The sequence below is a fragment of the Cynocephalus volans genome, chromosome 1 (assembly GCF_027409185.1).
Source record: "Cynocephalus volans isolate mCynVol1 chromosome 1, mCynVol1.pri, whole genome shotgun sequence".
Classification (NCBI taxonomy): domain Eukaryota; kingdom Metazoa; phylum Chordata; class Mammalia; order Dermoptera; family Cynocephalidae; genus Cynocephalus; species Cynocephalus volans.
The window spans coordinates 21,974,048-22,036,007 of NC_084460.1; the positions used below are offsets into that span (position 1 = coordinate 21,974,048).

A 61,960-nucleotide genomic window follows, 5' to 3' on the forward strand; every position below is an offset into this window, starting at 1 on the left:
ATTCAACTAAATTTTATGAAATTTTTTATTAAAATTTAAGTTAATGCAAGATTTGTGTGCTTGATAAAAATCGCTAAAACCTGTATTATATTGCATGACATTCCACCATGGGATGACTGGCATTCTATCCCTCTACCCATTTTACAGATGAGGCAACTATCATCTCCATGTCTGTTTTATTAACCATTGTATTCTCAGAGCCCAGCCCCATGCCTGGTGAGGAGTAAGCACCCAAGAAATGTGTGTTATATGAACGAAGGACGATTGGAGAGGTAAATTGCCCAAGGTCACTTGCCCTTCCTGGGTGGCCCAGCTCTCCTTGGAAGTAAATCCGACAGGAAGGTGACCCGGCGACTGCGTGGTGATCCCGTGGTGAGCCACCCCAGGGGAGGCCCAGACTTCGGCCTGGGGCCTGAACTTGGGTCGCCCCGGGGGCTCCCATTCTTGGGCGCCTCACCCTTCTCGGGGACTTACATCACCCTCTTACTCAGATATGAGTCGCTTTTGCTTCTTCCAGCTCGCCGATCACAGGTGCTCCGGGGCTCTTTGCAAGGGAGGCACTAGGGCTAGCCAGGAGGCGGGAGTGTCCGGGACCAGACGCGCCCGGGGGTGTGAGTGACGGTGCACCTGCAGGGCACGGGAAGTGGCAGGGCGTTAATCATCGGGCCGGCCCCGGGCGGGCCTCGGGATAAGAGGTGGCAAGAGGGGCCGCAGGGGGTGAGCGTCGGCCCCGGGTTCTTCCGGCCCTCCAGCCGCACAGCAGCCCTGCGGCCACTCTCGGCCCTTCAGCAACTCGAGGAACTGCGCCTCCTCTCCGCGGAGGCGAGAGCGAGCAGGCCCGGGCTGGGCGTGCCCTCGCCTGCCCCGCTGCGCGCTGGCCTCGGCCGGGCCGCTGGGGGCCGCGCGGGGCGGAGACGGTGCACACGGCTGGGGGCGGGCGCCGGCCTCCGCGGGAGGTCCCGGGACAGCTCGGCCCAGCCCTCGCCTGCCGCAGCCTAGCGGAGCAGCCGCCGCGACCGGGCGCCCCCCGCGCCCCACTCGGCCTGGGGTGGTCTCCAGGGGTGCAGCGCTCCACGCGCCCGTCCGCGGAGCTGGACGCACCAGGCTCCAGGAGAGGAGGTGGGTGCTCAGGGGTTAGGGCTGGGGGGCCGGGGCTCGGGAGGCTGTGATGGGCGCCGCTGACTCCTGACCCCCCGCCCCCTTTCCTTTCTGCAGCCCTTTGCACTTAAATGTTGAATTGAAAATAACTTCGTCGAGGTGTGACCACCTTCTCCAGCCCTGCGTGCCACCTTTAAAGGGTTAGGTACGGGGCGGGTTTGTGCCATCCGCTCCAGGACTCTGCAGAGCTGGCAAAAGGCCGAGTGGCCTTCGGACACCGAGCACCCTCTGATTCCAGGGGAAGCGTCGGGGACTACTTCCCCCACCTGTTTTTCTTTCTCCTTTTCTGGTGTGTTCTGTGAAGGGCGGCTGAGCTTCTCCCAGGTGCGCCTTGCTTCGTGTTTGGGTCTCCTTAGGTGCGTCTTGCGGCTGAAGGTTGCTGCTTTCTGTAACATGTAACAGCTTGCTACAGATGAGTTCACTCAAAAATGAAAGCGCAGAAAGATAGGAAAGGAATGTGGGGAAACCAGCTTGTCTCATTTCGTCGTGAATTTCGTTGTAAGGGAATCGCCATCTATTGCCTAAATGAGAAGAAGGGTTTTGATCGCCCAGGTTAGGAAAGGAAAGAAAAAACCTTATGTCTGATTGCCTGTGAAACAAGCAGGAAGGAGCCACCTTAAAAGAAAGGTTATTTTATGGGCAAAACATTTCAAATAACTAAACCTCAAATCGTAGAAAGTGTAAGAATCTTAAAGTCAGATAGTTCAGTGCCAAGTTATGAGTTTGACAATGAAGGGGTATCTTTACTGGCTGGGAAAGATTCGTGTTATTAGAAACGCTTTGTAAAGGCTACTGAGAGGTGTAGCTTATGTGGTTTTAAGAGTTTTCTTTCATATTGCCGTTGCAACATTATCAAGGACGTTTCCCAGCGTAGTGGATGAGTTTGAAGTTAGAAAGACCTGGTAGCGCTTCACCGTCTAACTTGTGTGACTTAGACAAGTAGCCTGATATCTCTTGAGCCTGAGTTTCTTCATTTCTAAAAGGGGTTGCTGAGAGGATGAAGGAGATTGCCTAAGGACAGTAGTTATCACAGGGTATATCACCCAGTAAATGATACCTGAGGCTGATGACAGATGAGCAGATAGGGCCAAAATAATCATCACATGGCCCTGCCCATGCAAGGGGTCTCCACGCAGGCCTCTGCACTGAGAGGTATATACAGTGCATCACTGGGATCCTTCCAGTTGTAAAAACATAAGGAGCTTCTGAACTGCTGAATTTGATTCCAGCATTTAAATCTGAAGAGGTTTAGCACAGATTTTGCTGTATTCAATTTATGTTGTGTATTTTGAGATTCCCTTATGCTTATAAACGTGCATTTTCAAATGAAAACAAAACTGATATGACACTGCTTCTTTAATTATTGTTTATTCTTAAAATTAATTTTCCTAAGATGTCACCATAGTCCCTGGTTTAACATTGATTGGGTAGGGTGACAGGAAGAATTGAATCCTGGTGCTAATTTTTCATGCAAGTGCAAGGGTAGACCAGCATCACCTGGAACTTGTTAGAAATGCAGGGTCTCCAGCCCACCTGCTGAATAGAATCTGCATCTTAAGATCCACAGGGGATTTCTATGAGCCCTCAGTTAGAGAAACCCTTTCTTAAGAATTTGAGTGTGTTGATGTTTCTCAAAAACAGGCCTTCGGAAAACATGGATTTCACATAAGCTGTCTTTACACCGTAAAGTGAAAAGGATTCATTATAATCATTTAAATAATTTTTAATAAAACAGCACGAGTGGAAGTATCATTTCTTTCTGTTTAAAAGTAAGAGAGCCAACATGTCAAATTCTAAGTTCTGCCAATTTTGGATTCTTGTGTTCCTATTACTCCCTGAAACATTTCAGTTTTGATACTGCTTAGCTTCTTTCTCTCTGGCTCCTCCAAGGAGGGGGAGACTATGAGTTTGAAGTCCCTATCCCCATCTGTACTTTGAAGAGTGAGCTTTTTATTTATGTCTGCCATTGATGTTTTGCAATCTTTTGCCGAAGGTGTACCTAAAAACTTAATTGATATTTATTAAAAACATTTATATATCAATTTTTATACATATCAATTTTTATACATATCAATATTTGTGGGAGGAAAGTAATACCTATGTATTAGAGATATTAGAGGTAGAGAAAGGGTATAATGAATTCATTCTTAGAATCAACTTCATTGAGATATAACTTGCATACAACAAAATGCTTTGAACTTTACCTTTAAAATCTGTGCATTTTATTGTATGCAAATTATACCTCAATAAAAGGATATCATGGAGGATCACCATGGTTTGTTGCCTATTGCTAGAACAGTTCAGAAAAGGTCAAGAAAAGTCAATAGAGAGGGAAAATGAAAATGGATGCATTGGGCAGACAAAGAAAATAAATAGGCAAGTAGTCCTGGGGGAGTGGGTGAATGGAAAGACAGAGTATGTAAGTTTAGGTGGTTTGAGACCATTTTTACCATACCTATTGTCTTTAAAGTCAAGATGCTGAATTTAGTATCTAGGGCACTGGGAACCCTGCAGAGTCTTTTAAGAGGAGGCTAAAATGAAAGATAAAAACAAGTTTTGCTCTACAAGGGCTATAGGCATGTTCCTGGCTCCATCTCTCAATCTGATCTGTCTGCCTTTTATTCAGCAGACTTCTGCGTTTGCCACAATGCTGGCATCTAGTGACTTTGCATCTGCTTCCTGGGAGCTCGTGGTTCGCGTTGACCATCCAAATGACGATGAGCAGAAAGATGTCACACTGAGAGTGTCCGGAGACCTTCATGTTGGGGGAGTGATGCTCAAGTTAGTAGAACAGATCAGTAAGTTTCTCTTTCCTTGTGCTTCCTCTGTATTTGAAACTGTCTCTATTGTATCACCACTAAAAGGCTAAAGTTGTCAAAATCTAAGTTGTCTGATCATCCAGGTTTTTCTGATTATACAGGTTTTTCTGTAATGGCCAAGGGAGCAAGTCCCCTCCCCCTCTCACCTTTCCCACAAAGAAAAGGAGAAATACAAGGGTACTTCACAAAAGTTCATAGAAAGATTCATATTATCTTTTAATTCTATTTTTCCACAAACTTTTTGATGTACCCTTGTAGGGGGCTCTGCAAGAGCCTCAAAGTGAACTCAACCACCCTTGTAAAAACTTAGGTCTTTGATGGCAAACTAAAGTCCCCTAGTAGATATAATGCTATACTACCACAAGGGTAGGCCCCGTGTCACTGGTGACATCTAAAGTGACTTTAGGTAGCATGGCTTTAGACTACTGTGTCAATTCTTTGTTAATACTTTATTGCTCGGTGATAAAGTCAGCTTGGTGCTAACGTGAATTTTAACCCTTATCAAAGTACATACAGAAAAGTGCACTTATCCTAAGGGTATAATTCAATAAATTTTCTCAAAGCCATGTAACCACCATCCAGATCAAGAAATAGAACACTACCTATGCCCCCACCCAAGCTCCATACCTGACCCCTCCCAGTCACCACTCCACCGAGGGAATCCTAACACCACAAAAATAAGTCTGCTTTGCTTTTGAACTTTATATAAATGGAATTATATGGGATACACTCTTGTACATCTGCTTTTTTTCACTCAACATTATGTCTATGAGATTCATCCACATTGTTGCATATAGTTCTGGTTTCTTTATTTTTGTTGCTGTATAATATTGTATGAATATGCCACAATTTATTTGTCCATTTACCTCTTGATGCACATTTGGGTTGTTTCCATTTTCAGGTTCTTACAGATAGGGCTGCTGTAATACATGTCTTTTGGTGAGCATTTCTACTGGTTATATAGCTCAGAAAGGAAATGCTGAATCATAGGATTTTCCAAAATAGTGATACCAATTTATACTTCTACCAACAGCATTGAGAAAAAGGTTTTTTTAATTTAGAAAGAGAAAGAAACCATTTAAAGACAAGTAAGTAAATAAAAATACTGGTGGCTCTTAATTTAGGAAAATAAAATATTGAATATTATCTCCAACTTTGACAAAGGGAAAAGATTAAACTTTAATGCCAACATTGAAGGAAAGAGTTTAAGTTGATGCTAACATTGAGAGGGAGAAAATATTCAACTCTGATTTCAATGTAGAAACTTTGGAAACTGGGAATACAGTGATATTGACAAGAGCTGCGCATTACTGAAAAGAGTGAAACGTCACTTTTACAGTACTTCTGTGTGGGCTTTCATTGGGGGCTGTTGATACTCCTTTGTGATCCGGTGGTATAAGGACACATTTCTGTAAGAGAAATAATCTTGACTGAACAGTCAAATGCTTTTCACCTTCCCAGAAAGGACAGTGGCACAGAGAGATTTTAGGGAGGAGAATTTTAGCATTCATCATGAACAAAAATTTTATGTTTCTGTTCTTTCCATAGTATTTAAATGTAAATGATTGTAAAGTTCAGGCAGTGTTTTCTCCCTGACCTGCCTTGTAGACTTTGGAGAGAAGCCAAGGATTGGTGAGACTTCGATTGTAAAAGGAGAAGGGAAGAGGAAGATCAGTTGTTTGTTTCAGTTTTTGCACATAATGAAATGGACTCGAGTGCCTGGTCTCTCTCCATGCTCTGCTGTCTCTCATTTTATTTAATTGTGTTTTCCATTTTTGCAGACATAGCCCAAGACTGGTCAGACTTTGCTCTTTGGTGGGAACAGAAGCATTGCTGGCTTCTGAAAACCCACTGGACCCTGGACAAATGTGGAGTCCAGGCAGATGCAAAGCTGCTCTTCACCCCGCAGCATAAAATGCTTCGCCTTCGCCTGCCGAATGCGAAGACAGTGAGATTGCGAGTGAGCTTCTCAGCTGTGGTTTTTAAAGCTGTCAGTGATATCTGCAAAACCCTGAGTGAGTACCCTGGAGGGGCGCCTGTGCCCTTTAGACTCTTAGCAAAGGAAGACAAGAAAATCGTGCCTGCTTCTGCCTATCGCAAATGGTTGGCTAGAGAACACTCTCTTACTAGGAAGCATGCTTTCCAGCCCAGTTCTGCAGTATTTAAGCAGAGTTAAACCAAATAAGATACTATTGGTGTAAATCAAATTCATTTCCACAAAAGAGATTTGTAAACAGAAGAGACAAACCATTAAGATTACCCCCCAAATTCATTTCTCCAAGCTATACTCACATCTTATTATATTTAAGACAAACATAAAAGAGTTCCATTCAATCTTTCATCACTTGTAGAGCTGATGCATCCTACTGTTTTAGAGATAATAGTGTCGCAGGGTCTTAATTGCTTCATTAACACCTAGCTCCAGTGCATAGCTCTGTCCACAGAAATCACTTGCGGAGGTTTTTTTTAAGCAAAAAGGTATACTTACTTATGAATTGAATCCTAATTCTTTATCAGATGGTCTCTCCTAAGTTTAACAATCCTAGGGACAACACCACGCAAACTATTTCTTCTTTATAGGACTCCATAAAGGGAGGGAAACTTGCACCACGCAGGTGTTCTTATTTTATGTTTTTTGAAGATGTATAGGTATGTTCTTTGGTTCCAAGGCCAAAAGTCAGCATTTGAGCACAGAATAGATAATACATCAGTGAGTAATCTGTCTTCCCCATTGAACTATATACTGCTTCATTCATTCATTCAATAAATATGAGCACCTACTATGTGCCAGGCATCGTAGGGAGTGCTAGGAATACATTAGCGATAAAGATAGATAAAATCCCTGCCCTCCTGGAATTTACATTCTACCAGGCAGAGACAAATAATAACCAATAAATGTAATAAATAAGAAAAGAATATAGGGTGTTAAAAGGGGATAGGTTTTAGGGAAAAAGTGCCAACAGGATTGGGAATGCCAGTGCTGGGCAGGGGAGGCCGGTGTGGTGTGAAATAGGGTGAATCCGGAAACCACTTCCTGAGTATCTCTGTGCTCCTACCTCCCAGCGCGATGCCTGACTCACAGCTGCTCAGTAACTGTTTGTTGAGTGAACAAATGAAAGGAACCTTCCATTACAGAACATGAGTCCCCATAGTGTCCCTGGTGCATGGTTGGCAAATGGCCAACAGGAGGACACCTTGATTTCAGTAATATTCTAATGAGGATTTGAAAACAAAGCAAATGGTTAAATAAAATAGTCTATTCCACACACCACATATCATAGCTAAGGCCAAAAACTTGAGGTTTCAAAATAAACAGAAGCAGTCAGATGTTCTCTTTTCCTGATTATATTTGTGGTAGTATTTAGGGCTCAACTTGGCATTTCTAATCATTGTTGTTTGTGTCTGATCCGTTGAAGCTAAATCAAATTGAGCAGTATAATAGTTTTTCCCTCGAAGAACAGAAAAGACACAAATTTGGGGCTGGTGATACAGGTTCTGTTGTTTTGTTTTTAATGCTTTCACTGAAATTTTTGGTTCATCACCAGGCTTGTGTATAAATTATGCATTTGGAATGGTCACAGGTGTGTGTTGCAACCTGACAATCAAACGTCCTCTGCTGACTGGGGAGTCGAGCTCATTGGCTGGCCCCAGTCTGGGCACTAAGCAGTGTGTGAACTGAGGAGATCAGAGGACCTGATGGGATCAGTGCATTCACCTCCATTAAAGCTGCCAGAGACTCAAAACACCCATATTCCTGGGCCTTTACCTGGGATTATAGTCATTCAGTGTGGTTAATGGTTATCAGCAGTTCAGATCAGGAATTATAAATATTCAAGTACAAATGGGAGGTAATGCCAGAAAACACTGGGTCATGGTAGAGAAGTGAGACTGGGAAGAGAAGGCCACCAATAAGAGTGTGTCACCAGCCAAGTCACGCTTCAGCAACTGGGGAATTCTGGCAGACAGTGTAGATGCTCCTCAGGGCTGTTCCATCCAAGGAGCGAGGGTGTTTCATCGCTGCACCTGTCAGTCACCAGTGCTACTCTCGGGGAGCATTAATTCCCTGAACCTGTGGGCTGTTGTGTGTGTGGCCAGTGCAGACCCTGGCCAGCCTCCAGAGCAAGCCCTCCAGCAGAGACGCATGTTCTAGATGCATCTAGATTAGAAGACAAGTCAGTGAGCACTGAAATGGTGAGAGCCACAGAGGGATGGGCAGGGCATCCGCTGCCGGATGAAATGGGCTGCTGGGCAGAGTGTCCTGGAAAGGCTTTCAGGGTCTGTGGTCCAGAAAGAAAAAAGAGGCGGGGCCCTTGATTGTTTCAAAAAACAAAAAAAGGAAAAAGGAAGGGTGGGAAGAAAGAGGGAAGGAAGGAAAGGTTGGTGGTAAATAGATACAGGAAGAGCAACATGCTAGCAGTTGTTGAACCTGGGTGGTGAGCACACGAATGGGGCACTGTACCGTCCCCTTTGCTTTGCATATGTTTGAAATATCTTCATAATAAGTGTTTTTAAAAACTAGATATTTTACTAGACTGAATCTCCCTCCACTATTTCCCCCCCACTCACTTTGGGGTCTCTGTTTCCTTTCTATTTCTTCTGTGCACAAAAGAATGCTGAGTCTTAGGAGGAATTTTCTTATTACTTTTCTTTTTCAATTTTTTGTGTTACTTTTAATTTTATTTTTAGATATTAGAAGATCAGAAGAGCTTTCCTTGTTAAAGCCTTCTGGTGATTATTTTAAGAAGAAGAAGAAAAAAGACAAAAATAATAAGGAGCCCATAATTGAAGATATTCTAAACCTGGAAAGTTCTCCAACGATTTCAGGTTCACCAGGTAAGATTTGGGACAGGCATTTTGTTGTTTTAATCTGTGACTGTAGAGTAAAACCCAAGAGGAAAATATACCTCCCTCTCTCCACTCTTCAAACAAAGGAGGAATAAAGTTGCAGGATTGATACGCAAAGGATATCCTGTTAAGTTTAGAACTACCAGAAATTTATTTCAGACCTTTATTCCAACAGATATGCCTAATTACTTATTTTAATTGTATATCGTATGTTGCTGATGAATGAATATCTTAGTGCAGCTGGCCATGAATTTGGGATACAAGAGTAATATTTGGAATGGAGTTAAGTTGAATCATTCAAATTTACTTCTCTTTTCCTGATTCTATCTTTGATTCTTTCCTGAATTCAATTTTTCATTCAGGGCGTGTAAGGGGAGGAAAGATAAAAATTCTGGAGAGGAATCATCCCTTTCTTTTGATACCAAAATAATCAAATCTCTAGCTTGCTTGTAGCATCGAGGGCTTTCTTGCATAGTACGTTCCAGTGCAAAGAACAAAAGGGGTATTTTACTTTATGCAAATTAGAGCTAGATTATCAATCTGTTGGATTCTTAAAATCGGCAAGTGCTGCTTTTTGTTTAAGGGACTGTCTGAACATACTATGTATGTGCGTTCTGTGAGGTCTCCAGTTGTCTAATAGTGCCAAGACTCCTGCTCAAATGGGAGAACTATGAATCATTAGAAAAGAAGTGGTCCCCAAAATTTGTCTGTGTCAGTTTTTGGAAGCTTTTTTACATCTTTGAGTTCCCAGGCTTTCTAGGAATATATGGACAACTGTTTGAATGAATACACAGGAAAATGTTTGTCTGTGTATAACTAATCTCCCTATCAGTTATGACTCATGATTATTTTTAAGGGTACAAACATTTAAAAAATAAAAATCCATTTCAGTATATGCAATGTTAGCACTTGTTTTTCTAAAGAGTCCTACCCCTGAATCTCATACCACAGTGTGTACTCCCTTGCCTTGCAGTAAGTCCTGGCTTATACAGTAAAACCATGACTCCTACCTATGACCCCATCAACGGAACACCAGCGTCATCCACCATGACTTGGTTCACTGACAGCCCTTTGACCGAACAGAACTGCAGCATCCTCGCCTTCAGCCAACCCTGCCAGTCACCAGAGGCACTTGCTGAGATGTTCCAGCCTCGTTCTCTGGTTGACAAAGCCAAGCTTAATGCAGGGTAAGCACAGGGCTGCATTTTGCCTCTTTCTGAGATGGTATTGACATAGTAAGAGAGATGTCACAGAGATGGGGTGAAATGTTTAATTTTTAAGTTAGTAGACCTGGGATTGTATTTTATTTGCAAAAGTCAGGGCTGATTTTAGCAACAAAAGGGGAAAATGCAGCCTTTGGTGATTTCAGTACATTTAAAGTGTGACAAAATTTATGTGTTTGGGTAACTCAGTGGATTACCATATGTGAATACTAATCCTTTGCTGTTAGAGGTGTGCAAAGTATGTTTTATGGAATGTAGAGCAGTTTATGAGTGTGTTGGTTCCCTTGGTCAGAAGGGGAGATCCCTACCTTTAAGGGCCAACCACATGCTGTCCCCTTCTCAAGTATCACCGTCCAAGATCGGTCACTTGCCTGTGGTTCCGGTCTAACACTTTGTTTGCTCAAGGCACATCCGTTTCTTTATTTTGAGGCTTGGTCTCCCCCACTGGACTGTCAACTCCTTTAGGTTATCCTTGTTCCCCTACAGGGTCTAATAATAATGGAAGTTCGTTTTGTTATTAACTTTTAATCTCCACCCCTTGCCATTACCCAGCTTTTGTTTTTCAACTCTAGGACTGTACTATCCAGTTCAGGAACTGCAAGCCACATGCGGATATTTAAATTTGAATTTGAATTAATTAAAATGTGGCACTAATGACATTTAAATATTCAACAGCCATATGTGGCTAGATGCTAACATACTGGACAACACAGATGAATATTTCCTTCATTGCAGAAAGTTCTAGACAGTAAGGTAGAGCTGGGTTGGGACGAGCCACCTGGTGCGGTGGAGAGGCCGTGTGGACAGTCAGAACTACAGATTCTCATGCCAGCTCCACCTTGAAAGGATCATCTAGTGTTGCTGAGACTCCGCTTTCTCATTCATATGACTGAGATAATAAGAACTGCCCTGGCTCTTTCACTGGGTTACTTTAAATTGTCAATGAGAAAAAAAGGTGTGTGTATATATATATATATATATATATATATGCATATATAAAGCACTTTGAAAACTATGAGATAGAATGCAAATATGAACTATCATAATATGCTTAGTGGTTTTTTGTTATATTACTTACTCTGACTTTGTTCAAGAATATATGTATATGTAATATATAACATAATAATATAATGGGTATCTATGGAAAATCGATTGACTTAAAATTCATCCTATTGTTGTCTAGTTGGCTGGACTCCTCACGCTCCCTTATGGAACAAGGCATCCAAGAGGATGAGCAGCTGCTGTTACGATTTAAATACTACACTTTCTTTGACTTGAATCCTAAAGTAAGAACTTTTTTCTCTTCTCTCTCTCATTTTCTGTCTAGTAATGTGAATGCATGGAAGTCTCAGATTGAGCCATTTGGTTATCAAAATCGGGATTAATTGCTTAGTGATCTCTTTCACTCTGCAGGGTTAGACTGACACACGCACACTGGTCTCTGAATTTTCACTGTTTGGTTTCTAGTGAGCATGGCAGGTTGTCCCTGAGTTAACAGGAGTCACTAGCAGTCTTTGTGCCCAGCACACTGTACACTGCCCCTCTCCATTTGCAGGAATGAACAAGAGAGCATGGTGCACAGGACTGGAGTCCTTGATGCTTGGGAAGGAAAGGATCTGTTGGGGGCCAGGGTTAAGGGCAGGTTACCATGAACAAGCCAGGACCATACAATGGTGCACACACACTCTCCCCTGCAGTGCTTAAGAAGTCTTTGGTAATTAGAAAAAGGGATCATCTGTATAAGTAAAGACCGCAGCCGGTCACCAGCTCCATTTTCAGTGCACATCTTCCACTTGAAGTTTATTCAGACAACTAATGAGGGATGGGATAAGTCCCTTGAACTTCTGCCCTCTCCTTGCTCCTGGCTGGCTCATTTGTGGAGCTGTGAATCAGCAGGTAAATGGCCCAGAGTAGAAAATGTAAACTGGATGACCTCACTGCATTGTTCCCCTTCCAGTTTCATGCTTGTCGCTTTTTTCCGTTTACTGCTGGGCTCGTGTTCAAGGCACTTGCCTGGTCAGCCTTTCTGAACAGCCCTTTTTTTTTTTTTTTTTTTGTCTTTTTCGGGACTGGTAAGGGGATCGCAACCCTTGGCTTGGTGTCATCTGCACCGCGCTCAGCCAGTGAGCTCACCGGCCATTCCTATATAGGATCCGACTTCGCTTCGCTCCCAGTGCTGCACTCTCCTGAGTGCGCCACAGGGTCGGCCCCCGCCCTTTTCTCATCTGCAGCAGTATTTCTGCCTCTCCTGGCGCTCTCTTCTCCATGGTCCTGATTTTAAGTCTGGTCTTCACAGGCCCATCTGGGCTCCTGCTTCCCTCGCTGGTGTCTCCTTCAGCATAAAGCTTATTCCTCGTCGTTTCTGTGGGGAAGTTCCTGCTCAGTCCTTTGTTTAGACCCAAGTTGAAGCTCACAGGCTTTGCTTGTGCCTGGATTGTGTTAACTCCCAGGGAATCATGGCAGAAAGACAAATTTCAGCTCTTCTTTGATAAAACCTTCAAAAGAAATTACTGCCTCTCCTAAACAATTGGTTTGATTTTTTTTTTTTTAATGGCACTGTGAATTATGCAACTGTCCAGGTTTTCTTTTTTGCATTGTCTGCTGGTTTCATTTTCTGTGGTTTCACTTTTAAGTCTCATTCCTGATTCAACTTCAGTCTTTCCTTGCTAAATTCTCAGTTAATTTAAGCTATCATATATGCTGTCTATTCTAATAAGATACCTAAAAATTTTTTTCTTACATTAGATAATACATAATAAAATAAAGTATACCCACACTTTTTCTAATTGCTAACTCAGTAATGTAGCCCCATCTTATCTATTTAATCTCATGCCCTGTCTATTATTTACTGAGCAAGTACTATATGCCAAGAACTAAGCCAGATACTGAGAACCCAAAATTGTCAACGATTAGAATAAGGTTCTCAAATTAATAAAATAAAATATATAGGATTACAAAATGAAAGTTATATTGAACTATAGTAACCAAAATCTTTTTCAAAATGGATATAGTGATACATGTGTTTCTTAATGAATAGGATAAATAATATCTAGTGGCAGGTCTCAGAACTACCATAATTTCAAAGTACTGATACATGTGAGCACTATTTGAAGACAGAAGCAACAACTGTGAAACGGTAGGGAAAACTCTGTGATTCTGGTGGTCACAAAGTCACAAATACTCAGTAATACATGGTTTATTGTCTATGTTCATGATGGAAAGAAATGTTCAATTTCCATTAGAAGTTTGTTTAAATGAGGATGTAGTTTCTTCTCATCCAAGCTGACGGACCACCTGAATTCAGACTTCCAAGTCCAAGAACCCCAGATTCAGAACCCCTGTACTGAAACCAACTTCAAATATTATTTTCCTTCCAGAAAGGAGCTTTTCTATACTCTCGGTCACATTGGCCTTTCCCTTCTCTGACCCACACTGAGTACTGTACAATCTCAGGCCTCCCAGCTCTGATCATACCACATTCATGGATTATTTTCTACAAAGAGACTGCAACATCAGAGACAGGGACCACATCTGACACTTCCTTTGCCCTTCACCCCCATGTGCTGCAAGGATGCTGAGAGTCACTCTTTCCCAGTTATCACCTGATCAGTGACAGGATCACTTGGCCCTTGGGGACCCTCTCAGCAATATCCTTGCCAAGCATTCCCCATTAAATCCCCTGCTTGTAGGTTAAAGTACAAATTAATCTAGGCTCTATGGAAGGTAATTTGGCAATACCTATCAGAATTACAATTCTATAGAGCTTTGACCTGCTGAATCTACTCCTAGGTATTTATACTACAGTTATACTCACACGTGTGAATTGACGTGTATGTTCACAAGGACGGTTATTAATACATTATCTGTTTTAGGAGAAGATTGGAAATCACCTAAATGTCTATAGGGAACTGGTTAAATACATTGCGATACATATATACCACGTTGTTGTTAAAAAGAATGAATCAGTTCTCTTTTGATACGGAACATACTCAAGGTATATTATTGAATGAAAAGAGCAGGATGCACAGTCCATAGAGAACCTGCCATGGGTGAGGAACAAGGAAGTGAGGGAGGCTGACTTTTTATTGTGTACCCTTTGGTCTCTTGAATTCATTCAGAATGAATCCATTCATTGTATATTCTTTTGCCTTTTTTAAATATGTTCAAATGTGTGAATTAAAAAAAAAAAAAAATCGAGGGTCTGGCCAGTTAGCTCAGTTAGTGAGAGCGTGGTGCTGATAACACCAAGGTCCAGGGTTTGATCATTGTACCGGCCAGTGGCCAAAAATAAATAAGTAAATTTTAAAAATAAATAAAATTTTTAAAAAAAAACTTTTTATAACTCTGACAGTTCATGGTATTTTAATGTTCAGATAAAAAAGCATATCAGTTTTAATAAGAGGCCTGAAGGATACCAAATGCTGCTACCCAGCTAATAGGGAGTCCTAAGTGATTGGATCTAAATAGTAACCCGTTCTGGAGAGCATGGAAAATATGATGAGTAGGTTTTATTAGTTGTTTGTATTACTGGTAGAGGGAAGAGTGTTTACTGAACTAACTCGACAGGAAGAAACAGGGATTTGAGGAGTGAAAGTGGCAGAATCCATGTGCTTCTGGCTTGGGGTTTCTATTTTCAGTTAACCAGGAGACAAAGGAAATCTAGGACTAAGGAGAGGGCATGAGTAGCCAGTGCCCAGCAAGGGTAAAGTGTGTTCCTCAGTCGCTGGAGAACCCACTAGAAGAGTCCTCAGAGAGAAGGCAACCTGTAGGATGCCTGTTAATGACCTTCAAAAGAGCCAGCCCCCTCATGGCACTCCAGCCCCGTGGTGGGAATGTGAGCCTCCCCAGAGGAGACTCTAAAGCTTTGCTGGACACAGGAGAGAAATCCTGTGTGACTCGGTGAAGGAAAGGGCTCATCCTGCATCGAGTTATGACATCTTATTCTAGATCCTGTTTTTCTCTTCATGTTAATTTGTAAATGTGGATAACTTTTATTTAAATAATAGTCTTTCAAAGAGTTGTTTTGTTTAGCTGGCAGAGTGGAGGGTGTGTAAGGATGTTCAAGTGTGGAAGCTTTTATTACATTTTTTTTAAATTTATTAACTGCATTGGAGAGAAGTGTTATTGAGGGACTCAATTTATTCCCACTGGAACTACTACAGCATGAGGATTGTAAACACTGGGACAGTGGCTGACGGAAAGACAGACAGATATTACAGTTTGTTAATCCAATTCAAATTTCAGTGGCTGCACATACTACTTAGATTTTGTCTGTAAACTGTGAATTAAAGCAGGCGTCTTTTGGAGGGGTTGGCTGCATGGGTTTTTTGGTGTGCATAGTGTGTGGGTTTTTTAGTTGTCACGTCTTGATTGCACTTATAATTTATATACCATATGTAAGTGTACGATACAGTGATTTTTAATGAAGTTATACAGGCATGCAGCCATCACCACAATCCAGTTTTAAAACACTTCCATAGTCCAAAAAGTTTCCTCAAACCCATTTTTGCCCCAAGCCCCAGCCCTAGACAGCCACTGATCTGCTTTCTGCCTGAGTTTTGCCTTTTCTCGAGATTTCATGTAGGTGGACTCATACAGTATATATTCTTTTGTGTGTGGATTCTTTCATCAGGCAAAGTGTTTGAGGTGTATGTGGTGTTGCCTGGATTAGCAGTTCATTCCTTTTTATTGCCGAGTGGTGCCCCATCGTGTGGCTGTACCACATTTGGTTCCATTCACCAGCTGAGGGACATTGGATTGTTTTCAGTTTGGGGCTATTATGAATAATGCTGCTGTAAATATTCTCCTGTGTGTTTTGTTTTCATTTGCTTCTGGAAGATTCTGAGCCAGTTCCTGAGGTGTTCTGTGACACCTGGCAAAGTTCATAAAACAAAGTTAATAAAACAAAGACAGGATTCTTATTCTTCCAGTCTCCTGAACACTGCACACCTGTCCCTATGTTTGTCTGCCTTTCCCAGCAACTTTAGAAAGGTCAAGAAGGAGCTGCCTGTGTAGCCGGCCACATTTCCCATTTACCTGAGAGCAACGCTGTTGGTTTTGGCTTACTTCAAGTTTTTACATTCCCTATCACCTATTTTCTAAGTATGCATAGGTTAATGCAAGAGGAAAAATAAACTAATGTTAATCAACTCATGATAAATCTGCTTAAGTACTATGAGCATTTTTCTATTCTTCCTCCATGTTTTCTTCAACATTATTATTTTTTGCAAAGGATATAGTAAAATGTATACTCAAAGTAAAAAAAAAATCTAACAGGAGTACAGAGTTCTGCAAGATGAAAAGGGCACTGGATGATGGTTGCACAACAATGTGACAGTACTTAATGCCACTGAGCTTTGCACTTAAAAATAGTTAAAATGGTAAATTTTACATGATATGTATTTTACCGCAATTAAAATTAATTTTTTAAAAATCAAACATAATAAAAGAATTACTTAGAGTAAAATGAAAACTAGTCCTTTACCATGGCCTTTCTCCTAAGAGGCAGACACAGTGAACTGCTGCACGACCAATCATTTCTGTAGTCTTTTCACGTGTATTTATAAATGCATTCATAAACAGATTTTCAGAATCTCATATTCCCTATATAGACAGGATCATTTATTTGCTCCGTAACTTCCCTCTTTTTACTTAATAATATAACATGGCCATCTTTTCATGTCAGTATATGGAAGTCTGACACTTTTTTTTAACTATTGCAAAATAAACTAGGGTTTAGCCTTTCCTTTAATTACAAGGACTCAAATGTGGTGAACATTCTTATAAAAATGTCTGTGATGAGTGCTTGCCCTAGATGTGATCATTACAGGACAATAGGATCCTGAAAGATACCGCCCAGTTGCCCTCCTACAAACTGTGTCTGTGAAAGTGCAAATTTCCCCATGTTTTAACCAACACCAGACGTTATCAGTACTCATAAATTGGGCAAATCCGATAGGAGAAATAGAAATTATGTCATCTTATTTTAATTTGAATTCTCTAATTATTAGTGAGGTTGAACATCTTTTTCAATGTTTGTATGGCCATTCTGGTTTCTTCTGTGAATTGCCTGTTTATGTTTGCCCCAAAATCCTATTGAATTATTTGTTTTTTTCATATTGACTTATAGAAACACTTTGTAAATGATGGACATTATCTTTTCACTGCAAATAATTTCTTGCAAACTGTACCTTATCTTATAAATTTATAATATTTAGGGTGTTTTTCACCGTAAAGGTTTAGGTTGTCAAGTCAGTCATAGGCATTATATCTTTTACGCTTCCTGTCTTGCTTACAAAGTCCTTCCCCCTTTAAAGATTGCAGAAAGTAAGCTGGCCAGTTAGCTCAGTTGGTTAGAGCATTGTGCTGATAATACCAAGGTCCAGGATTTGATCCTGGTACTGGCCAGCAAAAAAAAAAAAAAAAAAAAAGATTACAGAAAGTAGTTTTTCTCATGTTTCTTTCTGATAAGAGTTTTGGTTTTTATTGTCTCGATTTTTTATAACAGCTTTTTGAGATATAACTCACATACCATACATTTCATCCATTTAAATTTAATATGTACAATTCAGTGGTTTCAGTATATTCACAGAGTTGTGCAACCATCACTACTATCTAATTTCAGAACATTTTCATTACCCCAATAAGAAACCATAAACATTTCCCTTCAACTCCCCCAGCCCTAGGCAACCATCAGTCTGCTTTCTATGTATTTCCCTATTCCGGACATTTCCTATGAATGGAATTATATAACATATGGTACTTTATGACTACTTTGTTTCACTTAGCGTAATATTTCCAAAGTTCATACTGTAGCATGTGTCAGTATTTCATTTCTTTTTATTGCTAAATAATATTCCATTATATATATGTAAATATATAAATATAGATTATATATACTATATTCATTTGTCAGTCAGTGGGCATTTGGATTGTTTCCACTTTTTGGCTATTATTGATAATGCTGCTGTGAACATTCATGTACAAATTTGGAGGGGTTGATTTTTTATTGTGCCGTTTTAACCATTTTTTAGGTATACAATTCAGTGCCATTAAATACATGCACAATGTTGTACAACTCTTACCGCTATCCATTTTCAGAACTTGTTCATCATCCCAAAGAGAAATTCTGTATCCATTAAACAGTAATTCTCCATCCCCTCATAATCTCTGTTCTACTTTCTGTCTCTATGAATTTGCCTATTCTAGGTGGCTCATGTAAGTGAAATCAGACAATATTTGTCCTTTTGTGTCTGGCTTATTTCACTTAGTGTAATGTGTTCAAGATTCATCCATGTTGCATCATGTATCAGAATTTCATTCCTTTTTAAGGCTGAGTAGTATTCCATTGTATGTATATACTACATTTTGTTTGTTCATTCATCTGATGGACATTGGGGTTGTTTCTACCTTTTGGGCATCATGAATATGCTGCTATGAACATTGGTTTATGAGTGTCTGAGTCCCTGCTGTCCATTTGTTTGGATCTATACTAGGAGTGGAATTGCTGGATCACATGCTATGTTTGAATCTCACTGCCAGACCATATCCTACAGAGACTGTACCATTTTATATCCAGCAGTGCACAAATGTTCGAATTTCTCCACTTCCTAGCCATGCTGGTTATCTGTCTTTTAGATTAGAGCCATCCTTGTAGGTGTGAAGTAGTATCTCATGTAGTTTTGTACATTTAAATTCTTTAATTCATTTATAGTTAATATTTTTGGATGGTGTCATCGTTTTTGTTTGGGGTTCTTGTTCCTCAAATGGCTAGGCATTTTCAACACTGTTTATGGTATTTATATTCTCTTCCCCTACTAATATAAAATGCCATTTTTATTTTATAATAAACTTATATACATACATAGGTCTGATTCTAGATATTGCTTTATTGACACTTTGTTGATCACTATACCAATACTACACCATTTTAATTACTGCAGCTTTATGATATGTTTTAAAGTATGAGAGGACAAGTGACTCCCCCAACATGGTTCTTTTTTCCTCAAAATTTCCTTTGTCATAATTGAACATTGTGCCTTCCAGACTAATTTAAGAATTGGCTTGTATAAATTTCTATTAAAAAATACTTGTCAGATTCTGCTTGGGAGTACACTGAGTTTGCAGATTGGTTTGGGGATCCCTTCTCCTTTACACTGTTTATCATATAAACCATTTTCGCTGTGTGTTTTTACTACCAGTAAAAGTGTGATTAAAAAAAAAAAAAGAGGGAAAATAATGGAGTCTAAGATGGGTTCATTTACCCCCTGGAAGAAGCTCTAGAGGGCTGGCTAGTTAGCCCAGTTGATTAGAGCATATGGTGTTTGTTGTAAATACAGGCCAGTTGCAAAAAAAAAAAAAAAAAAGGTCTAGAAAATATTGGGGGAAAGAAAGTCCTGAATTCTGTAGTAAAATGAGCCGTGGGAAGGGAAAGGTGTCCTTTTCAGTTACCTGAGCTAAAGTGTATCACACCTGATCAACAGGGGAATGGCCTCAATTATTCCAGAATTTTTGTATTGTGGAATATAAATATAACCCCCTACACACACACATCTGTTTCTTTCTCTAGTACGATGCTGTTCGAATAAACCAACTCTATGAACAAGCCAGGTGGGCCATTCTTTTAGAAGAAATTGATTGCACAGAGGAGGAAATGTTGATCTTTGCAGCGCTACAGGTATGAGAACTCCAGTACCTTTTTTCCAGAAGGAGACAAACCAAGTCTATTCTGCTTAAAGGTTCATATTCTTTATACTGTCTTTTGTCTTTGAAGAAAGAGCTGAAAATTAAGGGAGTAAACTTAAATTTAAAATGCTCCTCCTAGTGCACACATGTGCACGTCCTATGAAAGGCATTCGTCCTGCCATTCTTAGCTCTTCTCTGCTACCAACAAGGTCAGCGATGGGCAAGAACCAAGTCTGAACATGACTAACCATAAATCTCAGAATGATTCAGATTAAAGGGTCATTTTCTCTGCGTAGCAAAGTGATCTCCTTTCAGGAGATGTTCAATATTCCAAGGGAATCATCCTCAAAGAAGAAATGGCTAATGGGCACATTTGTGTGTGATATTTCTAAAACCTCTGTTTTCCTTTTAGTATCACATTAGCAAACTGTCATCGTCCGCTGAGATACATGATTTTACAAATGAGTCTGAGGTTGATGAAGTAGAAGCAGCACTTTCTAATTTGGAAGTGACACTAGAAGGTGGAAAAGCAGACGACATTTTGGTATGAACTTTTCTGGGAACTCGGAATTGTGGCTTTGTTGTAACTGATTGACAAATTCAGATGAACTTTTTTTTAGTAGAAATGAAAGGATATTTTATCTGATTTAAAATATATATATATATGTGTGTGTACATATATGTATGTATATGTATGCTCTTCACCCGACAAGCTTCAACTTAGCAAGAACTGACTAGCTTTTCTCAGGTTAGCTTTATAAAGGACTATCATATTTCTTCTGTATCGTATTTCTTCCTAGGGATAAGTTGGCATGGGGTGAGGGAAAAACTGCCAAGGGTTCGACTTCACTAGCAAGGAACATGGAATTGGTCCCTTAACTTAAGTCTAGAAAGAACTGCCCTGACTGTTACATGGGGCAGCTATGAGAACAAAGAAAACACTTTACCCATATAAAGTCTTATTATCTATTTACTTTCTCATACATTGCAACTGGGCAATGTATGGATAGAAGTAAGGGCTTTTTTCTGAATCATTGTAAAACATTCCCGAACCCTTTGCACTTTAGGAAATAAACAAAAATTTTTCAGTGAAACATAAAGCAATAAAACTGTTTTATCATCTCTTCCTCCTTTTCCATGAAATGTGGCTGGATGCCAGCTTTATAGTTGGAATGCCCATCCTGTCTGATTCATTCATTGGGTGCCACCCTTTTGTTTAACTTCTTTAATCATGGGAGTAATTATTAGTTTAATCACATTGAATCAGACAGGTGGGTCTGTCGTAAATGGACCTAAGTGGTAATGGATAACAGTGAGTCACTGTATTCTTATACATTCAAAGTGTGTTCTCTTATCATTAAATGTCTTAAAATAGGAAATTGGTATCACGTAAGAGCAAATACTTAATACAAACTAACTGTCAAGATTCTGTAGAGACACTGAGCTCTGTCTCGTGTTTATTAGAGACACGGGCCCCCTGAAATTGGAGCTCTGTCTTGTATACTTCCTGCACTGGATAAATACAACAGGAAAGTGATCCTTCTTAGAGCAAATGAAAAATTTCTTCTGCCCTCCCTCAATATTTTTATGTGGCACTGAACAATAGGCTTTTCAGTATGAAAACAAGTACCAACCTACATTGCAGAATGAACTTTGAACCAGGTTCCTTTGGAGAGTTTAATCAGTGACCTAGACAGAACTAGTTACCCACTCTAACGTAAAAATTGTAAAATATTTCGTTTGCACATAAACGTAGTCATTTCTAAGTCAAATTTTTAACTTGAATGGTTGGTAAAGGAAATGCTTGGTCAATTTTTTTCATCTGTGTTTTATATTTGTGATCTATAAGATGTAGAAAAGTGGAAAACATAAATGTACAGCTTAACAAATTAGTATTAAATTATCAGTCAAGTCACCACCCAAGTCAAGAAATAGCATTTTGCAGCCACTGAAGAGCCCCTTCGTGTTCTGCATCCCACTCCCAAATCTCCCTACCCCTACCCTAACGTAAGTACTGGAAATGTGGCTAGTGTGACTAAGAAACTAAGTTTTTCATTTTATTTAGTTTGAATTAATTCCAATGTAAATAGATACATGTGGCAAGTGGCTATGTATTGGCACGGTGCAGATATAGAGTATCAGCACCACATGTGAAATTCCTTTTTTGAAATGTTGTCTGTTTTTCCTTAGGAGGACATTACGGATATCCCTAAACTTGCTGATAATCTCAAATTATTTAGGTAAGTAACCTTTTTGGGGAAAAGGAGTCACTCCAAGAAAACCTTCTAGGTAAAGAGTTCAGGAGTTTAAATTGCACATCCATGGGGAAGGTGCATGGTTCAAAGGTAAGAGTGTGGGCTTTGGCATCAGATACACAATGGATCGAATCCTAGCTGCACCACACACACTAGATGGGTGACTTTGGGCAATCTTTTCTGTCTCTGAACCTCAGTTTCGTGATTTATAAAATGATAATATTTCTCCTCTAGGGTTTGTTGGGAGGATTAGATAAAATAATGCATGTGAAGCATTTAGCATGGTGCCTGGCTCATAGTATGTGCTTCATAAATGGTGGTGTAAACATGGCTGGTGCCAGCAGTAATGAACATATGAGGGGTCTTCTAAAAGTTCATGGAAAGATTCATATTATCCTTTAATTCAATTTTTCCACAAACTTTTCGAAGTACCCTCGTATGTACCAGACTGGAGCTTCTATTAGGGTCCATCTGGCAGATTCAGGACTCTGACACCATTTGAAGACCCGTTTGGAGTGTAAAAATTATTTTTCTCTAGAACTGTTATTTGTCTCTAGAACTTATAGAGAGTAGTCACCTTAGTTTATCTACTTTCCACTGTTTTAAGTGTTTCTGATAAATTCCCCCAATCACCTCAGGTCGATCTAAACCTGCTAAAATGGAAGAGAAGGGTTTTCTTTTGTTTTTTGTTTTTTGGTTTTTTTCATGGAAAGAAAGGACTGCTACCTTTAGGATGGTGCCAAGGTGTGTTAGAATGAAAGAAATAACTCCCTTTGAAGTTCTATCAGTTCCTTATGCCACTTTATAGCTTGTTGACTTTTCTTAACGAACTGACATTTCACTGGGGCAGTTGGCTTTAGAAGATCCAAGTTGCTTTTGATAACTCATGATGCAAAGAAAGACTTGGAAAGAATGAACAATGCATCAGGTATAAATGAGAAACAAGCATCCAAAGGAAACAATGTTTGTTACTGGATTTCTACAGGTTTTTCTGTTTTCAGTGTGAACGTAGGACATGGTCTCAAATAACAGGGTCATTAATTTAACTTCTATTGTATAAATAGTTGTAACTACCATTTACTCACATTGTTATAGTCAGAGCTATAGGAAAAAAGTAACAATTTGAATGCACAAATACATCTCTATAAAGTACTCATAATTGTTCTACAAAGAAATCGGGCTGCCATATTCTGTGTAGAACAAATGCAGTTCTTCACAAACCAAATGATGCCAGTACACTCCCTGCAGGTGTTTTCGACGAAGGAGATGGTACTCAAGTTAAGTCCTGTATTCACGTCACTTGTGTCACCCTTACAGGCTTTTGGTGTGACGGTTACACTAAACTCACAAAATCGTCTTTGTATTTAGCCAATAGAACTTTATCTACCAAAGGTCTTAAGATGTTGAATTTAATATATGCTTTAGCTCATGGAAGGAAGACGTGAAAAAAGCAAGCAGACAGAGAGAGTGATGGAGAGAAAGAGGAAGGAAGGAAGGAGTGGAGAGGGGAGCTTTATTTCTTGTGGGAGTATGATCTCTACCAGGCCCTTAACTTCCCTGGGCCTCCTTTCATCATCAGTATGAGTACTGGACAGGTCCTTTGGTTTTCAATTTTTTTTTTTCTTTTACGGTGAGGCTCCTTATTTTTTCTAGATAAAATCTATTAAACCCGCTACGTAAGTAGAGGACTTCAGTCTCTAGCAACGTGGCATCAAATGTAACACAAACCCACATCTTGCTGTAATAAATACGTATGAATGCTGGATAAAAGAAAAAGAACTGTAAATACAAAATTGATTATGAACTGAAACTGAGAAACCCCAACTTCCAGGAAACAGAGAGGGAACCCAGTTTAGTTCATGAAGCCTCACCCATGCAGGGATGTAGGGCATGGACATAGGTTCTCATGGCTTGGGGCTGAGATTTTAATTCCTGTATAGAGATTGGAGGTTTATGGCCTATATAAAGCAGTAAGCTATGACTGAAGCACCTGTCTAAAGGTAGAAACTTGCAAGGACTGTCTTCTCTATTTAATAGGGAATAGAAAAACAACCCCCAAAGACAGCAGTGAGGAAGTTCATTCTTGAGTGGGATTCTATGGGGAAATGAAAAAGTCTCTCTTGAGAAATTAGAGCCAAGGCTTGTGCCACATGCAGATATAGATATAAATTTAAATGTCTTATGTGATAAGGGAATCCTGAAAAAAACGAAATAGAAACTGGTTCAGGATGACAAAACCTGTGAAGCCCTAGCGAATATAGTTGCAAAAATATTTAGAGGGAAATATCTGCTACCAAGCATGCATAGACCTTCTCTAGAACCATAATCCCCTTTTTAAAAATGAGCTTCCAGTAAAAATTAACAATCATGTGCGTTAATGAATTACCGTAAAGGGTGCATACCCAACATGCAAGAGGATCAGCAGTTTCAATAGTTTTAGGTAATAGAATAATCTGAAGAACCATAAAATTAGATGTTTAGAATCGTTAAGTAAATTAAAAAGTAAAAATTATAGTAAAAATGTATAGGCAGTATTGAAAGGGAACTAAAAAAGAAATTCTAGAAATAAAAATATGGTTATCGAAATTTAGAATTAATTAGATGCATTAAACATCAAGTTAAGAAACACAGTTGAAGAGAGAACTCAGGAAGGTAAAAATGGAAATTATGATGTAGCTCGAATGAGAAGGTACAATATACACTTACTAGGAGTTCCAGAAGAAAGAGTGGGGAAGAAGAAAGCATCCAAAGAGGATGCTTGAGATCTTCCATAATTGTTGAAAGCTAAAATCCTTAAATTCAAGAATCACAATCCCAAGCAAAATAAATCAGTATAAATGCACATCTTGATAAGGCCAACCATTGATAAGAGAAGTCTTTAAAGTCATAGAAAAAAGACAGATTTCCTACAGAGGAGCAGCAATTAGGTGGGGAGCAGAATTCTTGCTGGCAACATATACAGGCTGGAAGAGATCTTGAACATACTAACAGAAGAACTTTCTAGTTTAATCTAGAACATTATGCCTAACCACTCTTTCAAGATTCTAATTTTTGCAAATTTCTAAATATAAGCCGGACAAGAAACTGTCCTACTAATAAATGACATACTTAACAAAAACAATGATTTATGCCAAAACTATAAGGTGTAATCATTGGTGGAGATACTACTTTGGAATAATAAAATGACTCCACAATAGGATTATAGAGAGAGGCCACACATAAATTCATTTATTGAGTCACTTGTAGTCAAGTTACCATAGGAAAGACGTTCCATTCAGACTTACATAATATGCTACAGGAGTTATAAGTGTGATTCATTTTATGAAAACAAGACTCATAAAATATAGTAAAGAATCTTTACAGTATTTTGTAAAGAGACAGCAAGTGATCATGAAAATCTTTGGTCCCGTGGTCTCACTAGTTTTTACATGGAAAAGTACCCATAAGTGGGGTTACGCGTTTTTGTTTTTTCAAAAAATAAGTGTTGCAAATTTATGACCTTTCTGAAGGTGATGACAAGTGATTATCAGTACTGAGCCCCCAGATGTTTTCAAAATAATAAGCACACTTAATCTCTCCTTTAAGGAAAAGGTGGTTGTAATAGGTGACAACATAACTGGCTTTTGAAAGATATTAATGCTGTGAAAACAGTTATTTGGAAATGTTTCCACTGTCACGTTTTTGCCAATAATGATACTTTCTATTGAAAATAATATTCAAAAAGACAAATACTGTATGATCTCACATTGCCTAAAACAGTCAAACTCATAGAAGTGGAGAGTAGAATGGTGGTTTCCAGAGGCTGGGGGAAGGGGGCGGTGGGGAGGTGATGGTTAAAGGGTACAAAGTTTCAGATTCTTTAGATCAGTAAGTTCTGGAGGGACTGTCCCGTTCCGTGCATCGTTCCCCACCCAGCCACCTCCCCCACGTCCCCTTCCCTTACCCTGTCCCACCCCAGCCTCTGGAGCATAGAATTGGAGGAATAATTCTTCCTCCTTTGGTAATGTGCTGGAAGCTTGGAAGGTGAACCAAACTGGAAGGAAATGGTAGAAGGAATTTGAGATCTTGATACTCTTAAAGTCCAGTTAAAATGGAGAAGGCAGATTTCATTCTTGATTCTGAAGAGAAATATTTAGACACGTAGGACTAAACCAAGACCTTGCTATCCACATCTTTTGGTTATAGGCTGTGTCTTTAGAGTTTATTTTGAAAATACTATTAATTCTGGGAAATCTGAGTATTAGACAAATAATCTTTTAAATATGTTCCTTAGAATTGTATTAACTACAGCTCTCAACATGATAAATACTATTTTAATGCAGTGACTTTCCTTAATCTTGGAAACGTTAACTCCATATAATGTTCTTCAATCTTATTTTATAATTTTTATGAAATATTCCTCTGTAATTCACTGGGGTTTTTTTAATGAGCACTTTCTCCTTTATCTTTGTGTTAAGGATAACACATTTTTAGCTAAGGAAAGACTAGTACTAACATGTTAAAAGACTTGCACATGATTATATATGAGTGGTGTTAACACCAAGTTTTCTCTCTTTTTTTTTTTTTTTTTTTTTTTTTGGTCAGCTGGCTGGTATAGGGATCAAACCCTGGACCTTGGTGTTAGTTATCAGCACCATGTCTCCCATTCTTGAATGCAGAAGTCCACTTCTCTGGCCTAAGATATCCTGATCCACCCCAAGGCCAGGATTGTTCCACTGAACCACTTATAACTCCTATTTTCTTTTCTCTGCGTATCTGTACCCTCCTCCTTTCCCTCTAGCTCATCTTCACATTTCCTGTTTTGAATGACCCTACCTTTAGGCCTGCCATTGGCACCACTGACCTTGTCCACCAGTGTACAAGGTTTTCTGGCCCCAACAGATACCATTTTTGGATATCTCCCCCCAAAATATTTTTTAATAACAGTAGAGTCTGTATTGATTAGCTGTAGATATCAGTGATTTCCATGGCTTGCTGGGAATTCTCTGGTGTTTTTTCTTAAAGGTCAAGAAGGAACTACAGAAGAGGCTGCTCACTTTTACATCTGATTTTTACATCCAATAACTTGAAGCTCGTGCTGTTCATACTGACAGCTTTTTCAGATCCAAGAAGAATGCTGAGATTTCAAATGTCGTCAGATTCACATAGTTTTCTCACATACATCATCATAATTTATTGAGCGCTTCAGTCGTGCCAGGAACTATGATAAGCACTTCACACAGATGACCTCATTTTGTCCTTACAAAATTCCTGGGATTCACGGTGGCAGGCACTGTCTCCATCACACAGAGGCAGGACACGCGGCCCCGGCAGGTGGATGTCTTTCCCAGAGGCAGGCAATTAGGCAATAGCAAAGCCAGAGTGTGGACCCAGGTGGTCTAACTCCTGAGCCTGGATGTTAAATTCTCCATCTCATATCAATGCTTCATTTCTAGTTTTTAGAAATGAGTTTGTCTTTTGAAAATTATTTTATTTTATTTTATTTTTTTCTTAATTTTATTTTGTCGATATACAATGTGGTTGATTATTGTGGCCCATCACCGAAACCTCCCTCCCCTTCCCTCTCCCCACTCCCTTCCAACAATGTCCTTTCTGTTTGCTTGTCGTATCAACTCCAAGTAATTGTAGTTGTTATATCTTCTTCCCCCCATCCCCCCGGTTTTTGTGTGTGTGTGTGTGTGTGTGTGTGTGTTTGTGTGTGTGTGTGTGAATTTATATATTAATTTTTAGCTCCCACCAATAAGTGAGAACATGTGGTATTTCTCTTTCTGTGCCTGACTCGTTTCACTTAATATAATTCTCTCAAGGTCCATCCATGTTGTTGCAAATGGCAGTATTTCATTCATTTTTATAGCTGAGTAGTATTCCATTGTTGTGGCGGTTCCACCGTGTAATGGTTAGCACTCTGGACTCTGAAAATTATTTTAAAAAACAAAGAGTAGATGGTTTGACAGGGTCTCTAGCGCATCTTGTTCTGCTTGAAATTTGCAGTGTGTTCTACATTTCTGGATGGTGTTTTAAACCTGTGCTGTACTTTAATTTGCAGGCCCAAGAAGTTAATATTAAAAGCTTTCAAACAATATTGGTTTGTCTTTAAAGATACGTCTATAGCCTACTTTAAAAATAAGGAACTTGAACACGGAGAACCAATAGAAAAACTAAATCTTAGAGGTAAGAGTGTCCTACACCTTGCTGTGGTTCATATGACTCAGCAAGCAGGTTAAAGGCAAGATTCCTGCAAAATGGAGCAAGGTTTCCTTCTAGAGGAGACTCTCTGGGTCACCGTTTTCCAGATGGCAGACGGCGTGCAGCTCCTCTTCCTCATGGAGCACGAGCCTTGCATGAGGTCTAGTAAATGTGGTTATTTGCATTATGCTGTTTGTTCTTTCCCAGTGTGTCCAGAGTCTATGAGGTGGTGGGAATTTGTGTTGATAGTAGAGCACATGAGGCATCGTAGGATCCTGGAAAGCCGTCTAAATTCAGTAACAGTTACGTTTAATTCAGTGTTATTTTAGTGACAATTCTAATTTCTGAAAGTGACTGGGACTTATTGAATCCAAGTGGTGGGCATATGGTTATTAATTGTGCCATGTAGTCTTGCTCAAACTTTCATACGTTTAAAAATTTTTATAATAAAAAAATTTTTTAAGTAAAATAAATAATAATAAATAAAGTGACTGCGCATGTACCAGTAATTCTCTATTAATTGAAATATTTAATTAACCAATGCACTCAGCTCTCTCATCATTGTGGCAATCAGAGAATTCTCTCTGCTTTGATTTAAAGTTCATATTCATAATTGTTCCTATGAGTTAGAGTAGCCAATATCAACCTGAAAAATGAATTCAAGTGATTTTGATGATTTAAGAAAATTCTAAAGGGGCTGGCCGGTTAGCTCACTTGGATAGTATGGTGTTAGTAACACCAAGGTCAAGAGTTTGGATCCCATACCGGCCAGCTGCTCCCCCCACCCCCCAAAAAAAGAGAATTATAAAAGAAAATATGTTTTCATTATCCATGTTAATTGTTCATAAGTCTTATTTAGTTATCCTTTAATTAATGTTATCAGCTCGCTCCTCTATTTTTCAGAAGAGAACCAAATCTGAGGGGCTTATGTTCAAAGTCTATATTTTAGATGCACACCTGATACTTATATAACAGATGCCTCAGAACTCAGTTTTGTCCCTGCCTTTTGTCATTCAGGCTGTGAAGTTGTGCCAGATGTAAACGTAGCAGGGAGAAAATACGGAATCAAGTTACTGATCCCTGTTGCTGATGGTATGAATGAAGTGTATTTGAGATGTGAGCATGTAAGTAAAACCACAGAAATGTTATTCCCTTTACCTTTATTAAGCCTGAGAACAAAACAATAAGGTGTCTTCTCAGATTTCTCAGTCAGCTAGTGCTTCGTAACAATCACAGTGTAACACAGTCACAGTGACACTCAATAGTAAACATTTGTCTCTGAAAGATCTGTGGGTAGGCTGGGGGTCAGGTGACCCAGGCTGCTGTGAGCTGGTCAGATGTGCTTTGAGCCGCAGGTCTGGCTAGACCTTGCTGCAGGTTGCGCTTATTTTTATCTATTCTGGGTCCCGGGCTGCCTGCAGGAAGTTCTTCTCATAGTGACAGCAGAAGTGCCAGAGGGCAGCTGGCAATACATGAGGCCTCCTAAAGCTTAGGCTTGAAATTGGCATACCGTCACTTCCACCCACAGTCCATGGGCCAAAGGAAATCACATGACTGGGCCAGAAGTCAGGACGGGAATTACTGGGTTTCTGTTGGAAGGGACTGCAAAGTTTCATGGCAAAGGGTGTGGACACTGGGAGGGTGAAGACTGAGGTTGGTAATTCAGTGTACCACACCTGCTGTTGCTCTGAAGGCTTCCCCTCTTCAACTGCATCCCCTCAGCTTCTGCGGGCCACTCCTGTTCACTCTCTGAGGTCAAAAATAAGCACAGACATTGAAGACCAGTAGACGCCACCACTAACTCACTAACTGGTTCAGATCCCATCAAGGGTGTTAAATGTTTACTAAGGATAGACCAGGGTACAAACAATACAGTACATCAGTTAATGACTTTTTCATCATTTTCTTTTGTCGTTGAGATCGTACATGATATGTAAATGGAAATACGTATCAAGGCAGGCTCTCTGGCAATTTTGGGTTTCACCTGTCTGTGCTGCATGGCAGTACCTTGTGTCCTGGGATCATTTTTAAATGCAGAGGTCCTTGCATGGAATTTATCAAAGTCAGCATTCTTATCCTCTAGCCCCTTAGCATCTAGAAACTCAACACAGCACTCAAAAGCTATTGTTGAGTGTTATGTTAGGTGGTTAACAGCCACTCGGAATGTGTGCCACTTCACATCTTTCCTTGCTGGGAAGGGGATGGTTTTGTAACGGAGAAGAAAGCCTAAGTCCTGCTCTGTTCCCAGTGGGGCAGCTTTGCGCCTGAACGTGCTTCTCAGCCCTCTGATGTTTGCTGCAGGAGAATCAATATGCCCGATGGATGGCTGCCTGCATCTTGGCATCGAAGGGCAAAACCATGGCAGACAGCTCCTACCAGCCAGAAGTCCTCAACATCCTTTCTTTCCTGAGGATGAAAAACCGGAACTCGGGATCTCAGGTGGCTTCCAGTCTCGAAAGCATGGACATGAACCCAGAATGTTTTGTGTCACCTCGATGTGCAAAGAAACACAAGTCTAAACAGGTACTGTTGATCTTGTTGGGGCAGTTGTTTGCAGTGCATTCTTTATGTTCTGAAATAAAAGAAGAAATTCCATCTGATTGAGGCCATCGTCAGGAAAAATTGGTTGCTGAGGAAATGTGACTGTGTATTGAGGGTTAGATGATAGTATGAAATTATTGATAATTTTATTAGGGGTCACTGTACTGATGGCTAAACATGGTATTCCCAGCTTGAACTTATTTAAAAATATTTAGTCCCCACAGGTTAAAATTTAGAATTATTCTTCCATAAGAGTGAGTTAAAAGTTGCACTGATGAACTGATTCAAGTAGAACCATTGTCTTTGGATAGTCCACAGACCCCAGAAAGTGGGACCCCCAAACTCTTTGTCTGCATGAACTGTCAAAGCTTGTGTGCTGGTTGATCTTGTTCCTACTTCTCCCCGGCAATCGTCATGTCTTGTAGAAAAAGAGAATGAATTAACGAGCATGAATTGCCTTTGTAGAGGTGCAGTTGGGCCTTGGGTTTATTGTTCTCAGTGGGGATCTGCAGCTAACAGGATGATGACAGAGCAGTCAGTGCATGCTAAGGAGAGTTTAATGTCTCCTGTTTCTGCTCAGCTGGCAGCCCGGATCCTGGAAGCCCACCAGAACGTGGCACAGATGCCCCTGGTTGAAGCCAAGCTGCGGTTCATCCAGGCCTGGCAGTCCCTACCTGAATTCGGCCTCACCTACTACCTCGTCAGGTGATTACTCACTCATCCCTCTAACTTTCCCTTCAATCATAAGTGGCTTCTGGGAGCCCAGTTTATTCTCACTTAGTCTAGAATATAGAAAGAATTCTTTTTATTTCAGGATGCTGCCCTTTCACAAATACCCCAAACGCTTTTGGCTGCTCATAAAAGTCTTCTGTACCATCTGTTCAAAGCCCCATCACCCCTGAAATCCAGCTAAAGGTGGGAAAGGAGAGTTTAATATTTTAAAAGGAGATTTTGTTCTTTTAGGATAGCCACATTTGCAAAACCAGAGAGAGAATGTCACCTATTATTTTATGAAACCTGTGATGTCCCTTCATGTCAGTATCCTCCCTGTTGTGCATTTCACACTGTGTCTCAGGGTGTGGCTTGGCAGAATTTTTAGGTTTCTAGACAGATAGCTCCCAACAAACCCTGTGTCATCACCCAGGCTTATCAGGTAGCAACCCTGTTCCCATGGGTCTCTGAAGATTTCTAGGTCTAAAGGACCCAGAGGTAGCCCATCTATCACCCCTTTCTGCTTTACAGATGAGAACTTTGACATACAGAAAAATAGCTGAAGTGACTTGTCCAAGTTCACCTCCTAGTCAGGGGTGTGCCTTGACATACAGCCCAGTGTCCTCCTTCATAATCCCCACCAAGCATGATGGCTCCCCCCCAACTGTATAAAAGACTGGTTTCCCAGGCATGCTTGTAAATCAAACTACATTTTTAGTTCAGTAAGGAAGACTAATGTCTAAGCAAAATCTACACTTAATCCTGCAGTACAGCAAATACTCTGTCACTTTTTCATTTTATAATTTGGGGACTGGAAGATTGGTTTGTTTTTTAAAGTGTTGACTTATAGGAAAGTCTAGTTTTTATTTGTTTGCTTGCTCTTTCCAAAGACCCAGTTTCTCCTGCCCTTTTGTAACAGGGTAGTCAGCTGCTTCTCTTAATTAATTTTTTTTTTCCAGATTTAAAGGAAGCAAGAAAGATGACATTCTGGGAGTTTCCTATAACAGACTGATTAGAATCGATGCAGCCACCGGGATCCCGATTACAACGTGGAGATTCACAAATATGAAACAGTGGAATGTAAATTGGGAAATCCGGCAGGTAACATGAAAGTTTTTGGTATTCAATGTTGAGCCTATAAATGTGTGTGCCCTCAGAATTGCAGATTATTCTGATTTTAAAAAGGTGTTCTTATGTTTATAACTGAGAAACCACAGGCATGTGGTAATTGTCTGCTAAAATAATCACATGCAATTCTGGGCACTTTCCAAGTACAGGGCAAGTGTTCTTGAATTAACATGCAAGTCAGCTTAGTCTCCATGCAAACTTTCCGTACAGACAGGCTCTAAAACTGCTGAACAGTCTGATTCGTTTTCATCGACTCAGCATAGAATTATATAAGATCTAGGCTGATAATTACTTAGCAGAAAATACCTGAGATGTAACTGTTATACAAAAGAAAACCTCCTTTGATTGGCTGCCAAGAGATCCAACTGGTTGAGGACTCAAAGGCTCAGTTGCCTGCCTGGGGAGCAAAAGGGAACTTTTGCCAAACCCAAAAGGGAAAAATTGCTGGAGAAGCCAGGGAGGCGCCCAGATGCTGAGAAAAGCTTAGCCTCTGGAGATGAGGGCCCGCAAACCCTCAGTCTGTGCAGACTGTCCCCATCTCCCATCCTAGGAACTAAATTCAGGCCAAGCCTATATCATGGGAAATTCTAAATGGAGTTAGAGACACCTTAGCATACCACTGCTGATTTAAAATATTCTGATGTTGCTGATATAGAATCTATCTTCCCTCGGTTTTTTTTTGCCATTCTCACTTTTCCAGTAGAAAGCAATCAACACAGAGGGATGGTAAGAGACCCACACTTTTAAAGAGCTGAAGAGTCCTCTCAGTAGTGCTGATAACCCTCTGGGTATTCATTTGTAAAACAAAGGTCAGAGATAAGATGACCTCTAAGGCAGTAGCTCTAAAACCTTGATGCATGTTAGGATCACCTGGGGACCTTTACAATACCACTGCCCAGGGCACACCCCAGACCAGTTAAATCCAAATCACTGGGAATGGGACCCAACCATCAGTCATTTTTAAAGTTCCACCGGTGATTCCAATGGGCAGCCAAGGTTGAGAACCAACAATGTCTCAAGACTTTCTTCTAGTGACTTTCAGCTGGAAAGGGGTACAGGGCAGAGGCTGTGGGAGAATCAGGCAGGCCTTTCAGTCTCCATTAAGGAGTCTACAAAGCACCCTGCCCCTCAACACAGGGAGTGCTTGGGACGTTAGGACAGACAGACAAACCAAAAATATGTATGTGTGTTGGGAGTTAGAATTTTCACCAGGTGCATGACAAAGTTGACACCACAAGAGGGCGCAAAGGGAGCAAAGACGTGTTTTCTGTACGTCTTTCATGGAAGTGGTGGTTTTCTGGGTGGTGTTTTGGGATACCCATCTGGCAGCCACCTCAGCAGTCCTCAGTGCCAGGGTCCATCTCCTGCAAAGCAGCTTCTTTCTCACAATTCCTTGTCAGAGTTTCGGCTTATGCATGCCTCTCTCTTCCAGGTGGCCATCGAGTTTGACCAAAACGTCTCCATTGCATTCACCTGTCTGAGTGCAGATTGCAAGGTCGTGCACGAGTACATCGGCGGCTACATTTTCTTGTCTACACGCTCCAAGGACCAGAATGAAACGCTCGACGAGGACCTGTTCCACAAACTGACAGGCGGTCAGGACTGAAGAGAAGCTGCCCAGTTCAGCCCACAAAGACACAGCGAGCCCAAGCAGCCCTCCCTGGACAGAGGAGACCCTATGGCTTGCCCGGTGGGGAGATTCCAGACTCACAGACCACAGATATTCACCACGGTCACCAGATCCTCACCCCACTTCAAACACACTGCTGGCACATCCCCTTCCTCACTTTGCCCTGTGCTACCAGCCGTGGAAGGGGCCTCACTTCTGTGACATGGGTGACATGGGTGGCCAGGAGAGGGGGAGGAACTGTAAGGTTGCTCTAAGGTGCTCTGCAGCCCAGCATGTAGCTACTGTTCTGTGACTTGCAGAACCTGCCCAGTGTGTGGCTAGGAGTCCTTGTGCTTGTCTGCCCCATTGCTAAGTCCGTGGAGAAGGCAGACAGGTAAAATCACATGTAGCAAATACAAATCTTCTTCCACAAACAGGTATGAAAAGAAATACATATTTCCTAAAAGGAACTGTTTTTAGCTCCCATCTTATCAAAATGGCAGAGAAAGTCTGCACACATGCTTTCCTCCAGAGTCAGAGGAGGGATGGGGGTTATGTGATACCAATTGGCAACAAGGGGTCGGAGCAGTGGGCCTCAGTGTCATCCATCCATAGTGACACCTGCCGAGGTGACCATTGACCCATCTGGTCCTCTCAGGTTACTGCTGCCCCATTCCATTCCTGGGGATCCCCCAGCTCCCTTTAACCCCTTCCTGAGGACATGAGCGACACAAGGGTGTAGGGAAGCCCATTCCTCAACCCAGATCCGTGTCTCAGCTGCTTCTGCTCTGGGTTGGGGCTCAGGAACATGGGCATGTTTCTCTCTGTTAGAAAAGCCACCTCCCAGCATCAAGGAGTCCAGTCGTGTCTCCATCCCACCTGGCCAGAGAGAGAAGGGCAGACCTGTTCTCAAAGACCACCATGTTCAAGGTCTGATGGCTCCCACCAGCTGCCACCTCAAGGGCCTTTGGCTGGTCTGGGTGGTAGCATTCTCCTGGATTTGACACCTGTGTTTATGTGACTTTTGGCCTTTTCCCTAAAGCCCTTTGGCTTTTATTAATCACAAGCCCGTAATAGGCTTTTTTTCTCTGCTTTTTGCTGTGTCATCCCTGCCTTGAGTCATAATCATGAGCCACTTAACAGCTGCCTGAATTGTCATTTTCTGTTTTGGTTTGTTAGCAGTGGGAGGGGCGGGTTTTGAGTAGGTGAAAAGCAATCCCAGAGATAAAAGGAAATGTCAGATAATATTCTATTATGCTTTTATAAACACTCTCCTACCACATGAAGAACTTAGGTGGCAAGAATAAGGCAAAGGCTCCGATTCCATCATTTTGCAGTTTTCTCAGGATGCACCCATCAGGGGGCCTGGCTGGAGCCCAGATCCCCACAAACATCAGCTGTTGCTTTATTTTCCAACAAAGCCATCTGAGTAGTGAGATCTCAGCAATTCTAGGAGCCACATAGAGAGACAGCCTTGGCTAGGGACGCCACCACCCTAGTACCCCCCATACACACACACACCCACCCTGAGCCAGAAGCTGTCACCTGGAAATGCCTCTCCTTAGGGTGAATGTTAATGAAGGCTCCCAGGCCCCAGCTGAATTTCTGGAGGCCTCACTTCTTAAAACATAGAGGTGGCTTATGCTCTTGGAAAATCTGGTTCGTGTCCTAAGGAACTTAATTTGAAATGTTTTACATAGAAACTAGTGCTAAGCGTACCGTGTTAAACTTGGTGTTGGTAATTTCTCTATTGTCCAGGGCTTTGTTATTTTAGAACCCAGGAGGGTCGCTAACAGTGTAACAGGCCCTTCATTAAAATATTGCTCCGTGATGGCAAATTTTACCTGTCTGCAGCCAAGGACAGCTCCACCTAATTTACCAAAGCTGGACCTTCAGTTCAATCCTCTTGCTTAGCTTTTCTTGGTTGTCTTACATTTCCGTGAAAACGCTCCAAGGAACTGACCGGTTTTCACCACTTTCTCTGCTGGTTACACCTTTCAGGGAGCATTTCTTCTGTGACTGCACCGCGGCATCCCAAAGGCACAAGTGTGGCAAGAAAGCCTTCTGTGCTGCTGTTCCAAAGGTCAACTTAAACACTTTTTTTCACATTGGGTACAAAAGGTCATCTGACTCCTTATGATAAAATTTTAAACTGTGTGCCTTTCAACATCATTTGCTTTCTTATCTACACTGGATGTGGAAATCTGCATGTTTTATTATTTTATATGACTGTTTTTTAAGTAAAAGGTTTATATGGACTTGGGTGCAGTCCCTTTGTGTCCTCTCCGACCTGCCGTCTCTAAAAAGGTGAATATCTGTTATGAAAAGGAGTGCAACTTTCAGGTCTAATGTAGGCCTCGCCTTACAATTCCAAGATTCCAGCTCATGCTCCCCAGTGATGTGGGGAGCGGCCGATCACGCCCGTCCTCAGAGATCGACTTAGAAACCTCACCTAACCCTTGGTTTCAACTCCTTTCTCACTGACCCGGTCACCAGATTTCCTGACCTAACCAGCCTTATTGTGAGCTCTTTCATCCCTTTCAGATCTACCTTTTGGAAAAGGCATCAGAAAGCAAAGGAATATTCAACACAAAGGGGCAGCAGAAGGCCTCCGACTGTGACGGCTGAATGTCCAGGGCACTTCTTTTGTTTAGTGACAGGTGGTTCCTAAAGAGTAGTGACATGCCCTTATAGATATCCCTTCATGCAATTCTCATATCGACCCCTAGAGGGCAGGTACAGCTTTCTCATTTCACAAAGGAGGAAACGCTCAGAGGTGAAGTAAGTTGCCCAGGGTCACAACGCCGGTAAGCAGTGGACCCAGGATCCAAAGCCTGGTTTGTCTCAACTCCAGGGACCGCTAAGCTTAACCTAGCCAAGCCCCCCTTCCTCCTGCACCCTGACTCAGCCTTGAAAGTCTCGCCCCAACCCCCAGCCCCAAGGCAGGCTTCCCCAGCTCAGCTCCCACATCTGGGGGTGCTGGGGACAGTGGCTGCCCCAGAGTTAGTTGGGGGTGACAGGTTGGACTAAACAGGCCTGGGAACCAGAGAAATGAGGTGCTTCTTGAGTACTTTTTTTTTTTTTTTTTTTTTTTGATTCTGGGAAAGTTTCCTTTTCAGTCCCAAGGTCAGGAAAGTAAAGAAATGAGTCACATTTGAAAAGTCGTCTTTTGGTTGTAGGCACTAGAAGTCAAAACATTTTGCAATATTTATTTTCTGAAATCACTGCAAATTTTTTTTTTTAATTTTAGGATTCCTTTTTTGCTTCTACATTCAGTGTCTATATTCATTTTCCTTATTTTCCCACACAAACATGTGACTTTCCTGCCTTCTCCCCTCACCCCTCTGTCACCCCAAAATCTCTCAGTGGAGAGGGGGGAGCATCCTTCTTTGCTATTTCACCCATTTTTTCCCCTCCTGCCACCTACCTGCAAGGACCCTTGGGTCCTGGAAATCATGGATAGAAAATCTGAAGGTCAGCACTTGGTCTTTGCTGGTGTTAGTGTTTCCCCAACTCCTTGTATCTTGTTGAAGAGGAAAGATGGTGGAAATATTGAGTTCCAGCAAAACAGGAAGAAAAAAAAAAATCAGCCAGCTCCCCTTCCCCTTCCTCACAAATACCTGTGTGGCCTTGAACTCCTGCTGTGTTTGGGACTGTAAGTTCTCAGACTTATTTAGTGAGGAATTCTTGCTAAATGAAAGATAGGAACCTAAAAAATTTAGCCACCACTGAGCCCAGAGTTCCATGGAATCCAGTTAGGCAACCTGCACATTAGACGGCAGAGAGAGCCTCCAGGAGCCTCCCCACGTTTGCCCACACAGCTCGTGTTGCATCAAGACTGTTACCTCAGAAGGGTCCCTATAAAAAAACACACGAACAGAATAGGAATTGGAGGTTTCTCTATAGACTTGCAAATACTTCTAGCAACTGTGGAAAAGATTCAACTACACAGATTTACCTCCTTTCTCCAGCTCACTGCGTGACCTTGAAGGAGACCCCTAATTCCCCTGTGTGCCTCATTTTTTTCAGTTGTTAGAGAGGAAAGATCCTTTAGCCACTCCTCCTCAGTCACTCCAAATGACAAATGCTGGGTAGGGACTTAACAGGACAATGTTTTCTTCACCCCTGGAAGTTGGGAGATGAGGTCTTTGGCTGCTCCCTGAGATCCCTGTGATGCCAAAGCAGATCTTGGGGGGTTGGGGGATGGAGGCAGAGCACTTTGTGAGGGGAGACAAGGGCCTCTGGGGAGGGAGGGTCCAAAGCCCCAGGTCTGTGGCCTCTGACTCGAGAAATGTGTCGTGAGAGGACTTGGTGGCCCTAAACAGGGAAGGTAAATGAGGTTTAAAAATATATGTCTATTGTATTAGTGCATTTTATGTTGCTCTAACAGAATACCTGAGACTGGGTGATTTATAAAGAAAATGAAATTTATTGCTTACAGTTTCTGAGGCTGGGAAGTCCAAAGTCCATCTGGTGGTGTCAACAGTGACCCAGGGATCTCACGTTGCAAGATGGTGGAAGCAAAGAGAGCAGCAGAGATTGAAAGATTCTCCTCTTCTCTTAAAGCCCTCAGAACCACGCCCCTGACTGACCACCATTATTAATCCATTCACTACTGCACGGTCCTACAATCCAATCACCTCTTCAGGGCTCCACCTTTTGATTACCATACTAGGATTTCCCACCCTCTCAACAGTCATAGTGGGGGCTAAGTTTCTAATACGTAAAACTTGGGGGACACAATTCAAGTTGGGGAGGACTTAATTCAATCTACATTCCACCCCTGGACCACCAAAACTCATGTCCTTTTCACATACAAATATGTTTCATCCCCAAAGTCTAAACTTGTTTCAACTCAGAAGTACAAAGTTCAAAGTCCCATCTGTGAAATTAATGCAAGTTGTCTACTTCCAAGATACAATGATGGGACAAACATAAGGTACATACTCCCATTCCAAAAGGGAGAAATAGGCCAAAAGGAAGAGGTAACAGGTCCCAGACAAGCCCAAAACCCAGCAGGGCAGGCATCAAATCTCACAGCTGGTGAATCAGGTACCTTGACTCCACATTCGACCTCTTCTCCACTCCTCAGGTGTGGGGGTTGGGTCCCAAGTCCTCAGGCAGCTCTGCTCCTATGGCTTTCCTGGTCTCAGGTGATGCTTTCACTCTCACAGGCTGGCGCTGCACACTAGTAGCTCCACAGGTCTGGGGTCTCTATGGCAGTCCTGCTCTCACGGCTCCACTAAGCATGGTACTGAAGGGGTTTCTCTGCTGCAACTCCAACCCCATGTTTCCACTCAGCATTGCTCTAGTGAAGGCTGTCTGCAATGACTCTGCCCCCATAACAGATCTCTTCCTAGGCCCCCAGACTTTTCCATACATCCTCTGAAATCAGAATGGAGGCTCCCAAGCCTAGCATTCTGCAAGCCTGCAGACCTTAAACCATGTGGATGCCATCAAGGCTTCCAGCTTGTATTATCCAAAGCTGCATGTCCAGCCACACTCGGGGCAAATCTACCCACAGCTGGAGCAGCCAAAGCAGCTGGGGTGCTGGTGCTGGAAGCAGTTTCTCAAGGTGGTCCTAAGCAGTGAGCCCATGGAGGGCTCCTCAAGCCTGTTCCTCAAGACCATTCTGTCTCCCTTGGTCTTTGGGCCTGAAATGGAAGAGCTGGCCCCAGAGGCTTCTGCAATGCTTTCAGGGCCGTTTTCTCCTTCTCTTGATATTCCCTTTCCTTTGTACTAATCTTCTTATCTAATGGCCACTGGCCTGCACCACTGCATGCTCTCTGCTTCTCTACACATGGCCAGGCTACAAATTTTCTAAATTGTTACACTCAGCTTCCCTTCTAAATTTTGGCTTTATGTCAGGCCTTTGCCACCAGAACTCAGCATAGGCTGTTAGAAGTAATCATGCAGCTTCCTTAATGCTTTGCTGCTTGGAAATTTCTTCCACCAAACATTCTGGTTCACAACTCTTAAGTCCCACCTTCCACGAAGTTCATGGACACAATGCAGCCAAGTTCTTGCTATGGTGTAGCAAGGGTGATCTTTTATCTAATTCCCAATAAGTTCCTCATTTCTATCCAAGTCTTCATCATCAGCATGGCCTTTACTGTCCACATTTCTATCAATATTCTTGTCATAATGATTTAACCATTTAACTCTAAAATGTTCCAAACATTCTCTCATCTTTTTGTCTTCTTCTAAGTCCTCCAAACGCCTCCAATCTTTGCCTATTACCCAGTTCCAAAGGTGCTCCCACATTTTCAGGTATATGTATAGCAACACCCCACTCCTTGGTACCAATTTTCTGTATTAGTCTGTTTTGTGTTGCTATAACAGAATATCTGAGACTAGGTGATTTGTAAAGAAAATGAAATTTATTGCTTACAGTTTCTGAGGCTGGGAAGTCCAAAGTCCATCTGGTGGTGGCAACAGTGACCCAGGGGTCTCACATTGCAAGATGGTGGAAGCAGAGAGAGCAGCAGAGAGAGAGAGAGAGACAGACTCTCCTCTTCTCTTAAAGCCCTCAGAACCATGCTCCTGATCACCCTTTTTAATCCATTCCCTACTGCAATCCAACCCAATCACCCCTTTAGGTTTCCACCTTTCAATTACCATAATAGTATTTCCCACCCTCTCAGCAGTCACAGTGGGGCTAACTTTCTAACACATAAAACTTGGGTGACACAATTCAAGTTCCAGTGAGTTTCGTGGGGACATAATTCAATCCACTACACCTATAGATGGATGGATGGATGGGTGGATAGATAGATGGATGTATAACCCTAAGGAAAGAGCAGGGGGTTGCAGCAAGCCCTGGGGCCAGGGCTTAACACATAGACACGAATACTGGTGATGGGGTGGCTGGTTTGGGCCCAGAGTCTGGCTGGTAAAGGAAACCTGACATATGCCCCATGGCTATCAGGAGGGAGCAAGGACACTTCTGGGCAGCACCTCAGAGGTCAGGTGCTAGTGCTGTAATGAGGGGCTATTCTGGGATCGGGCAGGGTTGGGGATGGAAGTCTAACCAGGTGCTTACAAAGGGGCCCCGGATCTCTGTGCTGCAACTTAACTTCCTGAAATGTTCCCAGCGAACAAACATTGGCCAGCCCACATGACCCAATATTGTCTTAAAAAACAAAAAATGTAGCAGAGCCAGTGTTTCTTTTCTAGGAATTACACACACTCAACCTCAAAATGAAGCTGCTCTTGAAGGTCAGATACCAAGCATTGACCCACATAGACTGCAGCTGGGGGCCTTGCTCCTCAAAGCGTGGACCAGCAGCATTTGTCAGAAATGCAGAATCTCACAGGCCCAGGACGAGGGTGGTGCAATCAAGGCGCCCAGGGTACAGTGTTTAGGGAGGTCAGGGTGGCTCTAAGCACAACTTCACTTCACCCTAGTGCCAGTCTGAGGTACACCCAGAACTTCTGAACCAGACTCTACCTCTTAACAAGACCGTCGATATGTATGCACAGTGAGGCTGAAGAAGCTCTGGCCTAGAGGATGCGGCGTGGATTTGTCAGGGTGGATGCCAAACTCTGCGGGAACTGTCAAGGAAGTGTGTAGATGCCAAAAACTCTGCAAGCCAGTGTACTGGGTTGAATAGTGTCCCCCCAAAATTCATATCTACCCAGAGCCTGTGAATGTGACCTTATTTGGATACAGGGTATTTGCAGATGTAATCAAGTTAAGATGAGGTCATCCCGGATTAAAGGTGGGCACTGAATTCAATATGACTGGTCTCCTTATAAGAAGAGGAAAAGAGACACACAGAAACAGGGAAGAAGGCCTTGTGACATGGAGGCAGAGATTGGAGAGACCAAGGAACACAGAGGGTGGCCAGCAAACACCAGAAGCTGGGAAGAGGCCAGGAAGGATTTTTCCCTTGATCCTCCAGAGAGAGCGTGGCCCTGCCGACATCTTCATTCCAGACTTCTAGAATCCAGAACTGTGAGAGAAGTTTTGAGCCACCAGGCCTGTGGCACTTTGTTATAGCAGTTCTGGGAAAACAGTGCAGCCAGAATTTTCACATTTTTAAAAATGGGGATGCTGCCTTCCCCACTATGTCACTGGAAGGAATACAAATATATGACAGAATGATGCAAAAATGTTTATAAAACTACAGAAAGCAATACAAATGTAAAGTACTATTTTTAATGAGAACATAGTTTCAATTAGAAAAGTATTTTATCTACTTGTTTTCAAAGGAGTGGGATGGTTACTGATAGTTTGGATCACTGTTCAGCACATATTTGCTCCCTGCCATGAGCAGCATATACTTCCCACCCCAGTGACATGGGGCTGGGCCATCTGATGCTCTTTGGCCAGTGGGATGTTAGTGGGCCTGATGCCAGCAGAGGCCTTCAATGTGCCTGTGCAATTTGGCCAGGCTTTTGCACTCCTGTGTCCACTGTGAGAACAGAATGCCCCCCAGGTAATCACCTGAGACACCAAATGAGACACCTGCAGCAGATTGGAACCTAATCCACAGCCTGGAGCTGGGACTAGCTAGATCAGCTGATCCACAGACTATTTGTGTGGGAACAAAGTCTTGTCATCCTAAGCCACTGGGTTCTGGGGTAGTTGTTTTTTAAGCAGCACTATTGTGGAATAGCTGACTAACATGGGAGGGAATGTCCCAAAGTAGAATAAGAAGTCTGTCCCACATGAACACTATCCTGAAGCACACACTGTTGGGATTTTGGAGTGTGTCTTTCCAGTCTTTATACCGTCCTGTGTCCTGGTTTTTGTTTCTATATTTTAATAAGGTACCTATTAAGCCATTCCAAATTCATGGAAATTAATTCATTAATTCATGTGGTATTATTGAGCCAAAAAAAAAGTCTATTTAAGTGCTGACTGAGTGCAAAGCATGGAGCTATGATCCCGCCCTAAGACAGCTTAAAATTTTTGATGTGAAATATGAAGCTTCATCTTTTAAGATATTTTATCACTTGCTTTTCTGATCCCATCCAGGAAACTCTTTTATGGATTCTGGATTTGATATTATTTTCATCACAGCCAAAAGCTAAGAATGCCAGCCTGGCCATAAAGGAAATTGGAAAAACAATGATAAAGGAAAATCTAAACTTCACTCTTAGAATACACATCTCTTCATCTGTAAACTAAGGGCGTTAAACTGTGTGGTTTCTTATAGCCCTCTGAACTCTGACATTCTTTAATTGTGATCTATTTTCCACCACAAACAGGTCGAGGTACATCCTCCACTCTGATGTAATAATCCAAGAACTTGTGCTTTTCTGGTGCTTTTCTTCAGAAACTCTGGCACTGCTCTGCCAACATGACCCCATTATCTGGGTCAGGCCACCTAGTTATATAGCTTGCATTTCAGGGTAGGTTGACAGGCTGCCATGCAGTCAAATATGCAGGGGCAAGAAGGATACAAAGAGATTAAGTGTATATGCAAACCACTGTCACAGGGAGTGAAACCAGCTTCTGCCTCCCCAGAGTAGTCTCAACAATAACATAGCTAATGTTACATGGCCAAAAGATTTAGGACACTAATGTGCTAAGGGCTATTCTCAATTCATCCTCTGGATGAGGTAGCTATTATCAGCCCTATTGCATTAATTAGGAAATGTGCAGTGATGTGCTGGTAAAATCTTAACAACTCTGGCCAGGGGGAGCACTGATTTGCCGATTCCCATGGTATAAAGACCCCCCACAGTCCACATGAACACCCATTTGGGAAAAAATGTGAACATCCGTCTCTACAGCAAGGATGAACGGGCTCCAGCACACACAGGAGCTATGCACAGAGAGGTTGAGCAACTTGTCAAGGTCACCCGGCCAGTATGCAGGAAGCAAGGCTTTGAACTCAGACTTCCTGGCTTGAGCTGCGCTCTTCAGCACAGCTCTTGATTTCTTGTGTTAATGGCAAGGCCTCCTGAGCCAAGAACCCTCAACTGTTTTTATTCACAGTAAAGTCCCTGAGTTGACTTTTCTCAGATCATATTTGGGTAAAGCCTACAAAACTCCACAGACTTTTTTTTCCCTCCAATTACTTTACACTAGATTTTAAATGCCAAAGTAGTGAACATTTCTACTAAAAAAAAAATCCTCAGATCCCAACTGTTAGTCCACTTGTCCAATATGACATTTGCTTTCAAATCTGCATCAGAGGTGAGGTTAAGGACGGAAGGAAAGAGTTCTGCCTTTTTCCCAGCAGAGAGAACACCAAACCATGACCAGAGACACCCGCAACACTACAACTTGTTGGCCCAACTCTCACCATTGTGTACAAACAGTTAATGCCAAATCCCACCAGAGTCGGGTGACTTTTCCTTAGGGATAGAGCTCAGTGAAATTTTTTTATCCTGACCTTTTCCTCCCTTTGTAAATGGTTCTTTGAATCAGGTAGACATCAAGAAAGCAAATAGCCAGCCCAACACTTGGCAAGAAGCCATCGAATGATCCACTGCATGTACCCTGAGCAAAGGTCACTCTATGATAAGGGGCTGCAAACACAAATGTATTTGGGGGTAGAAAATACACAAGGGCATGGTGAGTCAGATGTGAGATGACAGGGATTTGTGAGGCATGCCCTGCCTACTATTCACATATTTTAAAAATACCACATGACATAATATATCTGAGAACTTAATGAAGCCTAAGGGCCAATAGTTTTCAACCAATGTTAGAGTTCAGCCAATTATAATTTAACTGAATCAATTTTCAAATATATATATATATTTCTACCAGAACTGTTTAGCTGCAAGTGACAGAAAATGCAAAATAATGGCTCAAACAAGACAGAAGTTTTTCTTTCTTTTACCTAAAACTTCTAAGGCAAGCAAGCCAAACCATAAGACAGGAACCACGGCCTCTTAGCCTCTACTCCCAGTCATCTCATGGTCCAACACGGCTGCTGTGTCTCCAGGCATTACGTTACATGCTTTAGTTAGGTGCAAGGGAGGTTGAACTATTTGGTCTTTATTCAGAGTAGTCATGGACTCAACTAGAAATAAATGTTGAATTAATGGTAAAGAAGATGAGAATAGATATTGGGAGACGAGTGACTGCCTCTGCCATAAGCACCCGCTAGGTGCCAGGCACAGTGCTAGCTGCTAAGGTTAATGCATTGAACAGAGCTTATAACCTAGCAAGAGAGATATTCATCTGAGCAAATTATTATGCCGTATAACCAGCATTTATTCACGATATATAAAAAAGACATACGAGGACAAAAAGCAGAGAATAGTTTTGTTAGAGTCAGGGGCAGATGAGGGAGGATTTCCCAGAGGAAGGGACATTTAGACTTGGCCTTGGAGGATGATAAGAGTTTGCCAAGTGGAGAGAAGGGCAGGAATTGAGTCAAGCTTGGTCATCAGCAGAGGGAGCTTGTGAAAGTTCTTATTCATGGGGTGCCATGGTCAGGTTTGCATTTTAGAAATCTAAGTCTAGCAGCTGATGGAGGATGGATGGACGGGAGACCACAATAGAAGTTGGAGGTTCAGTTCAGAAGCTACTGTGATAGCCTATCTGTCTCAGAACCAAAATGAGCAGATAGCAGCTGTGGCCAACACTATTATTTACCTACCAAAACCATTTCCCTTCTTCCTTGCTAACAGAACTAGATTCTGGCTGAGTCAGTGTGTCTAGCCCAGTGACAGATCTTTATTGGTCTATGACAATCCTGTTCCCTAACTTCTCAGCTTCCTTTGCAGGTAGAGGTGGTCATGTGACCCAGTTGTGACCAATGAGGCCCAAGGGGAAGTAGGATGCAGAGAGCTCTGGGAAAAATTTTTCTACCCAGATAAAAGGTGGATGCAGAGGGATTCACCCTCACTCTTCCCCGTGCTTCCTGCCCTGAATGCAGACGTGATGCCTGGAGGTGCAGCAGCTGTGTTGCAACAAGCGTGAGGATGAACGGAACACACTGAAGATGGCAGAGCCTAAAAACAGACAGTGGCTGTGCCATCGTGGAGCAACTGAAGGGACACCAGTAGCTGCCCAGTTCTGGACTTTTTGTTATGTAAGAAAAATAAATGAATGTATTTAAGCCATCGTTAGGTGAGTTTTCTGTAACTTGCACCTGAACACATTCCTCACTGATTGTGGTGAAGAAAGCACAAGTGAGTTTGTAGAGCGGAGGGTCACAATCTCTAGCTTGGCAAGTTGGGTGGATGGAAATCCAATTGGTAGGTAAATAGAAAGGATATCAGAAGGAGAGGAAGTCAGTGGGCACAAGTATTAAGTTTGGTTTGAGTGACACTAAGAACTCGATCATGCTTGGTGTGAAGTGATCCTATGAGGTATGTGTAGAACTTTGCAATAGTTCTCCTCGAAACATCCTTGTAACTCCCCTTTGGAAATTCTCAGCAAAGACTAACTCACCTTATTTGGAATATCCTCACTGTTGATGAATTTTCATTACCTTCATGGGATTTGATTTTTGGAAATACGAGGGTACTTCAAAAAGTTCATGGAAAGAGGAGTACAAGATGGCGGCGGCTGCGGCGGCTGGCGCGGAGTAGCTGAGGTGGAAAAGGTGGCCACTGGGCCTCAGGCAGCCGGGAAACTTGTGGACCTTCCTCTGGCCATCTCTTAAGGGAGGACTGCTGCTGCTGGCCGGTCGTGGGGGCTCAACGCCACTTTGCCCCCGGCAGGAGAGGCTGCCTCATTTACAGGCAACAGCTTTGAAGTGTGGAGCAGGAAAAGAACTGATTCTTAGCTGCAAAAGCGAGTCTTGAAACAGGGAACACGGCGCCAGGGCTGCTGTGGATGCAGCCAGGATCCCGGAGGCTGGGGCCGCACTGAAGGCGGCCAGCTGCCCTATTCAGGATTCGAGGTTTCAGGCCGGCATTAAAGAAGATTCCTGGGAGCACCCGAGCGGCGCCGCGACTGAACAGCCCGAGGCGGCAGCGCTGAGAACACGGAAGGCAACAAACCAGAGACAGAGCGAGCGCCCGACCTGGCACAGCACTGTGAGTGATCCCTGGCACAGCTCTGTTCGGGGGGTGGATGCCCACGCGGCTCCCACCTGCACCACCAGGCCACTCACTGCCCCGGTGCTGCCTCCATTTTCCCAGGTGCGGGCAGCTCCGCCCTGCTCGGCCATCACTGAGCCCATTTGCTTGGCCTGGCGCGGGGCTTTCCAGACCCTGCGGGCCGGCCTCCTCTCCCACTCCCTCCACGGTTCTCTGGCGGGGCTGGGGGTGTGGGGCGTCCCGACCAGTGTTGGGAGGGCTAGGAAGTACGGGCGGGCCGACTGTCACTCCACCACACCCTGGACTCCGCCCCGGTAAACTTCCTGTTACTGGGAGGCAGATACCATCTCTGCGACCACCAGTTTGGAAAAAAGCCTAACGAATTTCTGGTTGGGAATAGTGTGGTAGGAGAGTTCCCAGGTCCGCTTGAACCTGCCGGAGAGCAGGCTGCAGGCGGGCACTAGACTCGGTTTATACCGGGGGGATACGAAGGTGAACAAGACCTGAGAAAGATCTACACAGTGCTACAAAGGCACCCAGAGAGACCGGTCGTCTGTGCCTAGCAGAAACCTGGTAGACTTCCTGGGCGAGGCGGTGCTGAGCAGGGTCTTGAAGGCCCAGCTGATAGACGAGGGGTGCAGAAGACACACCCCAGCCCAGCACAGTGTGCACAGAGGGGGGAGACGTGCGGCCAGGGAGGCAGAGACTCGACAGAAACCACACACCCGGTGGGGTCGCCACTGCACGATCTAACAGCCTGGGCCAGAGCACACGGAACGGGGAGAAGTCCTGTACAGAAAGTGAAAGCTCAACAGAGATCACACACCCTGTGGTACGTGATCCACCAGCCCAGCAGAGTACAAGCTGACCAGAAAGGTGGATCCCCGGAGAAGCCCAAGACCCGAGGCAACCACACACACAAGACACTAGAGGCCAACTGAGCAGTCACGGCGGGAGCCATACGAAATTGGCAACCACAGCAACATCCTAGTTAGTCATTAGTCTCAAACCAGTGGACTGTGAAACCCCCTGCCACAATGAATAAACACCAAAAAAAAGACACCAGAAATACAAAAAATCAAGAAAGTACACCACCAAAAGTTAATAAATCTCATACTCTAGATCCTATAGAACAAGAAGCCCTTGAAATAACTGACAAGGAATTTCGAGTGATAATTCTAAGGAAACTGAATGAGATACAAGAAAACTCAGCTAGACATCATGATGAAATGAGGAAAAGTATACAGGATCTGAAAGAGGAAATATACAAGGAAATCAATGTCCTGAAAAAAAATGTAGCAGAACTTGCTGAACTGAAGAAGTTATTCAGCGAAATAAAAAACACAACGGAGAGTTTAACCAGCAGGCTTGTCGAAGTTGAAGAGAGAACCTCTGAACTTGAAGATGGGCTGTTTGAAATAACACAAGCAGACAAAAAGAAAGAAAAAAGAATCAAGGACATGGAAGACAATCTGAGAGAGATATCAGACAACCTCAAGCGCTCAAATATCCGAGTCATGGGTATTCCAGAAGGGGAGGAAAATGGAGATTCCATTGAAAACATATTCAACAAAATAGTGGCAGAAAACTTCCCAGGTATAGGAAAAATCACAGATCTTCAGATCCAGGAAGCTCAACGATCTCCAAACGTATTCAACCCAAAAAGGCCTTCTCCAAGACATGTCATAGTCAAATTGGCAAAACTCAGAGACAAAGAGAGAATCTTAAAAGCTGCAAGAGAGAAGCGTCAAATCACCTATAAGGGAGCCCCAATCAGGTTAACATCAGACTTTTCATCACAAACCCTAAAAGCTAGAAAGGAATGGGATGATATTTTCAAAATACTAAAAGACAAAGATTGCCAGCCAAGAATACTCTACCCTGCAAGGCTATCCTTCCGAAATGAGGGGCAAATAGTATATTTCTCAGACAAACAAAAACTGCGGGAGTTCACTACCACAAGACCACCCTTACAAGAAATCCTCAAGGGAGTACTGGGTTTGGTTCCTGAAAAATAACTACCACTGCCATAAAAACCTAAGAAAAATCTAAACCCGCTAGTACAATAAAAATGGCATTCATGAAGAGAAAACAAGCTAACAAAAACACTATCTACAACCTAAGGAACCAACAAACAAAGAAACCAAACAGTAAATCAGAAAGCAAGGAACAAAAGACACCTAAGACAACCAAACAACCAATAAAATGCTAGGAATAAATCAACACCTTTCAATAACAACTCTTAATGTTAAAGGCTTAAATTTCCCAATTAAAAGACACAGACTGGCTGACTGGATCAAAAAGCAGGACCCAACTATATGCTGCCTACAAGAGACCCACCTCACCCATAAAGATTCACACAGACTAAGAGTGAAAGGATGGAAAAAGATTTACCATGCAAACAGAAAAGAAAAACGAGCTGGAGTGGCTATTCTTATATCTGACAAAATAGACTTTAAACTAAAAACCATAAAAAGAGACAATGAGGGACACTACTTAATGATAAAAGGACTGATCCATCAAGAAGACATAACAATCATAAATATGTACGCACCCAATCTTGGAGCAGCCAGATTTATAAAACAAACTCTATTAGACCTAAAGAAGGAAATAGACACTAATACCATAATAGCAGGGGACCTGAACACTCCACTGTCAATATTAGACAGATCATCTAGGCAAAGAATCAGGAGAGAAACACAAGATCTAAACAAGACTCTAGACCAATTGGAATTGGCAGATATCTACAGAACATTCCACCCAACAACCTCAGAATATTCATTCTTCTCAGCAGCACATGGATCATTCTCCAGGATAGATCACATATTAGGTCACAAATCAAGTCTCAATAAATTCAAAAAAATTGGAATTATCCCATGTATCTTCTCAGACCACAATGGATTAAAACTAGAAATTAATAACAAACAAAACTCTGGAAACTATACAAACACATGGAAATTAAACAGCATTCTACTTAATGACATATGGGTCCAAGAAGAAATCAAGCAGGAAATCAAAAAGTTTATTGAAACTAATGAAAACAATGATACATCATACCAAAACCTGTGGGATACTGCAAAAGCAGTATTGAGGGGAAAATTTATTGCATTAAATGCTCACTTCAGAAGAATGGAAAGATGGCAAGTGAACAACCTAACACTTCACCTTAAAGAACTAGAAAAACAAGAACAATCCAATCCTAAAGTTAGCAGACGGAAAGAAATCATTAAGATCAGAGCAGAACGGAATGAAATTGAAAACCAAAAAACAATTCAAAAGATCAACGAATCAAAAAGTTGGTTTTTTGAAAAGATAAATAAAATTGACAAACCATTAGCCTGGCTAACAAAAAAAAGAAGAGAGAAGACTCAAATAAGAAAAATTAGAAATGAAAAAGGCGATATTACAACTGATTCATCTGAAATACAAGGAATCATTCGAGACTACTATAAACAACTATACGCCAACAAATTTGAAAATCTGGAGGAAATGGATAAATTTCTGGACACACACAAGCTCCCAAAACTGAACCGTGAAGACGTAGAAAATTTGAACCGACCAATAACAATAAAGGAGATTGAAGCTGTTATCAGAAGGCTCCCAACAAAGAAAAGCCCAGGACCAGATGGATTCACAGCAGAATTTTACCAAACATTCAAAGAGGAATTGACACCGATTCTTTACAAACTATTCCAAAAGATTGAAACGGACGCAAATCTCCCAAACTCATTCTATGAAGCAAACATCATCCTGATACCAAAACCAGGTAAAGATATAACCAAAAAAGAAAACTACAGGCCGATATCCTTGATGAATATAGATGCAAAAATCCTCACTAAAATACTAGCAAACAGAATACAGCAACACATACGAAAAATTATTCATCACGATCAAGTGGGATTCATCCCAGGGATGCAAGGTTGGTTCAACATACGCAAATCAATAAATGTGATACACCATATTAATAAACTCAAACACAAGGACCATATGATCATCTCTATAGATGCTGAAAAAGCATTTGATAAAGTTCAGCACTCATTCATGACAAAGACCCTCTATAAGTTAGGTATAGAGGGAAAGTATCTCAACATAATTAAAGCCATATATGACAAACCCACTGCCAATATCATCCTGAATGGGGAAAAGCTAAAAGCTTTTCCTTTAAGAACAGGCACTAGACAAGGATGCCCACTCTCACCACTCCTATTCAACATAGTGTTGGAAGTACTAGCCAGAGCAATCAGAGAAGAGAAGGAAATAAAGGGCATCCAGATTGGAAAAGATGAAGTCAAACTGTCCCTGTTTGCAAATGACATGATCCTATATATCGAACAGCCTAAAACCTCTACAAAAAAACTGTTGGAATTGATAAATGATTTCAGCACAGTAGCAGGATACAAAATCAACACACAAAAATCAGTAGCATTTCTTTTCTCCAATAGTGAACATGCAGAACGAGAAATCAAGAAAGCCTGCCCATTTACAATAGCCACCAAAAAAATAAAATACTTAGGAATTGAGTTAACCAAGGAGGTGAAAAATCTCTATAATGAGAACTACAAACCACTGCTGAGAGAAATTAGAGAGGATACAAGAAGATGGAAAGATATTCCATGCTCTTGGATTGGAAGAATCAACATAGTGAAAATGTCCATACTACCCAAAGTGATATACAAATTCAATGCAATCCCCATCAAAATTCCAAAGACATTTTTCTCAGAAATGGAAAAAACTATTCAGACATTTATATGGAACAATAAAAGACCACGAATAGCCAAAGCAATGCTGAGCAAAAAAAATAAAGCTGGAGGCATAACACTACCTGACTTTAAGCTATACTACAAAGCTATAATAACCAAAACAGTATGGTACTGGCATAAAAACAGACACACTGACCAATGGAATAGAACAGAGAATCCAGAAATCAACCCACACACTTACTGCCATCTGATCTTTGACAAAGGCACCAAGCCTATTCACTGGGGAAGGGACTGCCTCTTCAGCAAGTGGTGCTGGGATAACTGGATATCGATATGCAGGAGAATGAAACTAGATCCATACCTCTCACCGTATACTAAAATCAACTCAAAATGGATTAAGGATTTAAATATACACCCTGAGACAATAAAACTTCTTAAAGAAAACATAGGAGAAACACTTCAGGAAATAGGACTGGGCACAGACTTCATGAATACGACCCCAAAAGCACGGGCAACCAAAGGAAAAATAAACAAATGGGATTATATCAAACTAAAAAGCTTCTGCACAGCAAAAGAAACAATTAAAAGAGTTAAAAGACAACCAACAGAGTGGGAGAAAATATTTGCAAAATATACATCTGACAAAGGATTAATATCCAGAATATATAAGGAACTCAAACAACTTTACAAGAAGAAAACAAGCAACCCAATTAAAAAATGGGCAAAAGAGCTAAGTAGGCATTTCTCTAAGGAAGATATCCAAATGGCCAACAGACATATGAAAAAATGCTCAACATCACTCAGCATCCGGGAAATGCAAATCAAAACCACATTGGGATACCATCTAACCCCAGTTAGGATGGCTAAAATCCAAAAGACTATGACGATAAATGCTGGCGAGGCTGCGGAGAAAAAGGAACTCTCATACATTGTTGGTGGGACTGCAAAATGGTGCAGCCTCTATGGAAAATGGTATGGAGGTTCCTTAAACAATTGCAAATAGATCTACCATACGACCCAGCCATCCCACTGTTGGGAATATACCCAGAGGAATGGAAATCATCAAGTCGAAGGTATACCTGTTCCCCAATGTTCATCGCAGCACTCTTTACAATAGCCAAGAGTTGGAACCAGCCCAAATGCCCATCATCAGATGAGTGGATACGGAAAATGTGGTACATCTACACAATGGAATACTACTCAGCTATAAAAACGAATGAAATACTGCCATTTGCAACAACATGGATGGACCTTGAGAGAATTATATTAAGTGAAACAAGTCAGGCACAGAAAGAGAAATACCACATGTTCTCACTTATTGGAGGGAGCTAAAAATTAATATATAAATTCACACACACACATACACACACACACACACACAAACCGGGGGGGGGGGGGGAGAAGATATAACAACCACAATTATTTGAAGTTGATACAACAAGCAAACAGAAAGGACATTGTTGGGGGGGAGGGGGGAGGGAGAAGGGAGGGAGGTTTTGGTGATGGGGAGCAATAATCAGCTACAATGTATCCGACAAAATAAAATTAAAAAAAAAAAAACAAATGCAAAAAAAAAAAAAAAGTTCATGGAAAAATAGCATTAAAAGAAAACACAAATCTTTCCATGAATTTCTTGATGTACCCTCATTTTTGAGACGGGGTAAGGTAAATTATGAGACTGTGATAAATAAAAAACTGTAGTGAATGATTTAATAAATAAAAGTAACGCTGATGACTGTTGGGTGTGTGGTGTGGGTGTGTGGGTGTGACTCATAAACTCCACCTGAAAGCAATTCCAGAACATGAGTTACAACATGTTTTCAAGACTGGAAGCATCATTTGCAAAAAGACATTGCTTACTAAACAATTTTTCCAAAGACTAACCTTCACCAGATAATTTTTTAAAACATCACTCTCAAAAAAGTTGGTGATTCAAACATTCTCTCGGTAAAACAGGCTGGTATTCTCCATGTTCTCAATACCTCAAAAAAAAGGAAATGGTCTCAGAGTTCTAATCTTGGGTTCTTTCTCAGATTTACTTAAAATTAATCCTAATTCCTGCAGCAATAACACAGAAATGATACCATGTGCCTCCCACCTAAAAGGAGCATGGTGAACAAGAGTTGGTCAGCAATACCTAGAATTTGGAGTATCTCTTGTGGATTCCATAAATACCTGGCATAATAAGTAATTACCAATAAAGTGATGGTGTTATTAATACATTATTGAGAATTAATAACCATGTATTTACAATCTATATTATTTTCAATAATGACAGAATGCAGAATGCCATCACTATTAAAATTTGCTTTAAAAATTAAAAAGAGGGGCCAACCCCGTGGCGCACTCGGGAGAGTGCAGCGCTGGGAGCCCAACGGCGCTCCCGCTGTGGGTGGTTGCGATCCCCTTACCGGTCACAAAAAAGACAAAAAAAAAAAAAAAAAAAATTAAAAAGAGTGTCCCAGCTCTCTGAGATTACTATCTCTCCTCTTCTTCGCAGCCCCCCTCCACACCCACCCTTAGCCGATGGGTTCACCTGCGCACTACTGAGCAATGTGAAGTCATCGTATGGAATCACTCCCATCTTTTCACTTTGCGTCTATTTTCACGATGTCTTTCTTCCCTCCTGTCCCAGTGAGAAAAGTGCCCAATCTCCAGCCTTCTGAGTATTGTCCCCTTGTGCACTCTGAAGGAGTTTATTCGTGCAGTTTCCTCTTCTCTCTTCTGCATCATTCACCTCTCCCCTCTTCCTTGTGTGTTCCCAGCCAGCCTGTAAACATGTTCCATATCTGTCGGGGGTTTAAAAATGGCTGCAAATTTTTTGACAGTCTTGCTATCAAGAAGTGGAGTCTATGTCCCCTCCCATTAAATCTGAATGGGCTTGTAGCTGGATACACCAATAGAGTACACAGCTGTGATACTCTGTGACTTCCAAGCATGGATCATAAAAGCCATGCAGCTTCTGTTGTTCACTGGAACACTCCCTCTTAGAGCCCTGAAGCCACCATCCAAGGACTTCAATTACCTTGGGGCCACCATGCTAGAAAGGCCACAATGGAGGCACTCCAGTTGACAGCCCCAGTGGACTCTTCTAGCCATCCCCACCAAGGTGACAGATATATTAGCAAGCCCATCTTGAAATCTCAAAAGCAGCCCATTCAGCAGCCCATTCAGCAGCCCATTCACCAACGACCCCAGTCGATGCTAGTTGGAGCAAAAGAATCATCCAACCCAGCTGTGACCAAATTCCCGGCCCACAAAACCATGGAATAGAATATGATGACTGCTGTTTTGGGCCACTAAGTTTTGGGGTACTTGTTAGACACCCAGAGATAGCATCTCCCACCTTAAACAGTTCTTAAACTCTACCTTGCCCCATTTTTCTGCTCCATCTCACAGCACAGCAAAATTTTTCCTGAGAGTGAAGGAACTAACACACATGTTTTTATGGACTCATGTCCTTAACTCACTCCTCTCTTGCCACTGTCCCTACCCCGCCCCCTAAACTCTGCTCTTGTCCAGGTCACGAATGTCTCCTTCTGATTCAGTCTCTCAAGACCTGATTGGCCATGCTCTTGTCGTTGAAGCCTGGCTCTCTTAAATGTCACAGTACCAAACTTTCCTGCGTTTTCTCCCACCTGCCTGACTGCTCCTTCTCCTCCTTGGCTCATTCCTCTTCCTCTCCTCCACGTTCACACATTGGCTTAGTCTCTGTATTAGTCCGTTTCTGTTGCTTATAACAGAATACCTGAAACTGGGTAATTGATAAAAAACAAAATTTATTTCTTACAGTTTTGAAGGCTGGGAAGTCCAAGGTCCAGGGGACACATCTGGTGAGGGCCTTCTTGCTGGCGACTCTACAGTAACTCAGGGTATCACATTGCGAGAGAAAATGGCATGAGCAAGGAAGAGCTAACCTTCTCACTTGCCCTCTTTATTAAGCCATCGGAACCATGCCCATTACTCCATGAATGGATCAATCCATTCATGGGGGCACAGTGCTCACAATCCAATCACCTCTCAAAGGCCCCACATTTCAAATACCACAATTGTATTTCCCCCACATGGAGATCATGTTTCCAATGAGTTTTGGAGGGACATTCAATCCACAACAGTCCCCTTTTCTTCTCTCTCCACCCACTTTCTCTAGGTGACCTCAACCAATCTGTTGGCTTTAAGCGCCATCTCTATGCTGAGCCTCCCAATCCCAACTCCCCAGCTCTGACCTGAACTCCAGAGGTGGATGTACGGTTGTCTCCTCAGCAGGTCTGAGGTCTGAACAGACGTCTGAAACATAACATGGCCAAAACAGAGCCTGTGATTTCCCTACCTCTAATCTTTTGTGCTCTTAGATTTCTCTACCCCAGTAAATAGCATCTTAATCCATCCAGTTCTCAGCCAAAAATCTAGAAATCATCCTTGATACCGTCTTTTCTCTTCGCCCCCATGTATTAGTTTCCTGTGGCTACTGTAACAAATTATCACAAACATGGTGTCTTAAAACAACACACAATAATATTCAGCCATAAAAAGGAAAGAAAGTAACATATGCACAACATTGGATCAACCTTAAAAATTACACTTAGTGAAATAAGCCAGAAACAGAAGGACAGATATTGTATGATTCCACCTAGTGAGGTATCTGGAATAGGCAGCAATAGGAACAGAAAGTAGAATAGAGGCTACCGGGGGCTGGGAAGAGGGGATAAGTCTGAGTTGTTGTTTAATAAGTATGGAGTTTTTGTTGGAATGATGAAAATGTTTTAGGTATAGGTAGTGGTAATGGTGACACAACATTGTGAATGTATTTCATGCTGCTGATCTGTACACTGACAAATAGTTAAAATGATAAATATCATGTCATGCACACGATACCACAATAAAACAACATAGACATTTATTCTCAGAGTTCTGGGGGTGAAGATACTGGAATCAGTTTCACTGGGCCACTGTCAAGGTGTCAGCAGGGCTACACACCCTCCAGGGGGTACAAGGGAGGGTTCATTTCTTGGCTTTTTCCAGCTTCTAAGGCTGCATTCCACAGCTCCTTCCATGCCAGCAGAGCAGAAGCTTCCTTCAGTATTCACATGGCCCTCTTCTCTACGGCCAAATCTTCCTCTGCCCCCCTCTTTTTATTTTATTTATTTATCCATGTTTTATTTTTTTGGCAGCTGGCTGGCACAGGGATCAAACCCTAGACCTTGGTATTATCAGCACCACGCTCTAACAAACTAGTCAGCCCTGCCTTTCTCCTATAAGGACTCTTGTGATCACATTCAGTACCCACTGGGATAATCCAGAATAATCTCCCCATCTCAAAATCTTTACTTTAATTACATATGCAAGGTTTTTTTTGCTACGTAAGGTAACATTTATATGTTCCAGGGACAAAGACGTGGATATCTTTGGGGACCATTATTCAGCCTAGCACACCTCTCTTCCAATTTGTTAACAAATCCTGTTGATTCTACTTTCAGAACATCTTTCAGATTTCTATCCTTGTCTTCACCTTCACTGTCATCACTTCAAGCCAGCGTCATCGCCTCCCCCATCGACATTTCAACACCCTCCTGATGTAACTCTAGCTTTGCTCTTGCCTACAATCCATGCAGCAGCAACGGTGGCCTTCTGACACATAAAGCCTGTCCCCCTTACTCACATGGTAGAGCCCCTGCCCACCGCTTTCCTTACTCACTATCCTCCAGCTGCAAAGATCTGCTTTCTGTGACTCTAACACAACAGTCTCCTTCTTGTCCTTCCCTGGAACATGATTCCCAGGGCTGTGCGTGACAGCCCGTCTCATCCTCTGGTCTCATTCAGATGAAGCAGCCCTTCTGGATCACTAACTCCACTGTCCTCCCCAGCACCTCCCTGTTTATCTCCTTTATAACTCTTACTGCAATCCATAATGACCTTGTTCATTTATTTTCTCATTGTCTGTATTCCCCAACAGAATGAAAGCTCCTTGAGAGGAGGAGCTATATCTGTTTTGGCATTTAGAACAGTATCTAGGGGCCGGCCCGTGGCTCACTTGGGAGAACGTGGTGCTGACAACACCAAGTCAAGGGTTAAGATCCCCTTACCAGTCATCATTAAAAAAAAAAAAAAAAAAGTATGTAATGTGGGGCAGACATTCAATTGAATGAATGAATAGATGAACCTAACACCATAATCAAGGCCTGCATCACTCGAAATAAACAGGTTACACTGCAGTAACAAGCCACCTAAAGCCACAGAGTCTTGTTTCTCACCCTATACACCCATAGTATTCAGCCCTGGGGGAGCTCTGGTCTTCCTAGGGATCCAGGCAGATGAAGCAGCTTCCATCCCAGATAGTACCAACTGCCATGCCGGAGGGGAAGAAAGAACTCTGGAGAATTTCACACCAATTAAATGCACTGCCTGGAAGCAACACACATCACTTCCTGTTACAACTCATTGGCCAGGACAAAACGTGGAGACATGGCCCCGCCCAAACACAAAGGGCCAGAAAGTACAATCCTACCAAGTCACCAAAGAGGGAGAACCTGAAATACGTGGCAAATAGCACTAATTACCACTCAGCCCTTTACAAAGTGACCCCAAACAACCCTTCCAATCTCTTCTCTGTACACTCCTCTTCCGTGGCCCTTGCTGTCCTCCTGCCGTATTGAGACCCCATTCGTCAGCACTCCATGCTGTGTCATAGCTCCATTCCTTTGCACATACTGGGCCCTCTGCCTGGGATGCTCTTCAGAGGTAACCACTATTCTGACCATCGATTAGTTTTGCCTGTTCTTAAATTTTGTATAACTGGAACCACACAGTATGTACTCTTTTGTGCCTGGCTTCTGTTGTTCCACACGATGTCTGTTGAGATTCATCTGTGTTGTTGAGCATGGCATAGTTCATTCCTTTTTGTGGCTGTGCAGTAGCCCATTATATGACCCTGTCATAATTTATGCATTTGTTTTCCTATTTATTGTCTTTTGGATTCTATCCAGTTTGGGGTGTTTATGAATAAAATGGCTGTAACCCTTCTTTTGATGACTATATCCACTCATTTCCCTTGAGTATAAACCCAGGATTGCAATTGCTGAATAACAGGGTAGACGTGCTTAGCATTCATAGCTACTGCCAAACAGTTTTCCAAAGTGGTTGTACCATTTGACATTCCTGCCAGCAGCCTATAAGAGTTCTATTTGCTCCACATCCTTGGCAGCATTGTTATTTCCAGTCTTTTAATTTTGGCCACCCCAATGGGTGTGTAGTAGAATCTCATTGTGGCTAAAATTTGCATTTCCATGGTAAGTGAGGATGCTGAGCACATGCTCATATGCTTATTGGACAGCATGCATTTTTTTCATTCAACAAAATGTTATTGAGTATCCACATTGCTCATGCAAGTTTCTGTAGCAATAGGGAATAAATAACACTCAAGCTCCAGGAGATTCCAAGTCATTGCTTTGTTTGTGCTACTCGAGCACTTTTATTCTCGAAAGAATATTCCTTAACATATTAGAAATCTAAATAAATTCACAGGCAAACCCCAACTGCTCTTCTGTGGAAGATCTCAAATAAAGAAATATAACTGATCAGAAACAGAAGAAGGGAAGGACACAGTTACACTCATCCAGGAAACGTCTCTTAAGCGCGTATTGTATGCAGGTACTGCCAGATGCTGGGGCTGCAGCATGCAACGAGCTGGACACATTCATCATGTTCACAGAGCTCACAGGGAAGCTCCTTGTGACTTGATGCTATGCTCACACTGTGCTCAGTGTTTTCTGTCTTCTGTCCTTTCTAGACTGAGAATAGCTTGAGGGCAGGATCCAAGATTTGTTCCTCTCTGAGCCCCCATTTTACAGATGAGCACCTGGATCATGCAGTAGCATGTTCTCATGATGGGCGCACTAAATGCTAAACCAATTTATTCACTTTACAAGTGAAAATATGAGATGGATAGAAGCTTAAGGACACAGACACTGTAAGACAGTAGCAGTGTTGGGACGAGATTCCTGCATCCTGTGCCCCAGTGTACTGTCCATTTCACTCCAGTGCTCTGCCTCGGGCTGTGATACATTCTAGAATGTGGTTTTTTTAAACAACCTATCTACAGTCTAATCCCGCTTCCTCCAGCCATACACAAAATAGAGTGGCAGAATAGAGTCTGGCCTCTCATTTCAGTTTGAATCTTTTTTACTTCCACTACAAATTTTCAAAGGATCTCAAATGGTATCTTTTTAAATTCTAAGCATTCTGAAAATCTTCATGCTGAAATCTTCATTAGTGAGCAACACCTCAGTGAGAAAACAAACATAAAGACTCAACCCATTCCTATTTTATCTCCTCAAGATCATTTCCTCACAGGCAGGTTGCCCACGTCAGCAAACGCACTCAGACATCCTGGGCCCTACCACTTAAAAGCCTCTTTTCTGCATACCATTCGGGAGAGCTGGCTCTTCCTGGAGACTTGACGACCTGGTACCACCGCCTCCCACAATCACCCTCCCACTCCTCCAGCTTATCTCCAATGTCAGAGAAGAATGTAGCCATTGAGCCGGCACATTCCAACTCCAGCATTTGGGGTAAGAACCCTCAGCAGAGCCAGCTGGCATTTGGAGTGCAGGGCCGGGGCAGCTGGCTGAGCAGTCACCTGTCACCTGGGCCAGCCCTCCTTATCCCACCCCAGCTTCCAGAACTGTGAACAGAGCCGAACATGACCCCCTTGGAGGACACCAATTCTGGGTCTCTGGAACAATCTGTATTGGGGTATTTTTTCCTGGAGTTATAGGGGTGACAGGGGAACGAAGAACGGGAACCAGAACCCCTAGAAACTCTGCCCAGTGGCCTGATGTTCACCAGGCGTGTTTACGTGGCCATTCCTGTGGGGAAAGGCCCACAATACTAGTACCAGGGCAGGTGAAAACTGGTCAGCTGTGCAAATAAGCCCAAAGCCCAGAAGGAAGCAGTGAGAATTAGGTCACCTTTCCTTCTCATTGTATAATTAGGAACTCACCACTTTGTGACCTCAGGCAAGCCAATTTCCCTCCCTGGGGTTCAGTTTTCTCCCTCTAAAATAAACAGGGACGGATGACACCAGCCAAATTCTAAAGTCCCTTCTTAGGACAAGGATCCATGACTCAGATTTTTATCTAAATCCAGAAAAGAAGTGTGGCCAACAGTGTAATTACTGACTCATTTTTCCCTGTGGGGTGTGCTTTTATTAACACTCTAACTTTGTGATCTTCTTCCAAGAGATTTTTCCCCCCAAAGATCATGAGAAAGTTGGGAATCTGGATTGGAAACTTCTTTGTGACTCAATTTTCTACCTCCTTGTCTCCCTCCCTCATCTCAACCCTCAGCTTAGCCCTTCTGGGTTGCAAATCTCAGGCACTTGAATGTAAGTTTTACTGTTTGGAGTCCTGCACCATCTACCACAGGGCACTGTGAAGGACACCCCAATCCACGATGCACTCTGTCACGCCTCTTCCCTTCATTGTTGAACATTTCTCCCAAGTGCCAGACTCCACCCTGGGCACTGACGCTCAGTAGACAAACAACATGGCCCAGTTCTCTGGAAGCTCAGTCCTAAGTTATGGAGAAGTCACATCAATCTGCCTGATGGCAGGTAGCCAGTGTCACCTGGGAGAGAACACCAACGAAGGCCCCTAATTAAGGAGGAGACAAGGGAGGGCCTGCATGAGCGAGTTCTTGATGGTGCCATTGCAGATGCCATCGGTGCCCAGCCATATGCCCTTAACCCTCCATGGAGTTACTCAATCTGCGCCAGGAGGTTAAAGCCACAGGAAGAACCCTCAAACCAATAAGAAGCACAAACTGATGGATAAATAGCCCCACTTCCTCACCAGAACAATCCAAGGGGTGCTCTGCACAGTCTCACAGAGGATTCCCAGCAGGATGGAGCCCCAGCAGCCCCTGGCACTTACCTGCTCATTAACTCACCGTCCGTCCATGCAGTGCATCCATTTCCCTGTCTCACTTCCTTACCCCTTCTCGTGCTTCTTGGGATCGCCTCCCAAATAAACTACCTGCACCCAAGTCCTTATCTCAGGGCCTCCTTTTGAGGGAAGCCGCACCAGGTGTAGAGGAGCAAGCTACAATGGAGGCTAAGGGGACCAAGGAGGGGAGCATCCAGGCAGGG

The 61,960-nt window shown here is 42.2% G+C and overlaps 1 protein-coding gene across 1 annotated transcript; it reads left to right on the forward strand.

Moving 5' to 3' along the window:
- Positions 1-3,805: 3,805 nt before the first annotated feature.
- FERMT1 (FERM domain containing kindlin 1) lies at positions 3,806-34,156 on the forward strand. The gene is made up of 14 exons (XM_063107200.1): positions 3,806-3,956; positions 5,759-5,992; positions 8,664-8,810; positions 9,796-10,009; positions 11,229-11,331; positions 19,614-19,721; positions 20,142-20,273; positions 21,920-21,969; positions 28,031-28,155; positions 29,188-29,294; positions 30,472-30,693; positions 31,292-31,416; positions 32,382-32,523; positions 33,983-34,156. Exons 1-14 carry the CDS (start codon positions 3,806-3,808, stop codon positions 34,154-34,156), a joined length of 2,034 nt encoding a protein of 677 aa, XP_062963270.1.
- Positions 34,157-61,960: the final 27,804 nt, after the last annotated feature.

Excerpts from the sequence above, each read along its gene's own strand:
- FERMT1 (XM_063107200.1), top strand. The coding sequence starts at position 3,806 with ATGCTGGCATCTAGTGACTTTGCATCTGCTTCCTGGGAGCTCGTGGTT. Across the intron at positions 10,010-11,228 it reads AAAGCCAAGCTTAATGCAGG|TTGGCTGGACTCCTCACGCT; the intron begins GTAAGCACAGGG and ends ATTGTTGTCTAG. Across the intron at positions 28,156-29,187 it reads AGAAAAACTAAATCTTAGAG|GCTGTGAAGTTGTGCCAGAT; the intron begins GTAAGAGTGTCC and ends TTTGTCATTCAG.